This window comes from Eschscholzia californica, unplaced genomic scaffold (genome assembly GCF_041429995.1).
Source record: "Eschscholzia californica isolate CP2 unplaced genomic scaffold, dmEscCali1.0.p SCAF_3, whole genome shotgun sequence".
Classification (NCBI taxonomy): Eukaryota; Viridiplantae; Streptophyta; class Magnoliopsida; order Ranunculales; family Papaveraceae; genus Eschscholzia; species Eschscholzia californica.
The window spans coordinates 60,315,377-60,369,438 of NW_028238420.1; the positions used below are offsets into that span (position 1 = coordinate 60,315,377).

The window sequence follows — 54,062 nt, forward strand, 5'->3', positions numbered from 1 at the left end:
TAGAGGAGGTACTCTGCGAAGGCCGACCCACCTTCCTCGAACAAGGGCGCAACGAGTGTCTTAATCTGGATAGGCGATTACTCAAGATTACTTTTGGGGACTTTTACGCTAGTCTGGCGTTTGTTATAGTGAACTATTTAGCCTAACTAACATCCTCGACATAAAGCGTAAATAAGTAAGTAAATGCGCGCGAGAAAGTAAATCAAGCAGACATGGATCCTAGTATGGCCCCTAACCTAGAAGATCTAATCACCCTTGGTTTTCTTCTTGTTTCGCCTTTTGGTTCGTCTTAGATCGCCATCTTTGAACCTCCATTGATTTCTCCCACTCGCCTTTGGATTTCATCCTCGAGTTTCTTCAATGGACTCATAGACCCTAAACTCTAATTACAAGACTCTAACGATTCGCAGATCGTATAAACTTGAAATTAAAATTAATTACAAAGCATGCACCCATCCGTGCTTAAAACAAGAATAAAGAAATAAATCTATGGCCATACTAGTTTCCCGCATTCACATCACATGCAATCATATAATATATCAAGGTGGCTAAGAATTATATATGCATGATTATCTTGGGAGATACTTTCGTTGACATCACATGTCACATTACGGACCTTAAGTCTAAATTCGAAGAATTCTACTAATGGTGCTTTCCGGTTTTATCTTTTATGATTTCTAAACTCATCTTTAAGAAAAACTCCGTTTTGGGCTCGAGAAAGCCCGGGTCAATTTCGGAAAAAATATTGGTTCGATTCTTAATGATTTCATAAATCAATTTAAAGAGGAATCCGTTTTGGGCTATTGGATGGCCCGGTTTGATTTTGGAATTATTTGGTTGGAATCGGAAAAAATTTTGGCAAAAACTCCCACTCGAATGATGGTCCCTTTTCGTGGTCCGAAAAGCCTCGAAAAAGCCCGGGACAAGTCCTAGACAAGTCCCGGCCCAAGCCCAAAAAGGGCTCGGACAAGGTCCGGACATAGCACGGCCCATAGGGCCGGCATGTCCTGGCCGAGGCCTATCAAGGCCTGGTCTCGTCCTGGCCGGAGCCAGGACGCTAGTCCATGTACCAGACGCGTCCTAGACGTGTCTGGTACTGGACCGGACCAGCACTAGGTGTCTTGGACTAATCCGAGACACCCAGAACCTCCCAGACGCGTATCCAAGACGCGTCTGGTCGAGTGCTCTGGACGCGTCCTAGACGCGTCCAGGAAGCTCCTTCGCAGCTGCTGGTCGCGTCTTAGACGCGTCCTTAGTAGCTGCTCTGGACGCGTCTCAAAGACGCGTCCAGAAGCTTCTGTCGCAGCTGCTGGTCGCGTCTTCAAGACGCGTCTCAGCAGCTGCTCTGGACGCGTCCAGAGGACGCATCCAGGAGCTTCTGGTCCGGCCAGGAAGCTTCCTGGCCGGACACTAGGGTTTTTCAAAACCCTAGTTTCCAAAAAGAAATTTTTTTTTTTTTTTTCTTATGCAACTCTAAGTTGCTATTTTCCAATTTTTAAAACTTTTCTTAAATTTTTGAAATTCCTTTTAGAACACTTCTAAAAAAATTTTAAAACTTTTAGAAACTTTTAAATTTTTCCAAATTTGTTTTGAGAGCTTCCTAAAGTCAAAACTACTCTTTTTAGAACACTTCTAAAATTCTAAAATTCCAAAATTTTGTTTTTCAAAAGTTTCCAAAACTTAAAAACAACTCTTAATCAAACCAATTTTGGATCAAAATCTAGGTTTTTGAAATTTTTCAAAGAACAATTTTGAAATCAATTTTGAAATCAATTTTGAAAAATCTTTGAATCCAATTCAAAATTAATCAAATTTTATGTTTTAAAATCTTTTAAACATAACTATCAATTTAATCAAGCATGGATTAGTTTGAAATTCAATCAAATTGAGACTTTTAAAACACTTTTAATCATCAATGTGATTCTCAATTTGAAAATTTATTGAATCCCATCAAATTATGAGTTAAAAATACCCTTTTTAAAAACACCTTTTAAAATACTTTTATAAACTCAATTTTCAAACTATCAAGCATATAAATTAGTTCGATTCTTAGCAAAAACTAGTTAATAGCAAGAGGCTCTGACGCCACTGTAGGGATTTACACCCTTCTACTAGTGTTTATAACGGAAATATGACATCTAATGTCTACACTAGTATTCCCAGGATCACATGCAAAACTAGTAATTAATCTAATGGAAATAGTAGATTACCTTAATCGCTTTTCCCTCGAACTAGTTGAATTGATTGAAGAAGACCAAGAGCTTCAAGTGTAACTCCTCTACTTGGGACACGAGCAATCAATTTGATCTCCCACCTTGTTGTATAGCTAGCACACCAATGGTGGTTGGAAAAGAAGAACACCTTCTTCTTTGACTAGATTGATAGTAATGGGAATTAGCTCACTTTCTCTTCTCTACTTGATGTGGTAGAGTAAGAAAGCTTAGAGAGAAATTCCACACCTTATTCTCTGCCCTAAGAGTGTTTATGTAGAACCTTAATAGGAATCCACCTCCTTTTAGGTTTCCTAAAACACCCTTTAGAATAAGATTTAGGGAAATAGTCGAAAATAACAACTATTGGTATTTTCTCAATTCCCTAAGGAGATGACGTCCAAACCCAGCCAAAATTGGCAGATTTAATGTTCATAACATAAGGAAACGTCCCTCCAAAAATCAGCCCAATCCGAGTCCTAGAAGTACCCGAACCGGTCTAGGCCCAAAAACCCTGTTTTTGGCCTTTTTGTACTATCTTTGCCTAATTCCTTTTTAGGCCTATGAGATATGTTTATGGGACACTCCCATGATTATATCTCACTCCCACTAGTCATATCCTAGATCAATTTGTCACTCTTATGTGTAACCCGTTGTAGGATCCGATCGAAGTTAGCCGCGAATTACTTCGTAATTCGACGATCGTAGTTGGTCTCTAGCTACAACTCTACGATCCCTAAATCAATCGGACTTGATGATCTTCCACATCAATTGTCCTATCCGACAAATTGTTCGCATTGTCACCTTGGTCGAAGGACATCTCCTTCAACTCCTTCAGCCACCTCATCACCTTCTCCGGCAGAGGGCCGCCGGCCGGCGACCATCAAACTAAAAAAAAAAAAAAAATCCCTCTCTCTCTAAAAAAAAAAAATTCTTTTTCCCCTTTCTCTCTCTAGATCTGGTTCATGGTGAACCAGATCTAGGTCTGATTCGAACAGACCTTTGAAGGTCTGTTCGAATCAGACCTAGATCTGGTTCACCATGAACCAGATCTAGAGAGAGAAAGGGGAAATTTTTTTTTTTTTTTTAGAGAGAGAGAGAGGGAAAAAATTCTTTTACTTTTTTTTTATTTTATGTTTGAAGGTTGCTGGCCGGAAATTTGGCCGGGCGGCGACCCCTGTCGGAGAAGACGATGACGTGGCATTTTAAGTGACTTGGCAGAGAGAGGAAATGAGGTGGAGGAGTGAGAGTAATGGACAGTTAAAGATAACGGAAAAATGGAGCCATACAGGAATATTTACTAAAGTAGGGGGCTAGGCAGGAAGCTGGTCACAAAGTTGGGGGCCATTTGGGAAATAACCCTTTAATTAAACTAACAAAGGTAGTTCCTTATGTGAAGAAATATACTGTAGGTATGCTTTAAAGAAATTCATTTCTTGTTGATGCTTGGTTAAAAAAGTTTTAATATTTCGAGAATTAATTTTTAAATTTGCCGTTTAATGATTTTTTTAAGAGAGTAAATTCTTGAAAAATATTTATCATCAACTTCCGGTTGATTTCGAGTAGTATTTGAGTATTTTGGAAGATAAAATGGACTTGAATGAATTCAATCAGTTCTCACAACAACTTTGTAATTAATCCACTACGAGAAAAAATAAAATATACCATGACGTTTACAGTTTATAGAAGCATGGGGTCAATGTCTTTTAGTCGATTCAAACACTCAAATTTGGGCACTTATATGATATATCACTTTGGCAGATGGTTGCCCCTTTTCTAAAAAAAAACAAAAGGAATGAAAACATGATGTTGACTTCCACTGACTGGTCAAGTTATCTAGAAGCAGTTGTATAATAAGCCGCCGTCCAAGTTGGGGTTAAAATGGCGGCTACAAGTAGTAATTGGAAGGGTACCCAATAGTAGTATAGGTTGTCAAAGTCTGACGAAACCAAATCATTCTAGGTCCGAACGTCAGGGGCAGAGACAAGAGACTAGAGAGAGAAAACTTAGGAGAGAGAGAGAGAAGATGCCTCGGGGAAAGCTGGAAGTTCTTCTTGTCAGTGCAAAAGGCCTCGATGACTCCGACTTTCTCAGTAAATCTCTCCCTCTCTCTCTCTCTCTGTATCCTGTCAAAAAGTTTCATAATTTATTTGTATGACTTCCCTTATTGGTTTCTTATTTCAATTCTTATTATTATTAGATCATCGATTTCCTGATTGAATTGATAAATCTGTTTCTGGTTTTGATCTCCTTTTGATTCATTTAGATCTGGGTAATCACTAAATTGCAATTACAATTTTGATCTTATAGTTTTTTTTTTTTATTATTGTATTTCGATTTTTAAGAGATCACTTTTTCAGATGATGAGAATTTAGTACTCTCTTTTTGGTCTCTCTAGAGGGTTTTCAGATCTTCACATTTCTTACTGGTCTAAAAGACTGAATACTTAAAAGAAGGGGATCAATCAATTGTACTTAGATTTTTAAACAAGAAGTCCAATACAATCTTTAAAAAAAATGGTTAAAAGACTCAATACTGTTGAAGAATGGAGAAGACTAAAGGGTCTCGTTTTGCTTACCAAAAAGTTGTTTCGCAAACCCAACGTCCAAATCCGTTTCTAAATTTAGATTAATTACCCTATTTTAGTGAAAATCGTATTGTTGCAAGAATTCTACTCCATGGGAACCGTACACCACTTTTTACTGACATTGATCACTTATCGATTCAAATAGTTTTTCCTAGTTGGGTACAATTATTGTCATTGTGTCTATGTTACATAGATTGTTAACATGTTTTTCATTTTTTCAATAGGCGGAATGGACCCTTATGCTATTCTCACTTGCAGATCTCAAGAGCAAAAAAGCGGTGTTGCATCTGGTACACCTTTTATATTCTATCCATTTTTAACTCTTTCGATGTTGTAGATTGACAACTTTTTAGCTGTCAATTAACCAAAAGGAAAAAAAAAACTTTGAGACATTTGATTTAGACGCAAGTAGTGTTTGCTTTTCCTTTAGTTAGATTGTAAATTTGTCTTGATGTCTGAGTTGACTCAAGTCAAATTTCAAAACGTTTCATTTTTTCTGATTATTGATGTCTGATCCGTCTAACTTGCTCTTTTCAACTTAATTTGAATCAGGATTATTCAAATTAAGACAAATCAGACTCGGACAATAAAAAGCTAGGAAACAAACACCTTTACATTTTCTGAAATAAATCAGCTTTCAATATGTTTATTTTGTTAATGTGTTGCAGGAGAAGGAAGCGAACCACAATGGAATGAAAACTTTGTGTTTACAGTTTCTGAGGGTGCAGAAGAACTCATTATCAGACTAATGGACAAAGATACTTTCACTTCAGATGATTTTGTTGGAGAAGCAACGTGAGTTATTTTCATTCGATTTTTTCCCTAATACTTTCAAAAATATAATTCTCATTTTGAATAAATTACGGAACCAATTTTTCATATTGTTCTCAGGCTATTTTCTCAGAAGCACTGGTCCATCTAATTTTATCAAATTGATATTTTATGTGACTGGATACATTAACTAAACCAACCACCGCGTAGCTACCACTCTCTACGTGATAAAGTAACACATACATAATTTTTTTCGTTAAGCATATTAAAGAGAAACGGGGGAGCAAAGGGGAGCGGCCACTCCTCCTCACCCTCCTGAATCCTCCTCTGATTCTTCTCATATCGTTGAAAGTTCCACTCGTAGGGCTCCGACGTTTAGAAATGGTCCATTAATTAATGACTATTGTTCTGTTACATTGTAAGTCTTTCAAATGTTAGATAACAGTATTTTATAAATAAAATAATAGATCATCGAGAAGGCAATGTAGTTGCAATCTTGTGTAACATAGTAAAAATTTGCATCTTTTTTGCGAAGAAAAATATTTTCCATTATAACAGTAATAATCAACTAATGACAAATACTATCTTTTTATAATAACAAAATTACATGAGTAAAATAGGCAATTATACATCATACATCGTTTTTTTTACTTCATACATTATGAGGATGGAATATGTACATAATAGTCGTAAAACTAGCTAGCATACAACTTAAAAGGTCATGCAAACTACCCTACAAGCTAATATTCGTATCTTTCTTGACACAATTTCAACAAATCATGGATTTCTGTTTTGAATGAAAATCAAATATGTCAGCAACGAATTTTCGGAATGAGTGTCTAACCATTGCATGAGTGGACTATAAATACCAAGTTGGAACATTAATTTTGTTTATTTTAATTGAAATTTCATTATGATAAAGTTTGTATATTGACAGGATTCCTCTTGAGCCGGTGTTTATGGAAGGTGATTTGCCTCCAACTCCTTACACTGTGGTGAAGGATCAAGAGTACTGTGGAGAGATTAGAGTTGGATTAACATTCACTCCTGACATGGTAATTTTTTCTTTTATATTATCATTCTCAACTCATTTTACTAGAAAAACGAAAAAACGAAAATCATTATAACAGCTTTTTGTAAAGCATTTTTCAATAACAAACTATAATAAAAGTTTCTCATCTTGGGGACGAGATATGTTGGCCCTCATCTTTTCAAGGTTTGTTTTTTGAAGTGACACCGCAACCTGACTCCAACTAGATTTCTAAATGTTTGTTTTTGGCTGATTTGTGATGTTCGAGTGGTCCGAATGTGTGGTTTGTTTTAGTTACACTATTTACATTTGGAAGAACGAGTACTACAAGAAAAAAGCAACCAACACCTAAACTACTTCTTTTCAGTACACCATTAGTGATCAACCCTATATTGGATTATTATACTTTAAGAGAATATGATATTAATTATCCCATTTTTGGCCATATTACAGGGTGATGATGGAGGATATAATGCAGGAGTAGAAGAGAGCTATGGTGGCTGGAAAGAGTCTTCTTAGAGGTACAATCAAGTGTGTCTGTGTGTGTGTGAGAGAGAGAGACATGAGGGTTTGCAATTTGTTTGGGTTTGTGTATTGTTGTGTTGTGGGGAGCAATTAGATGGTTGAGATATAACCATAAGAAATTTCACAAACATGTTTTCATTTTTACTGGTTATTACTAATAGTTTTTGAGAACCATTGTCTTGCTCATTTAGTCTTCTTTTAAAGAGTCCATTATATTATAATGTCTTATTATATACTAGTAAAATCATATGGCATGGAAAAACGTTAGATCAAAATGATGAAACATGCACACAATTTACCGGCTTACTAACTTAAAAATATTAGAGTACTGCTAAAAGAGACTATAGATCATAGTTTTAAACCTACTTGAAATCAGCGGTCTATATTTTTATTTGATTATTGTAGATGTGTACAGTATACTTGTATAGATGCTATAAAACTAGTTGTTTTAGTCTTGATGGATCTTAAAATCTATAAAACTAGTGTATAGATTTAGATTATCTACTTGTTGAGTTTCCAATAAAGTTATTATTTTTCAAGACAACAAAACGAAGAAGTGCCTAAATGATTTTTAGTTAGTTGTTCAAAACGAATTTTATGGTTCTTTTATTTCAGTAAGTCATTGTTCAGAGTTCATCTCTAGATTCTTAGCCTCGGTGGTTTTATATCTTTTTCTCCAACATGCTTGTAGGCAATTTTGGTGATTCATTTTGAGTTTTGAATTCTTGAATGAACATTTGGAACTTAAATAAAGTTGAAAACTTAGTGAAGTGTTACATAGTGGTATATGAGTCAATAACGAATTGTTCCCATATGTGGGAGATTGTGATAGTCCTACATCACCTGGATAAGCATCCGAAGACTGGATTATACTTATCTTCTCAAACTTAGTGAACCATCATGTTTTTGGGTGATGGCTAATGAGTAGGCTCGTAGAGCCTTTGTCAAAAACAAAATTTCATACATGTTCAAACAATGACAATATCGATAATTTATAAGACTTAAGATTACACTTTCATACCAAACAAAACGATAAAATTGGAAATTCGTTTATCAACACATTATGAAATCGTTATTAATCTGTGAGATCACCTCATCTTCCTCATCTATTATGTTTTTTTGTCTATTGAAATCATCTATTATGCTTTATGCATCAAATTTTATACACCAAAAACAAGTAGCCCCATTTTTTTGTCGTAATAGTGTTTTTCCCAGTCCCACTCAATTCAGATCAACATCTGTGAGACCTCACTCCCCTAATTCGCTACAAATATGTTCCAGAAGCTTCAATTTGTCCCAGTTGCAGTGTACTACGAAATTCTGAGCTTCTAATAGATGGATTTCAAATATTGTTTCTCAGAATTCTAAGAGGATGACGAAAAGGTATTCAATTTTGCTTTAACTTTACACTAAAATCTGAATAGTTCAATATGGGTTTGCTTCTTCTTAGATTTAAAACTTGTTTTTATACTTCAAAAGCCTTATCTAGAAGATTACAATCTAATTCTGAGTAAATTTTTGTGTGAAATGTGTACTTTACAAAGGGAAGCTGAGGGTTCAGTCTATCTGCCCTTCCTTTTTTGCTATTAACTGGGAAAGCTATAGATAACCCTTATTTGCTAATTGGATAACAAGAAGAACAATATGGATTAATCGGAAAACAATATTCGATAGGTTTTTCTTGTCGTCCGAATCAATGAGTTACAAGTTAGAGTTCAATCACATAATGCATTGCAAATCTTAGTTACTTGTAAAGAGTGTTAGATCTAATGATGAAATAAGGGGGATTACCCGATTTCTCGTTTCAGAATTGGGAGATTTGTTTGTTGATATCAAAGGGTTTTCTATAAGAAACAATTAATGGTTGAATGGACATTAACTTCAATGCTAACTCTTTGTTATCGATTGTTATGGTCAAGTATTCTGCATCTATAGTTATCCTCCATGAATATATTTGTGCATTCCTCTCTTATTTCTCCGAACAAGAGAAAGGAAAATTGTTTGAAAAGGAGATCTACGCGTATAATAAAGAACCAAAAGGTGCCACGAAATTATGACGTTGCATATATGGACTCCGTTATACGAGCAGTCCCTATTTAACACATTTAATGTCCAATTCTTTATCTTAGCTCGACTAAAGATTAGCTTAAGAATTGCCATCTTGATGTTGTCAAAGTCCACTTTGTCACCCTTAGAAGTAGCTCTACTTCTAGTATCCCAAATAGCCACAAATCCACATCAATTAATTTCGACTTTAGAACATCAGTAGACCCTCACAAGAATAGAAAATCATTCAACGCAGTAGGAATATTGGCATTTATTTCTCTGTGTTGTTAAGATACCTGTACTGGAGAATGACACGCCGGCTTATAATTTGGTTTGCTGGAAATGGCTGGCATTTCCAATTCTCCCTCATCTTTATGCTGGAAATGGATTGGCTCGAGACGCTCGCCCAAGTCACTAAGTTACTTACCGAATCCTTGTCTCGGGGTTTGACAAGAACCCAAGCCTATCTCTGAGTAACTCGGTCAAGCCCAACTTTTCGGCTAGCCCATGCCTTCGACTACATAGGCCTAAAGTTCATCCGTATGTCTTTCTCTCTATCATGTGAGATTGAGTTACATTTCTTGTTTCCCTCTGTATATTTGTTTATAATTTGTATACATCTAGCTCTTCGAAGCTTTCTTAATGATATATTCATGATCTTATACATATATTTGTGTGCCTCCCTCAGATGCATCATGCATCTAAATTTCCGGATTATTGTTGTGGTATATATATATATAACATCATGATTATCTTAAAAAGATAAACTATAAAAGTCAATTATAGAAGTGTTAGTTTGAACTTCAAAAAGGGAGGAGGGAAGCAGAAAACATTAACAAACACTCACTAACAACTCACTACACCAACTCCTGCAATAAAATAATCAAGGAAACTTAGCAATCTCAAATAGATAAAGAAAATAAGCCAACTATTTCTCTTCTTTTCGTTATAATTATTGTCGATGATTGCTTAGTGGTCAATCCTTGTTTCCATGTCCATTTCTTCTATATTTCTATTCTAACTTGCTGGCCTTTTGCGAGAAACATCTACTCTTCTCCAACTTGTGGCTGTTATTATATTTTCTTTCTCTTTCAATACTTCTGCATATAATTGCTCTTGAATTATAATACTAAAACAAACTCTTATTCATTACAAATAATTTCCTTGATCTATACTAAAGTTGCAGGTAAAAAATTTCTATCGATTTCATATATCGGTATACCCAAATTTTCTTATAACTAAAACTGTATGTATTGAATTACTGCTTCATATACAAAAAACTAAGATACAAATATAATTTCTACCAAAGAACAACTAATTCTGAAACTCATTTATACTAGACAACTATGATGGAATCCATTGGATTATGAGCAGGTTGGACTCCAGAGAAGAAAACCCATTTCAGTTATGAAGCGGGTTTGGTCCACCGGGTATAATTCGCTTGGAAACACCGTATATTGGGTCGATATCGTTCTTGCTCGAATCACCAGAAGGAGATACTGCAGATAATATACGTGCTGAAAATCGCGGCAGGTACTCCATTTCTTCTCTTGGTTGTTTTTCTTCCGGAGTCCTATAGCTATAACTGCATGACGGAAGCTCGCTCACGGCTAATACTACGATTAAGAGTGTAAGTAGAATCCAAGAATTTTGAATTCTCATGATTTATACCATGAAAGAGGGGAGAAGAGGAAAGAAGGGATTGATAGAATAATGAATTTGATTATGAATGAAAAAAGCAGGTAGGGAGTCCATTAAATATGGGACCAAAAGAAACTGTTTCAAGTAACATATAGCCAAACACACTATATTGTTAATTTTAAAATGTCTTAATTGCCCATTTATTATTTAATAATTTTGTGTATATCCTTCATTTCTTTCCTTGTTTGCCCAAAACACCCTCAACCCTAGATTCAGGATTAACACTAGCAAGGTCAAAATTCCTCATGCTCAAACTCAACCACTAATTCTGACCTATAGATCAACTCTAACGGAGGGTAATTTGGGAATTTTGAATTTTCCATTAAGGGCAATGTACCAAAATATAGAGTTGACTTTACATCAATTGGATGATTTCTTGTACATTTGGTTTATGTCATAATTATTGTTGTTACAATTAAATTACTTTGTTTGACACGTGGCGGATAATCAATTATACAGGTGGAAATTACGTATGAAAAAGTCAGATGAAAGAGATGGTCAAAGATTGGATTTATATTATGAACCGACGAAATTAGGAGGTAAGTAAGAAATTTAATGAAGAGGTTGTGTAGTGTATGCAGTTCCACGCTGCCGGCTTAACACTGTTCATCCATACACCTTCTAGGGTTTGTGATTGGGTTTTGACATCCTAAAACAACTTTAACTTCTCCCTTAATTCTCCTTCCCACATCCTAATTTTCCACCGGAATCATGACTAAAAGGAACATTTTTTTCGACATATGTGCCGTTAGACTTCGAGATAGGATAGTTAGGTATCTTTCCCACTAATCTTCGTTTTAGCCTTTCCGATCGGTCAACAAAGAAGTCAATGTGCTTTCCACTGTTCTCATCTTTGTCTCACGTCAGACTGCATTCTACATATAAACCTTGATAGTGTTGTCAAGGATTATTTCCTTCGGCTTCTAAAATAGTGATCTTCCTGAGCTAACTAGTAACTTAGTAACCTGTATACTCAATCCTAGTGAGGTATCAATGTCAAATGATATAACAAGTCGCAATAAAACAACTTGACTTTGAAGTCGATATGGATCAAAAATCAATTTGATCATAAATTGGAGTACTAGTGGAGTAATTCTATTCTGCATGTACATGTTACCATCTCTCCAATAAGGTAAGGTTTTAAATCAGACCTTCTCTTGCATAAAAGGTTGTCAGCCAAAATAAATAAATTTCAACTATCTAATTTAGTATAGTTATACTTGTAATCAAAGACGAAGACAGAACAAACAATTAATTAAATGAATTGATTACAAACAAATCCAGATAACCAAATCGTTTTATTTTTATTGATAAATACAACTTCTCTGATGACTTTTATGCGTCTAATCAATTATTTTGAAGAGTACAGTCAATAATATATTTGTAACTCAAGGTAGGCTGATATGGACGTACAATGAGTATGGGTAGTGGACCCAAATAACATATCGACGTATGGGCGTGGACCCAAACATCATATCGACGTGTGGGAGGTAGGTCCATCATCTACACCTAGTCCACAGTTTGACTCACGAGTTTTTAGAGATATTTTTACAAAGATGAAGTCTTGTTTTCTATTAATCGGGGTTTGTATCTTTTGAGGGAGAAAGTGTAATCGGGGTTTGTATCTTTTGAGGGAGAAAGTGGCACTCTTCTTGAATAATGAAAATCCAAGACCTAACTACCCACTACCCGATGAACCCAAAAGACTTGGCTGGTTTAGACGAATTCTGAAACTAGAATTCTGAAAGTAATCCACCCGAATATTCCCAGTGCCAGTGGACATAGAATTCCAGAATCCAACCAACCCAATCTGAAGAGGGAGTAAGCCCAAAGCCATCGGACCCAATTTCCTCCTGTACCACTAAGCTCAACTTTAATTGAAGAAGGACTACCTCCCCAACCCGAAGATGGAGGGAGATCTCAAAACACTGACCATGTTAAGGTACATAGTCAAATAAGGTAGTCCAACTACAATATAATGCAATAGCATTCATTTTCGACAGTTCAGCTGTAATCACACAAATTGCTGATTGTAGTCCAATCAATATTCAATATCCTACCAAAAGCTTAAAGAGTGTCCCCATAATGAGAGAAAATTTCATGATTTTTTCTCTTCATTTGACTGATTTTGATTGTGGTATAAAAAAATATACGTATCATATTAGCAAAATTGATATTTGGCCCTAGAAGCTGGTCGACCCTAGGATCAGCCAGGATGATTAGCACCTCAAAGAGAAAAAAGAAACACTTGGCCTATCTTGACCAATTACCTGACCACATCAATAGTCGATGTGGGTTCGGCCAGCTTCATAATTTAGTTCAGCTTTTCATGGGCCTGGCCTGCCCGCGCCTAGTATCGGGTGCGCACACACCCATCTTTTGGGGGCTGGCACGGCCAGATTGCGGGCTCATGGGCCTTTTTCCCAACCCTACTTAATAGTTCATCCGATAATGACAGTATACTGTTACTGCTACAATAAAATATCATTGTTACAGAAATGAAGGCCTTCTCATTCAGCAACTAGCACAAACCTTAGACTAATATGTTATTTCTATCTGTTTTTGTATGTTTAAATAAGTTTATACGTTTCCAATAAGTAAAATGGCTTGTGGTTCGGGCAAAACAGCAGAACAATAACAACAGTAACGGGACGTTAAAAACGTTTTTTCCCTTATATAAACATCGTCGTAGACGTGGAGTAACAAAACCAGAACACATTTCTAAAAATATTATCTGAGACAACAAATTGAAGCTTATCAATATCCAAGATCAACATAATATTATGTGTACCTTATTATAACAAACAGATTATTTTAAGTCGAACGACAACAACAAAAACTATGAATTTAAACAGAACTACTAACAGCAAGATAACAGTAATAAGCAGTCAATTAGAAAGAAAACCCAATAACGGAAAAGCTTCTTACCTTTTACTATAGTGCAAGAGACAAACTAATCTTCTTTCTCAACAGTGTTTTCGGTTTTAACTTCGTTAGTGTGATGGTGCTCCTCGACATTTTCGACTGGCGCTGGTGCATTCTCTGAAGGTGAAGCTTCAGAGGATTCAGCTGTTAATGGGGCTTCGTTTACAGGGAGAGTTTGCTTGACAGTTCCAACCTTGACGTACTTGCTCATAAACTTGTACTCCCAATCTTGTAAAGCATCAAGTTCGAATGGGCCAAGACCAGATATATCTCCTGTTAAATCCTTGTCTTCGAAAGACATCTTTGCAAGAGCTCTACTTGCATCTTTACCCGTGAACAAAGCGTATGGGCCTCCAGGTCCATAAAACATTCTGCAGAAAATGCAAAAATATTTTGTAATGGAAGTCAGATTGTAATATTGTATGCAATGAAATGATAAGCAAGCCCTAAACATGCCCCTCTTTACTTCGGCGACGTGGAACACTTGTGGCAACCTCACATGCGGGCCATGATATAATACCATAGCAAACATCTGCTTTTCTCTAAAAGCCTGAATTTAGAGGGTTGTACTTATCTTATTTTTATGCATATATTGGGGCAGGGTTTCAATCTCAAGTCCTAGTTAGGAGAACAAGGTTCATAACTAAAAAAACACTACGATAGTACAAAGAACAACAACTGCGATGGTATGCCCAGCTGAATCCCAACCGGGGTATGTGGCTGGCCATGATTTAGAGAGAGAGAGAAGATATTTCACTTTCTCTCTCTAAATCATGTCCGGCCACACAACCCGGCCGAAATTCAGCTGGGATACCATCATTTCGTGCACACAATACCGACGTCAAACATTAAAATAAAGTTTGCATACATACTACATTGTGAGAACAAATAAAAACATTATGGTTGACTGCCCGAAAACACCGTGGTGATGGGAAATAAGAAACTACATAGAAGATTCGGTGTTTAAATTTTCAAACTCCACCTTTCCGATACCCCAAACCGACAAGATTATAAGAATTAGAGTTGAGAAGCAAATACAAGAATTGTATCACTACACAAATTTACGACACAATAATTTTTGTTAAGACATTAGAACCAAAAAGGCAAGACTTGAAGACACTGATACTGGAATCATATCAAACACAACCATGGGAATTCAAAACCCAATAACCTAAACCATGATACCATATCAAGGAATTCATAAATGTGAAGCCCTAAGAAACTACAAACAAGAATCATATAAACCTAATTAAAAATCTAATAAACATAGTCATACTCAATTGAAACCCTAAGCAACCATATGAATATGTCAACCATAAACAGAGAAGATAATCACAACCCAAGAACTGAAACTAGCTAAAATCATTTACCCAATTATCAAACGAGCAAAAACGGACCAAAATTTAAGGCGGTTTAGTTATGGTGTACCTGCTCTGAGAGACATCATAGATCTGTCCTTTAATGGCCATGAGCAAGGGTTTCTTGGGATCTGATCCATCATAGACTTTCAATTCATCTTCAGTGATCTCTCCTAGCTGAACTGGAGGAGGTAAGGGTTCAGACTCTTCTTCCAAAACCCTAGGTCTTGGAGGTGGAGGAGATGACCCAAATAAACCAGAGAGTACATAGAGAAAAGCTAAAGTTAAAGCTACTACAGTGAAAAAAGTTGTCGGAGATAATCCAGTATATGCTGTGATCGATTCTTTGAAGGTCTCCCAAAGTTCTAGATTCGCCATCACTTTTTCAGTCGAATTAGAAGAAGAAAATCTGAAGAAAATACAAATCCCCTTTCTCTCTCTATTTTCTCTCTCTTAAAGTTTGATACAGTATGGGAATTTTGACTCTTGTTATACCCTACCCTAAAAATATCTCCATCCGTGCATTTTGTTTGATTAATAATATGATATCATACCTTCATACTCAACAATCTATTCAATAACAAAAACTTTAAGTCACATTTTTCCCATATATATTATAGTTACTACTTGGAGCGGTTCAGATGTTATAATGTACGCTTATAAAGTACGTTTTTTTTTTGTTTTACACAACTTCAATTGATTTGATTTTCGTTCTATTTGGCAAGAGAGGTTGTTGTCTTATTGGTAACACGTAATTAGGATAATACTAAGACTTTTTAGGGTAGTGAATAACTACATTGCACAAAGGTAAGTGTTGAGTAATTCTCACAAAACTTTTTACCTTTTTCCATGGCATTGGGGCTTTGCCTCCTAGAACATGGGAAGTTGGGAAAATGTCAATAATTGTCCCTATCAATGAAAAGGAAATCAGGAAGTTTTATGATGTTTACTTTGAATGTCCTCTTCCTATGTTTATCAACTGATCTCATATCAACAACTAGATGGTACCTACAAATAACTTCAACAATGGTGATTGAATAAAAACTCTTGACAAATATATCTTTACATCATACAATATTTTGTTAAATTTTGTTTGTAGATTCAACACGTATTTAACTAAGGTTTTGTAATAATCAAAACGTAATATATAGTAGTAGTCCACTACTATTGAATGAAATAGTTGAACGCTCTGTAATGTGGAAGTGTCAAGTTTGATTCTGACTCTTTCAATAGAGATGGTCTAGGGGCAAGAATGGTGTAGTTAAATGGGTTGGACTTGTGAAGAAAAAGCCCAACCCACACACACACACATAAAGTCCATGTTAATGGGCCTCTCAACAATTTATTGGCAGGCTCGGTAGTTCAAGCCCGCGCCAAAACGTTTGGTGCCCGCCAACATAATTCTCCCCGGACTCCTATCTTGATTAGAAAGAGACGTATAAAGCTCTCGCCGGAAAACAATCGAAATTTGTGATTTCATCGTTTACTCTGTTAAATCTCTTTGAGGTGAACTTCTCTAACTTTCTCTCTCTACAAATCATCTTCTCATTCTCTCATCGTATTTTCTCTCTCTAGAATTTCATTTTTTGATAGGATTCCTCTTTACCTCATCTTAATTAGGGTTTCATTCTGACTAATTTTGATTTTCTGGATCTAAATTTCGCAGGTGAAGAAGAAGACGACGACGCAGTAATGGGTGGAGGAGATCATGGACACGCAGCTGAAGGAGCTCATGTAGCTGATTTCAGAACTAAAGTATGGAGTATGCCTGGAGGTCCTTATTGTAGACCTAAACACTGGAAACGTAATACTGCTTTTGCCATGTTTGGTGTCTTCCTTATCTGTATCCCAATCGCCATGAAATCTGCTGAACTTGAGGTTTTTCTCTTACCTTCTATCTCTCTTTATGTTGAAAGATCTGGATTAATAGTTTGATATTTATCTGATTAGTAGTGGATTTTGATTGTGTTAGATGTGAATTTAGTTAGGTTAAGTATTCATATCTGAAATACATTTTGATGATTTAGTGTTCAGAAGTTGAATTTTGTTCTTATATTAGGTTATTGAGTTAGCTAAAATAACAAAATTTCTCATGTGATCTCCTCCTACTTGATGGAAGTTTATATTAGTAGTAATAGTATTTTGTTGGTAATAAGTAGAGGTGCCTAATTGTGTTGCAAAGTGATTCCAAGATATGATTAGTGACGAAAGGAATGCTTTTGGTTGAAAAAGAGTTAAGGTTGGTCATGTATTTAACTCTCAAATTATTAAGATACAATTATTGCGAGCTTGTAGTGAAACCTAGAAGATGGGCAATGCTGAAAAATGATGAACGTAGAGACGAATAATCATACCGGACCTTACCTCTGAAACAATACGAGATTGTCATGTTGGATTATCCATGTCCACTTCTTAGCATTTAGGTCATTTATTTAAATCTTTTAGACTTAGAGGTTTAAAACTGAAGATCACGTAGAACAGAAGCACGTAAGTACTTATGTTAGCTGAAAGTAGGATCATAGAAACAAAGATGGTAAATTTCCTTTTTGTAGATCATACAAAAAAGGAAATTTACCATATGCAAATATCACGTGCTGTTGAAAATTTTGTAGCATATCAGTGAACATCTCTATATAGAACAACCATGAATTATAAGAGTAGTGATGGGTTAGGTGAAGATGGGAATAGGTAGAATTTTTAGGCACCACACCTTGAGTCATTATCTATTTGTCTTTCCAACGAGTCTTTACAATGCGAAACTTTTAACCTTTTAAAGGCCTTAATTATTTCGTAAGGGACATGGTGCAGAAACCTGCCTAAGCTACCCCCTATTTCACCTGTTTATTCATTTACTGACATTCATTAATAATGACTAATCACTAATAGAAAACCACAGCCATGTCATGAGTAACCTTTATGGTTACCATATTTTCAAAAAATGCAAGTTGCAACTGTTTACGTTCATGGTAGTTCAGATTTTTGGTACCTCATTATTAGTGCTCATTTTCCATATGGTGTAGTCGTTTTTATAGCTTGTTTGGAGAACCATTTTTTGGATTGCTTAAGGGGTAAATGAAAGCATGTGAATCCAATTTGTGGTATTTGTTCAGAGCTGAATTTGATTCTTACACCAATAAGAAATATGTAAAGATTCAGGATATGTTTGTTATTCTACGTGTTTGCATTTTCACTTTTTGTTACGATTCTCTATTTAAAATATTCATAATTCATCTCAGACTTGATCTTCTAAGTAAAGTACTAAAATAGACGTTCTATCATGTTTTTTTCTTTTAACAAGGGAAAATATATATGTTGAAGAATTTAGAATATAGTAATCAAGATAGTTGCAGAATTAGAACAGAAAGAAAGTAATAGAATCGAAGATGATATATGTATGACATAGGTTGTTTAGTCGTTGAAGAACCTAATGTAGTAATGGATGAAGTCAGGTTGGAAGGCACATGTTTTCAGCGATTCAGGTACCTACCATCAGGTTAGGTTAATAACAAAACCTTGAGTAGATATCTTTCTACATTAACATATTTTTAGAACGATCTATCCTGTGAAGACGAATCAGTCTAGAAAAGAGACATGAACTATGAACTAGAACCCTATCATTTACCACTAGGTCATGAGAACCCCTTCTGCCACTATCTGATAGACGGTAGGGTAAGGACTAAGGAGATATGAACTTTGATCTTTATCCCTTCTTTTACCAACTGCAACCCTGAAGTGTTACGCCTCTTATTTAGAGAAGGAAACCCGAAGCCTTACATGTATATTAATCTTCCTGCTCCATTATGTGTATTTATATACTTTCAAACAATCTTCATATTTTGATATTATTGAAGCTAACCAGATGCACGTTTTTTTTTCCATAGCAACGGCCTCATATGCCTGTTCGACCAATTCCATCGCAGTTATGGTGCAAAAACTTTGGGAAGAAAGACTATTGATATGTAATGTTGTGTTAATAAGTCTGAATTGGTTGAGAATCCTTGTTCTTTTTGTTGGGGCAAAAACCGTATTTTTTCTGTATCTATTTCTAGAAAGGGATCTAGTTAAATAATCTCTTCGCAGAAGTGAACTGATTTCTTTCAGATTTCTGGATTTGGAAGGATATGAATTCTAATTGAACTAGTTTTTGATGATATAAGTTCTTCAAGGCTCAGTTTCTCCATAGTTCTCTGTCTTTCATGAATGTCCAGGGAATCATGTTTTACCCTTCAAATTCCTCTATGTATTTTACTAGTAGTTCTTTGCTCAGAAGGAGATTAGCTTAAACTATTTTTCCTTGCATGATTTTCATAACCTCCGATATGGGTTTTTTATTCTAAAAATCAGATCAGATGTGAAATATTGACTAGAGATCTGACTTGATGGGGTCAGATTTAGACTGTTGGGCTCTGTTTCAGCATATGATATGAACATAAATGTTTCATTTTGTTTCACTTGGCTCCACATTGCTTAAAACTGTCCGAAAATTTGGCTCATAATATGACACATTGTCTTACATTTTGGGCAAGTCTGGCACGTAGATTAGCCAAGCGGAGAAGCCTAGGTTGGCCCATGACAGACATACGCCGAAGTAAATACTTGTGCCATATGGAGCAGTAAATACTTGTTGCATATGGAGCTTCCTAGTGGACCTAAATCGTGCATACGAATGATTTTATGAGATTTATGACATCTAGAGTTGGGCCCATAGAAAACGTTTAAGTTGGGCCCATAGAAAACGTTTAAGTGGGAGTTTTTTTTATGAGATTTATGACATCTAGAGTTGGGCCCATAGAAAACGTTTAAGTGGGAGCTACTTGTGGTTAGGGGTGGGAATCGGTCCGGACCTGTCGGTATCGGACTCTAACTTCATCGAACCGGTCGACTCGGACATAAACTGTTGGTGACCACCTATTTACTCGGGCGGATTCGGACGGTCGCTCTCAAGAATTCTTTGTCCATTGACCGTCCAAGACTGTTTATTTTACCGGGCTAGTCGGACACCGGACGGTCTCGGTCCGGACTTTCTAATAAAATTTACTTAAATTCAGAACTTATTTTTATTAATACAAACAAAATTACTTACAAATAAAGATGTTTAACCAAGAAATCAAAAGCAAATATAAAAAAAAAAACACAGTTGATCATCATTTGACAAGATATAATTAAGCCATGCACTAATGTTTGGTCTTCTAGAGGACTATATGACTATAGCCAACAACCATCATATATTCATATGTCTATAAAATTCAACGGTCAACTTCTAAAAATGAGGACAATTTAGTCGGTCAACCTATTAGGTCACTCGTACCTGTCGGTTATTTGGACGGTCTATATTGGTCGGTCGGTTAGCGGTCGGTCCTTCGACATAGAATTTTGACCGTGACCGTCCGCCAATTCTTTCGGATCGGTCGGACACTGACCGTTATGACCATCGTGTGTCCATGGTCACTTTTTATTTCGGTCGAACGGGTCGGTTAGCGGTCTTCCGGATCTTTTTCCCACCCCTACTTGTGGTTTTTAGAGTTTAAATTAAGAATAAAAAACAAATACATGACTGAATTGAAATCGTCTAATCGCTCATATTTGGACGGTATTGAAGAAGAGGAAATTGTCAAAAATTATGGATAGCTTATACTAAACAAAAATGTCAGCTGTAAACATAAACCGATTACTTAGATAAGTAGATTCTAAAATTTCATTATCTTTGTCTGTGTAAAAAATATCAAAACTAATCTTTTAAGCAACAATATTGTTCCAGTACCAAAACGGACAAGATGTGTCTCTTTTTTAGGTCACAAAATTAGTGATCCTTAGATGAAGTCAGTAGAATAAAGTCATACAAGAAAAAGTAGAGATGTTTCTTCATCCCATTGGCCACATTCTAAACCATCAAATCACAAACACTAACTGCAATTTTGATCAATTCTGGTCATTTTTGACATCTTCTGCAATTTTAGCAAAAAGGGGAGTAAATCAGCATCTTTTTGTCTAGACCACAAACTTCATCTAGGACAAATATATATTGATTGCATATTTGCCTATCCTTTTCATGAAAGAACAACTCTCTACCCCATCTTCATATTGCAATAAAAGACAGTATTGAAGATCTTTTTTCATGTGAAATTGCCGCGTGTTCGCACAATTTTCACATTGCTTTACATCTTTAAAGACATTGGATTACGACAATTATTAAATAAACAATCAAATAAAAAAGTATGGTAGATAAATTTTTTAAATATTAACTATTAACAACGACTTTTAGTATTTAGCAAAAAAAAACCATATCTTCTAGTTCTACAAGAAAATTCTTTATTCTGCGTATTGCAAAAAATGTCTGTTTTGGTATGTTATAATGTTGATTAAGTCCAATTTTTTTGTAGAAGTTTTCTTACAGGTAAAATAATTTTTATAACTCATAAATACCAAAGTGAAAAACAGCCAGTATCAGACTATCGTTTGACGAGTTGATTGTGCACCTATTCAAAAGATCCAGAGGTTATAAGTTTGATAGTCGATAGAGATGAAAATATATCATTTATTGATTTGTTTTAAGTTTATGGGACCATTATATTTGTTGGTTGCTAGATCATCATTATCTTATGTGAGACTATTCTCACACGTCCCCTCATGTATCACGTGTGGGTCCAGTTCTGATACCATGTTAAGTTTGTGGTCATCTAACTCAAAATGATTGCCAATGAGTAAGGAGGACCTAGTCATTATATTCTTAGTTGCTAAATTAGAGTTAGTGAGTACAACTATCCTGACACCGAGTTGCCCAAGTTGTGGGTCTTCGTGTTGAATTGTCGCAGACAATGTTACAACCCCCTTAAACAAGAAGACGTTAGCTCAAACCTAGCATCCAGAATGAACGGTTTGATACGCCTTGGGAGTTCATCATGACCGTTGGTGATCGCACACAAGGGGAGAAAACCCTAGCTCCTTCCCCATTTTCTTCGCCACAAGACAAGCTCTTACCTCACTTTTCAGACTCGTTTGTGCTTGGATTTTCTGGGCAATCTGATTCAACACTTTTGGTCTACTATTTGTGACAATCCGCTCCTCTTGGGGTGAAAGTCCTCTTGGGGTGAAAGCCCTATCAAAGTTGAAAAGACAAGACAATGAGAAAATAGAGGGTATTTTTTTTTTTTTTTTGTTGAAACAAATAGAGGGTATTTGTTTAATCTTTTGACTCCAAACTCCTAAAAATCATTATACCCAATAATATATACGGAGTACTAAACATTTGCGTATAGAATAAGACATACTAAAACAAGATAACATTATTAAGTAATAGTATGACATTAATACATCCTAAAAATAAAATAATACCATAAGCCGGCATAAACTACCTTAATTGGAATTCTGACGACTTGACCAGGCTGGGCTGAGTTTGGGCTCTCGGCCCGTTAAATGGACTATTTCTTTTCTTAACTTATAAACCTGAAAATTATTACTATGTATCAGTAAAAGAGAAGGCAAACAAATAGGAGTTTTAAAAAGTCCTATATAATTGATTACTACAAATCTTTTTTTTCCTTCCTTTGTGATTTCAAAGTGTCCTCTAATTTCGATTTCTAGGGCATACAATGTGGAGGATTACCAGACCTTTAACGTTTCATCTACGTCAGATTCGTCGATTCTCTGCTGCCATTCCCGGTCCTTGTATTGTTCATAAACGTGGTGCTGATATTCTTCATGATCCTTGGTTCAATAAGGTTTCAATTTTTTTTTTTGTTTTATTAGAATTCTTAATAGTTCTATAGTTCAGATTAATGTTATTTTTAGGTGATTTTTTTGTATTTGATTTGTTTAACCAAAATGCTTATCTCTGTAATTAGAAATTAGCTTCTAAGTGTTTGTATAATTGTATTTAGTCTATTTGATGATTTGGGGACTTTGAACAATTTATGTTTTAAAAAGATTAGTGTTGAAAATTGATTATAATCTTAATGTACTTCTTGTTATTACAAATTATGTGACTTTCTTACTTTGATGTTGTTGAGAGTAGGATACTGGGTTCCCTTTGACAGAAAGAGATCGACTTGGGCTTCGAGGTCTCCTTCCACCTCGGATTATATCGTTCGAACAGCAATATGATCGTTTTAGTAAGTACAAATTATATAAATTTGAGTTATCGAATTTTTTCTTAATAATTATATGCTAATTTTTCAGGACATAGTAATCTAGTCTTTAGATTGATTTTGAAGACTTTTATGTTTAAGAATCATAGTTTTGATTCCAGTTTTTTGTTTTTCTAATGTCAGTGGAGTCGTATCGGTCACTGGAGAAAAATACGAAGAATCAACCAGCTAATGTAGTATCTTTAGCGAAGTGGAGGATCTTGAATAGACTACATGACAGGAACGAAACCTTATACTACCGGGTAAGGTTTGCAGCCAATATTGACATGTTATTTACGTATTTAGGTTTAGGAGTTTCAATATCCAAAGTTTTTTTTTATTTTCTAGGTCCTTATAAACAACATCAAAGATCTTGCTCCAATAATATACACTCCGACAGTGGGTTTGGTATGTCAGAACTATGGAGGTTTGTTCAGACGTCCACGTGGGATGTATTTCAGTTCAAAGGATAAGGGAGAGATGATGTCCATGATCTACAACTGGCCGTCTTCAAAGGTATTAGGTGTATCTGTAAGCTTGTTCCATGGCAAACATTATATGCTTTTCTCGTTTTATTTTGGATTGTTCAACTATGTATTATGCAGACTAGACATCCTTTTGCACATGGTGTATAAAGATTTCAGAACCTTTTGATTTCGTGAGCAATATTACGTCTGTTTTCATGTTCTTTGATTGCCTTATCCATTTGTCTGTTCTGTGTTTGAACTCATTTACTGGTTTAAAGATTTCTATATTTTTTTTCGGACTAAAGATTTTGATTGGCAAATGAAGGGCTTTAAAGTTCTAAACATCTATTTGAGGAAGTTTGTTTGTTAACATAAGAAGATGACTATGTGCTGTGGTTCTAATATCAGAGACATTTGTAGCTCCAGGACATATAATTTAATAGTTACCCTTAGACATCATAGTTTCTTCTTTATTGCAGGTAGACATGATAGTGTTGACAGATGGAAGCCGCATACTTGGCCTTGGTGACCTTGGAGTTCAGGGAATAGGAATACCCATTGGGAAACTCGATATGTATGTTGCAGCTGCTGGAATCAACCCACAGAGAGTATGTATTCATCCCATCACTCTTTCTCATAGACTCATTCTAACACACACAAACATGTGAATGAACACACTCAAACATGTTTCTCTGTACCCTCTGCAACATTTTCTAATGTGAACCATCACTCTTGATTTTGCATTAAGGTATTGTATTAATGTTTTACATGAGCATTTTATTATATTAAGATTCTTAGTCTATATAATCTGCAAGATATGGAAGTTAGATTATATTTTTGGTAAAGTTCTTGGTGTTGGTATCTCGGAGACTCAGACCTATATGGTACCCACAAAAGTGGTCACTTCTTAACAAAAAACTTACACTTCATGATCACTTAATTTCCACTTCACTGCTTCTTTTTACAGTACTGACATGCATAGACCCACCTGATCTTGAGATACAGAACGATTAAGATTTTCAGGAGCTGATTTCTTTTTAGAATAATAATAACACGCATAGTTGCATATTCATATGCATGATTCTGTTTTTCAGCTAGTGTGATTACAACCTTCTGTTTCGAAATAGCTTCGGTCTGATGCTTTTCTCATGTCTAACAGATACTCCCTGTTATGCTCGATGTTGGAACCAGCAATCAGAAGCTCATTGAAGATCCTTTATGTAAGTTGAAATATAATTTCCTTTCAATGTCAAAGCAGCCATACTTCCCGTTCTTCACCTTTACTTTCTTTGTTACTATTGTTGCACATCTTGCTGTAATGGTATACTTGATTTAGTAGTCATTGAGGCAAATGTACATTTGATTTTAGGGCATGTTTCACTTAGGAAACAAATATCCCTTTTAGTGCATTGATGACAATTTGCTTTAATTTTGCTTGTTATAAATATCATTAGGCTCTCTTTTCAATTGATATTAGCTTTGCAGATTTAGGATCACGACAACCAAGGTTAGAAGGAGAAGAGTATCTAACCATTGTTGACGAATTCATGGAAGCTGTTTTCGCACGTTGGCCGAAGGCTATTGTACAAGTATATCTTTGAAAAAATTTCCGTCATAAAACACTTTGCATGACTATTACCTACTAATTTGAGTTATTTGATGCCTTTGCTAGTTTGAGGATTTTCAAATGAAATGGGCTTTTGAAACTCTACAAAGATATCGTAAAAGGTTTTGCATGTTCAATGATGACATACAGGTTAGTGTATCTTTTACACTGTCTCCGGTTTTTAACATAGAGTCTTAGATGATTGGATGTTGCATGGTTTCCTTAAAATTACATAGTTCCTGATTTCATTTCTTATATTATAGGGAACTGCAGGTGTTGCACTTGCTGGCTTACTAGGGGCAGTAAGGGCACAAAATCGACCATTGAGTGATTTCGTGAAACAAAAGATAGTTGTTGTTGGAGCTGGAAGGTACTAGAAAAAGTTAACCCAAAATGAGTTCTTTCTCTCTATTCTCTATGTTATGGATGTTTTGCATATCAATTGCTTGTATCTTTGTAGCAGAGGCATATTTTTCGTGCAGCTTTGTTCTGCATCTTCTAATGCTTTATCTGACATTCAGTGCAGGGATAGGTGTCCTTAACATGGCCAAGCAAGCAGTCTCAAGGATGATGGGAACCAGCGAAGTGTCAACGCACAATCCATTCTGGCTACTCGATAAAGATGTATGGTTTCATTCTTAGTAGTCCTACTCCAGCATAGCCTGGTTTAGCATTCCATTATATTTTTTTGATATCGCATGCCACATTGTTTTTATCTTGATTTTTTTCTAACATGATTCTGCACGAAATTTTCATTTGTCGACTTTATACATTATATTATTATTTTATGAACTTGTCCACAAACCAGATTAAAAATCAAAAGCCACATAATTTCAGTTCAAATCGAATTTAGTAAAATATGCATTTCATCTTTGTCTCCTGACTGACGAAGATCGGGTTTCACAGGGTCTTGTCACTAAAGAAAGAAAGGATCTTAGTCCATCAGCTGCACCTTTTGCCAGAGGCTTTGGTGCAGGGGAGGTCGAGGGTCTCAGGGAGGGGGCTAGTCTTTTAGAAGTGGTAAGCTTGCAAGAATCCTCGTAAGAGCATTTACCCAGTATTTTCATAGCATAATATTGATATTGAACATTGAACTTATTTAGCTATTCTAGTAATTATATCTTGTAGGAATGCTAAAAATAATATTATTAACCAGGTTAAAAAGGTAAAGCCCCACGTGCTTTTAGGTCTATCTGGAGTTGGTGGTATATTTAGTGAGGAGGTAAGTAACTTTCTTGCTATATTGGTTTCATTGAGAAAGAAAGTGCTACATTTTATGATTATTCATATTACTATATACACTAATACATATATTTAAGGCCTAATTTATGATTCCGTATTCTAACATTTTGGTGTCCGTGATGGAACCTGACCAATCCCTGTGGCCTCGCTAAATTCATCTGTGTTCACAAATGACTAATCCTTGGGGGAGCTACCTCATGTTGAATTTGGAACCAGTTAAGCCAAGGCCCCATGGTTAAGACACATTTATTGTCTAGAATCTAATCTAGTTTGAGACAGACTTGAAATCGTCTCTATGCCATAAACCAGGTGCTTAAGGCTATGCGAGAGTCAGATTCTACTCGTCCTGCGATATTTGCAATGTCAAATCCTACAATGAACGGTTTGTCCTTATTTTAACCTAAAGTTAAGTTCAAATTCCCCGATAAGAATCACCTTTCTCTTGTCTCCTTTACACTAATATATTTTTTGTCATGAAACAGCTGAATGCACAGCTGCTGATGCATTCAAATATGCAGGAGAAAACATAGTTTTTGCCAGTGGGAGCCCCTTTGAGAATATCGACCTTGGTTAGCATTTATCAACCCGTTTGATTTTTTTACCCGTAGAAGTAGGGACTCATTAAAGTGCATAAAAAACCCTAACGCCTTTTTTCTTTAATACCTAATGTGCTTCGATATCTATCGAGTATTGTTTGCTTGCAGGTAATGGAAAAGTAGGTCATGTTAATCAAGCAAATAACATGTATTTGTTTCCTGGGTATGTATTGATTACTTATGATTTAGCTTTTCTATATTCAAGAAAGCTTTCTATATATTGAGATGATGTTACTTTTGCTTCAGGATTGGTTTGGGAGCTCTTCTCTCAGGGGCTCGTTTTATTTCAGATGGGATGTTCCAAGCTGCCACTGAATGGTAAAAGCAAAATTTATTGAATTAGTCTGTAGTTCAAGCGTACATTAGCATTCAGGAACTAGAAATAAGCCAAGCTTAATGTTCTCTTGCGGACTTCACTTCTATATTGTCGAAGTTAAACTTTTGGCTCCATCACGTCTCTACAGGCTTGATCTATCAATTTGATTGACTATTTTATTAGGCGTAATGTCCAAATAGGCAAATAGGCTTAGCTATTGTGTACACACCATGACACCACCCATCCCCGTCTTAACCCTTCCCCACCGGGCTTGCCTTTTGCCCTGACAAGTGATAACCTTGCTTTTGACATAATTGTCTTCGAAGTAATGGTAGATTCTAATGAGATAGTATTTCTACAGCCTTGCGTCGTACATATCCGATGAAGAAATCAAGAATGGCATCTTATATCCTTCTATTTCGAGGTAACATTATAACCATCTAATAATCATTTTCTTTTCTTTTCTTTTTTATTTTCTTTCTTTCAATCTTTTCTTCATTGCACATCATTTTCTTTCGGTTATTTCGAGTATGTGATGATGATCATTACCATCTTTGAAGTATGTATGTATATGTTATGATGTAGTATTCGACAAATTACAACTGAAGTAGGAGCAGCTGTTGTCCGAGAGGCTGTTGCTGAAGAACTCGCTGAAGGACATTGCGAGGTTGGAGCCAAAGAGCTCACCCACATGTCAAAGGTACAAATATTAGCTTTCACCTTCCTATTAACTTCCTTCAGACCGAACAAATTAAAAAAATGCAGTCTAAGAGGCTTAGACCAAAATGTAGGTATTTTCTGTTATGAACTAATCAAGATTTCTGAAAACGAACTGCAGGGATCGAAATATGGCTAGTTTTACTTGATAATTTCTTTGTGGTATTGTTTCCATGTTATATTGATTTGATTGTATTTACTATGTTACAGGATGAAACTCTGGAATATGTAGCACGGAATATGTGGTATCCTGTGTACAGCCCCCTTGTTCATGAGAAATAGAGCTCCTCCTATACCCTATTTAGCCACGATTACCTATTTTATATCTTCTGGTCGCAAAAATTGGAACGTCCTTAATTTTTGGTTTTGGCAATTTTGATGATGTCGATTACAATAATAATGAGTAGCTATTTATACTAACGGCAAATAAATTATTTTTTTGCTTCTGTTTTTTTTTCCTTTTCTTTTGTAAGGAAGAATCTACAGACTACAATCATCGGTTGAGCCAATCTGTTTTGGTGAGGCAAAGACCTAACAAAGTGGAATTGGGCTGGTTGGGTAGTTTTTCATGTGCCTGCCTAGTCCATACCCAATCTGTTTGATTTCTCGGGCCACCCTGGTTTGATTTGGTTGGTTGGTTGGTTAGGAACAAAATAAAATAGGGTTTTATGGAAAGAAACGGCAGAAGAAATGGGTGCAGTGTTAAGTTAAGCATATATATTAGCGGAGAGTGAAACTTTATGCAAATTGTGTATTTTGTAGAGAAGAGAGTACCAAGTTTAAGGAATATATCCAATGTACACATCGTTTGGGCATTAGAAATTCTGAAAAAGACCAATCCTGGGGGAAATTCTTCTTTCTTTGCAATTTCGAGTTGATTAGGTTCAATAGATTCTAACATAGTGTTAGAGCTAATGTTTTTTAGGTCAGAGATTTCATAACGTTAACGTTACGTGTGTGGTGGGTGTATGGTGGGGGGAGTTTTACTCCGACTCCGGTGTTGAGAGGTAATATTAGCCCAATTTCAAATCGTGAATTTAGGTCCGATCACCTCTAACACAACCTTCTTGGTGATATTGTGGGATGCTTTTTTTTTTTTTTTGGTCATTTGACTTTTGCTAGACTTTTCTTGTACAAAAACTTATCAAATTAAATAAAATTAAAAACTACATTTGCACCTAGGAGGCTAGGACTCATCAATTTTAAGTGAAAAAAAATAATCAAACACAATAAACCTAATCTCATGACCCACTAACACTAAGCAAGTGGAAACTTGCATGTGTGAATAAGATGATCACAAGAAACAGCACATGTAACCACACATTTTTTTTAACAACTTTAAGCATAATTGGATCATTCAATAATCTGGTTAACCATCCATAGCAAGATTGAGACCTAAAAATCACAAACAAAACCCTTATAAAAAAAAAAAGCTCCCATTTGGTCATACCAAAGTTTAAAAACTACCCAAACCATCAACCCTTTTTTGTTAGAATATCTCAGTATCTTATTAGTAACTTCACTGAAACATGGCAATGGAAACTGCTGAAACAAAGAAAAGGTACTCCATAAATTTCAAATCTTTATAAGTTCATGTTTAGTTTAAATGTAAATAAGTGAAATGATCTAAACAACCCATTCTTGTTTTTACAGATTTGCAGTTGTTACAGGTGCTAATAAAGGAATTGGATTTGAAATTTGTAGACAATTAGCTTCTAATGGAGTATTTGTAGTATTAACATCTAGAGATAGAAACAGAGGAATGGAAGCTGTTGAAAAACTCAAAAACTCTGGACTCTCTGATGTTGTTTTTCATCAACTTGATGTGATGAATCCAACTACTATATCTTCTTTGGCTGATTTCATTACTACCCAATTTGGGAAGCTTGATATTTTGGTAAGATATTGAAAACCCTAATTTTTTCTTCCACAATTTTGTCAAGATAAGATCATTTCCTGAACTCACTTTTTAAGTTTGTAGTATCTCCATGTTTTACTCATCAAATGAATTTAGCAAAACTAGAGAAACCCTAAAACCACTTTGACTTCTTTTTTAAGTATTTATTTTTAGGAATTGTTACAAGGTATTGATGACATAATCTATTATGTTGATTTTAACTTCGTAATGCTTTGGAAACGTAGTTGATTTAGTGGCCACATCAGTGCGAGTGAGACTTCGAGTACAACTATGGAGGATAGAAGCATGTCCTCTCAGTGTGAACTCAGTAGATAAGATCCTAGTCCACTTTGGTTATAACCAAGGGAAGTGATAATTGTACATCGAAAAAGCATACGTGTTCGATTTAGTGTCACGACACTCTTTCTGCAATCGATTCAATGTTTCCTTTTTAGGTACAAGTATCATCACTGCATAGACGTTTGGTTATGATTTATGAATCATATATCCATAAACATAATACTCATCATTTACCAGAACCACCTTGAAGAGGTATCTATTGTCATCTCTAGATATTGCGCTGAAACTATTTTTCTTTTCGGCGAGTGGGTACCTCCAGTGGAGAAGAAATTGAATTAAGTCAACAAGTCCTAGGGCTGGACAAATAACCTAGAGTGACTATATACAAACTGAGGCTAAAGGCCCAACCTTCCCCAAAAACGGGGTCAAGGGTCTGTTATGATTAACACAGACATGCTTAATATGGCTTTGCTCAACGCCTGTAGCACAAAACTCATCCGCTCCTGAGACATGTATTTATAAAACTTGCCTATCGAAATGTAATGAAATGTTATTCTTCTTTATGTCGAAACTGTGTAGGTGAACAATGCGGGTGTTGGTGGAATTATAGTAGACGTTGAGGCATTTAAAGGGATGAGAGAAGGGCACGATGAGGTAACATATATACGATCTAGAATTTGGAACTTATGCTTGAGTTACGAGAGTGTAATTGTACTTCTTACTAGATTAATTTTGGAACTTAGAAATGTTGTTTATGTTTATTAGAATCATAAGTAGTTGAGTATATATATAAGCACTCTTAACTCTATAAATCCGAAGTTTCTTTCCTAAGCAGTGTTGTAATATCACCGCAGCACAAAGATAAGAGTCTCAAAGATGTAATGACCGAGACGTATGAGGTAGTAGAAGAGTGTCTAAAAACAAATTACTATGGTGCTAAAGCAGTGACAGAAGCTCTTATTCCTTTGCTTGAACTCTCCAATTCAGCAAGAATTGTTAATGTTTCATCCAGTATGGGACAACTTAAGGTACATATAACTCATTTTTGATAGGTTGTAATGTAATCATATATATATAGGGAAGTTTTATAAGGCCTCCCCAATTTTGTTAAAAGGCCTCCCCATGAACCATTTTACTTGCTAAATTATCACTGAGGGGAGGCCTTTTAACAAAAATGAGGGGGCCCTATAGGTAATGTTGAACCCACCCAACCTCTTTCCGCCTTGCCCCGCCTCACTAATTTTATACTCCTCCACCTGGCCCGTGGTTTTCGCTCCTGACAACCAGACTCAAAATCTTGATATGCTATAGCTTTTGACAAAACTTGATGCCCCTTTCCTTTAGCTCAAGGCCCTCCATATATTGTCATTATCTTTTATAAAAACCTGGCGCATCTAAAATACTCACAAAACGAGCCATGATTCATTCAATGAGCTCAAGTTCAGACATCTCATTTTAAGCTTGAGCATGCTGTAGATTTTCATATAATACAGTAAAATGCTCTCATTTCTGATTGCATCAAACAAATATCTACTGCCACTAGCAGTCAGCTCAAGCTCATTAAGTTCCTTCTCTATAAAACTGTCAGAAATAAACTTTATAGCCCCATTCAGGTATTTTCCCATCACATCGGAAACCATACAAACTTTCATTCTAAATCATTTGATTCTTCAATGGTTTAAGGTCTGCTGACATAGGTTTTTTTTTCAGAATATCCACAACAAAGAGGCTAAGGAGATACTTGGTGATGCCGAAGGGTTAACAGAAGAGAAAATCGATGAAGTTCTGAATACGTTTTTGAAGGATTTTAAAAAAGATTCGTTAGAAAGCAAAGAATGGCCTGTATTTTCAGGATATGCATTCTCTAAAGCAGCTCTGAATGGATATACAAGGATCCTAGCCAAGAAATTTCCAACTTTTCTGGTGAATTCGGTTTGTCCTGGTTATGTTAGTACAGATATTAACTTCAATACTGGAATCTTGACTGTTGAAGAAGGTGCAAAAAGTCCAGTAAGGTTGGCTCTTTTACCAGATGATGGACCTTCTGGCTTCTTCTTTATCAGAGCTGAAGTTTCTGAAGTTTGAATCATCATCATATAAATTAGAAGATTTCATGTGTTTATCTTGTAGCTCTATCCAAATAAAAGTGTTCATAGCTATGTTTTGCTGTTGATATACCCAAGTTGAATAACTCCATTTCGGATGGTAATATATGTGTCTCTCTTTCTCCGTTGGGGCAACGGATAGGGGTGGGAAAAAGATCCGGAAGACCGCTATCCGACCCGTTCGACCGAGAAAAAAAGTGTCCATGGACACCAGATGGTCATAACGGTCAGTGTCCGACCGGCCCGAAAGAATTGGCGGACGGTCACGGTCAAAATTCTATGTCGAAGGACCGACCGCTAAACCGACCGGTACGAGTGACCGAATAGTTTGACCGACTAAACTGTCCTCTTTTTTAGAAGTTGACCGTTGAATTTTATAGACATATGAATATATGATGATCGTTGGCTATAGTCATATAGTCCTCTGGAAGACCAAACATTAGTGCATGACTTAATTATATCTTGTCAAATGATGATCAACTGTGTTTTTTCTTTTTTATATTTACTTTTGATTTCTTGGCTAAACATCTTCATTTGTAAGGAATTTTGTTTGTGGTAATAAAAATAAAGTTCTGAATTAAGTAAATTTATTGGAAAGTCCGGACCGAGACCGTCCGGTGTCCGACTGGACCGGTAAAATAAACGGTCTTGGACGGTCAATGGACAAAGAATTCTTGAGAGTGACCGTCCGAGTCCGCCCGAATAAATAGGTGGTCACCAACAGTTTATGTCCGAGTCGACCGGTTCGATGAAGTTAGAGTCCGATACCGACCGGTCCGGACCGATTCCCACCCCTAGCAACGGACAATTAAAGTTCGAATCTTACTTTTCCGAATAATAATACAATGCACAATTTTTGCCTTTAAATTGCGGCATGAATAATATGACTTGTGTTATATTCCTTTCTTAGTCCTTATTAAGATTAAAAATAGTAATCACATGGGGTAGGGTGGAATCTACTTAACATCTTTTCCTTCAACAAGAAGAATATCCAAGGGATCTTTTGCATATAGAGTTCTCATTAAAAATTATTCTTAGAATTTTATAACAAATAATTAAATATCAATAATAGAATCAAAAAGTTTTATTGATTGAATATTATGGTTGTTTAGTTTAAGGACAACAATTAGTGACTAAATATAACAAAAATCTCTTACGTGTATGGATGCATCCACCTCATTGTACAACTATGAGTATAATTTAGGTTCTCTTTTATCGACCTAATGAATTGATTATTTTTTTTCTCTGATCGAGCTCATCTGCTATAAATTTTCACGAAATAGAATAGCATCGGCTTAAACTTTAAAGTACGTCGTGTTAATGTATAAATGATAGCCAGATCAAAATGGGAAGGAGTGGGACTTGGTTGAAACAGTTCTTGAAATCGACCACAACATACGTGGACTACAAAAAAGCCCTAACTTTGGAATTGAAGATACACGGAATGGGAAGGCATGGGTCTTGGCACAGTTGACATGCAAAAAGGCCAAGGGGAAGAACAATCCAAAGAAATGCATCACGAGTTGTGTTGTACAACAAGCACGCGTATAGAATCAAAGCGTGGGGTTAATACCTCAGTCCTCAAAACAATTGTAGAATCGTATCTAATATTTGTGGATCAAATCTTATTAGGGTTAAAATCAAAGTACTTAGAGCATCTCCAATGCAACACTCAATCTTAGAAACTCTGAGTGCCACCTAGGATTTTTAGAGGTTTTTCTTAAAACTCATCTCCAATGCAACACTCTATTTAGATCTCTACTATGACGTGTCGAGGGTGGAATAGAGATATCTCAAGAGGACACTCTATTTCTAGAGTGTCCTCTTGAGATATCTCTAATTGTCCAACTCATCAATATTTGATTTTCAACCAATAGAAATCGAGTCTTCTATATTTTCTAAAGTAACTAATTATTTATTGACAAAAATAACTATGCCACATAAGTAAATAAGATAAGTTTAGAGTTTTGCATTGGAGACAAAAAAAAATTGAGGATCTCTATCAAGGCCACCTAGGAGTGAGAATCTCAATTGGAACTTGACACATAGGATGAATAGAGATTTTTATGAGTTTTGCATTGGAGATGCTCTTAGAGCATCTCCAATGCAAAACTCAATCTTAGAAATTCGGAGTGCCACATAGGATTTTCTGAATTTTTCTTAAAAAATCATCTCCAATGCAAAACTCAACTAAGATCTCAAAGATGATGTGTCGAGAGTGGAATAGAGATATCTCAAGAGGACACTCTATTTTCAGAGTGTCCTCTTGAGATATCTCTGATTGTCCAACTCATCAATATTTAAATTTCAACCAATAAAAATCAAGTCTTCGTATATTTCCAAAATAACTAATTATTTTTTTTACAAAAATAACCATGACACGTAAGTAAAATAAAAGAGTTTAGAGTGTTGCATTGGAGACATACAAGAAATGAGGATCTCTATTTTCGACATCTAGGAGTGAGAATCTCAATTGGAACTTGACAAATAGGACGAATAGAGATTTTTTTGAGTTTTGCATTGGAGATGCTCTTAATAAACTTGTCTATATGAAATATAGGAGATAATTCTAAAGAGAAATCCTAATATCTTACGACTACAAAATACTAATAGTTTTAATAGCCTAACAAGTGGGCTTAAGAAGACTTGGGGTAGTAGTAGATTAGCCCAGAAATAATGAGCAGTACATGATCAAATATATAGAATTAGCGCCCCCTTTAGTGCCTTCACTCACACACTGACGAAGATACCTTTTATTTCTCTCTCTAGATCTGAACTTTTCTCTCTTTCAATCAGTGGTTCAAAAACTTTATTTAATCCTCCAACATCTCCCACCAATTTTTCCCAACTTTAAGATCTGAAAAATCCCCCACCACCCCACCCCATCTCTCTTCTACTTTCAATTTCACAGGTAAAAGAAGAAAAAAACTGTTCCTTCTTTTCATTTCTTCTCTGATTGTCATTTTTACTATAACTACCATTTGTTACTAATATTCTTTGATAATTGAGTTAGTAGCTACTGAATGAATTCGTAATTTTCCTGATTAGTGTGATTATTTTGATGTATTGAGTTCAAATCAGTTTCTTTTATGATGGCTTGAATTTGTTACAAATTTCAAATTTGATTGAATCACTATCTAATTGGTTACTATATATATATATAATCTAGTTTTAAATTGAATAATAATGGAGTTTGATTTAATAGAGTTTAGGCAAAAAAAATTGTAGTTTTAGACTGATGGTGGTTTTTATATTTGTGGGTTGCAGATTTTTTTTTTAGTAATGGCAGCAAGAAAGCCTGGTTTGATTGCTTTGTTTGATGTTGATGGAACTCTTACAGCTCCAAGAAAGGTATATTTTGGTTTCTTTGTCTAAATGTTAATTTCTATTTGTTTCTTGGTTTATGTTTCAATGATTGGTCTTCTTTTTTTTGTTTTGATTATTGAATTGACAATGAACTATACTAGAAGCTTAGAAGTAATCATTTAGTTGAACATAGCCTTCAATCCCTTTTTCTTGTATGTGTGTGTGTGGCTGGGGTGGGGATGGTTGCTTTGAATGATCTTGATTCCGTTTCGGGTAACATGCTAAAGAAGACGAGGAGGGAATGGAGGAAGAATGCACTAGGACAGGACTAGTATACCTATAGTAAATTTAATCAGAAGAATCAACTTCAAATTTCTGGGCAGTCGATTATTTAACACGTAGTTTGTTTTCTTCTTGTTTCGCTTGTGAGTTGGGACTTTATTCTGGATTCTAATCTGCGGTCTAAGTTAATACGATTAAGTAGTAGAAATTTGTACTTGCTTAATTACACAATTGAACTAATTTTGATTGATAAATTGAAGCATTAATTTGTTTAGGGGAGAAAACATCGCCAACATTTTAAAAATGGTGGACATGTACGAAATTATACTAGAGGGACAATTTGATACTCTCGGTTCTAATCATCTTTTGTTTGAATAATTTTCCTACTGCAGGTAGTTACTCCAAAGATGTTAGAGTTCATGAAGAACCTCCGAAAGGTATTTGATAACTTCACCATAATTTGTCACATTAAAAAATTATATTTGTGATTTTCGATTCCATAAACCCTACCATTTTGTCTAAAATCAGGAAATGACCATCGGTGTTGTTGGAGGATCTGATCTTGTTAAGATAACCGAGCAACTTGGTAACTCAGGTATTATATCTTTGCTTGCCAAAACCTTCTCCTTACGGAGATAAACCATGTGATTTGCTTCGTTGCTCTGTCCTGCGGTAATGAAATTTGTTAATGAAATTTGATAATTTTTAAACTTCTATCACATCCCTTCCCCATTAAGATATTTCATGATTAAAGATTGTATTTCTATTTGACATTCACAGATTTGACCCGTTTCTTTTGCAGTTCTTGAAGATTACGATTATGTATTTTCTGAAAATGGTCTTGTTGCACACAAAGCTGGCAAGCTTATTGGCACTGAGGTACTCCTACTTTTAACGTTTATAAGATTACTCGATTTAAAAGCTATCAACTATTTATCATATAATGTTACATGTTCTTGTTTTCCTATTTTTGACTGCTCATCTAAAGAATCAAAATCTTAATGGCTCCATTCTTCTGTTTGTACTTACAGAGCTTGAAAACATTCCTTGGAGAAGAAAAACTCAAGGTATATTTCCCTTGCCTATATGCCTGATAGACCTACCTATTCGTGTTTACAGATTCCTGCCCTTTGTGGGGTTTTTACAGTTTAGATTACTTGTGCAGGAACTTATTAAGTTTATCCTTCATTACATTGCTGATTTGGATATCCCAATAAAGAGGTGAGTGAATACTAATATATATATATATATATCAAAAGCGAGTTGAATGCCAAATAACTTATATTGAAACGCATGCTTCCACAGGGGTACATTTATAGAATTCCGAAGTGGGATGCTTAATGTATCACCAATTGGGCGAAATTGCAGTCAAGAAGAACGTGATGAGTTTGAAAAGTATGATAAGGTATGAAATTACTTGTTTCCTTGTTGATGAATAAATACAAAATCAAGCTTCAAATATCAGTTCTTGTAATCAGACATTCACGTATCTTCCGATGAAAAATCGTACTCAGGTTCACAATATCCGACCTAAATTGGTCTCTTTACTCAGAGAGAAGTTTGCCGACTTCAACCTGACATACTCCATTGGAGGACAGATAAGTTTTGATGTGGGTTTCAGCCTCAATCAGTTTCTTCTGGATCTTGAACCTTTAATATGAGAAAAATAAACAGACCAAAATAATTTACATTCGACTTACTGCTTTACACAGGTTTTCCCTCAAGGTTGGGACAAGACATATTGCTTAAGATACCTTGATGAATTCCAGGAAATCCACTTCTTTGGGGACAAAACTTACAAGGTACCCTAATTTGTTTAATCTGTATTACCCTTACCTCAACTGTAGTTTCTTGCGCAATTTTCTCATAAAACTCTCCCCATTAAACAGAAATTTTTATAACCAAACATATATACTTATCTACAAGCCAATAATGTAATTATTCAGTAAGTAGCGTTCTCTAACCAGTAAGATAGTTGCAGAATTTTTTCAATTCGTATTGGAAGGAATTAAATTATTTCGTCTGAAAACAGGGAGGAAATGATCATGAGATTTATGAATCGGAGCGGACAGTGGGTCACACAGGTAATAGAATACGCTCTAGTTTGCATCTTCTCGTGAAAATGTGATGTTTGATCTGGTTGGATGAGGACACTAAATAGTAAATGATTTCTATGGATATACCTAGAGTATCTATAGAATGTGGATGTCTAATAGATTATAACATTATTCAAAAGAAAGTTTGATTTTGGTGATCAAAAAATAGTATATAAACATGAATATGAACCAACTTTTCACTCACTGTTGCCTAGAATTGGTATCGATAGTATGATGCCTGAAACTTCTCATGAATTAGCTCAAATGAGACAGACTTTTCATTCACATTGGAAATTAAAAAAACAAAAAACAGCCGGAAATCTTACTCGGATTAAGTCGATACACTATTTATTGTAAATTGAGTTATCCATGTAACTGTGTCGGTGACTCAAGAAATCTGGTCCAGATCAAGCACCAAAGTATCAGCCGAAAACCATTAGAAAATGTTGAAACCAGAATTTAGGAAGTAGATCTGTTATAATATTTAATAATCTACCATGTGATTGTCGTATCATTTTGATTTGTTCTTAATCGTAGCTACTTGCCTACTTCATAGTCCATATCGTTCTTATTTTTTGTTTGTTTACAGTTACCAGCCCGGACGATACAGCAGAGCAGTGCACACTTCTCTTTCTCGCCAATAAAGCTTGAGATCTTTAAGAACTTACCACAGTACCAATATCATATTTGCCAAATTATTCTACTGTATTCAATGTTTTGCTAAAATAAATGTTTGGGCAGCCATTTTTCGAACTTGAGCATTTCTTTTATGTTATTTGGAAAAGAAAAACGGTCTCTTTATCTTAGTTCATTTGTATGTGATTTGCTTACACTACTTGGCTGGATATTTTGTCCAATTTCTTTGTTAATGGAGACGCTTGCATTACCATCCTTATCAGAGAGAGAGAGAGAGAGAGAAATTAACATTATATATGAGATATTGTTTAAACTTATACAAGATTGGCGAAAAAGATAAAATACACTCAAAGTTTATTCTTCTTCTTTATATTAGCAAATACTCGGAGCCGAAAATGAGCAAAAACAGTTGTGGTAAAATTTTACGAACGATTTAAGATTGATCTTGTGTTGATTCTGGTTCCCCATCGTTTGTCGGTTCTGAGTCTGATGCTGATTCTGCAACCATAGCAGCATTACGCTTAATGGAAGCTGATTTAATTAGATGATTGTAGTTTCCCTTTTCCTTGAACAATTGAGCAAAATGGTGCTTGCAGTAAAGAATTCCATCCAAGGCAGCATAAGATGAAGGAGTAAGTGCACATCCTCCATGAGAACATTTGAAACATGACTTATGGTAAGATTCTCCCTCCACAGTAACCTGTCAAGATGCTTTGCTAATCATCATGTAAAATTGGACAGTTATCTCATTTGGTCAACCTATAACTATTCTTTCTATATTGTTAAGATGGAGGTTGAGAATAGTCCCACATCCACTAATTTTATCTCAGTTTTCTAAATGATACAACTTGAGCACAACCTTTCACATAAGTTGATGTTAGCATAGTAACTAAGTACAAAAGCTCTTAATCAAGTGTTTTGAAGCTGAAAGTACACAAGTATAACAATGTTTTAATGCTAGACATGGTTAAAACTAGTTTTTTTTTTTTGTTGAAGGGTTAAAACTAGTTTTACATGCAGAAATATTCACATCAGAACTAACAATCGAAATTTTTTAGGTGTCATTCCGCTCGTAGCAAATTGTTGTTATCCTTTTAACAGGAAATTTTGTACTCTCATAAAAAAAAAAAACAGGAAATTTTGTACTCTAGGGTTTAGAAAATATACTGAGAAAGTGTTTCATCCGACAATGTATGTTATGCTTAATACAGAAATGTAGTTTGCAAGACTTGTCTTAAAATCTTTGGAAAGTTGGGATTTTATAAACATATCATACAAATCCAATTTCTATACAAGTATTTCTTTAAAAAATCTTTTAGAAACATGTAGTTTTCTCAATGTTATAATAAGGAAAAGTGAAAAGAATGCATTATACCTTCTCCAATGGGTAAGCTGTTTTGTTGCAAGTGGCACATTTGTCTTGGGTCCCAGAGAACAGGTAGGAAAGTTTGCTAGGAGTCCTAGACTGAAAAAAAAACCCCAAAACAATATTTCTTATTAGATATAAGAAAGAAAAAAATATAATTAGAATCAATGAGGAAAAAAAAAGAGAAAATTAATTGAAGTTAGGGTGAGTTTGTAAGAATACCAGTTCATTTTGCTTGTCAGGCTTTGGAACTGCAATATCAACCAAAAACAAAAATAAAATATTGATTTATTCAAGTTATAAGATTAATATTGGATTGGGAAACATCAGTATGAGAGATTGTGGATGATTGCAGTTTAGGGCTAAGAGTTGTGAATTTGGGAGATTTTGTCTAGCATTGCCCATTAAAGGGGAATTTCAAAATTAAGCTTCTTACCTGCTTGAAAATTCTTGCTATAGTTGCCACTTTCTTTGAATAGCTGCTCAAAATGAGTCTTGCAGTAGAGAACTCCATCCATGGAGGAATAGTTGCTCATCTGTCACGAAAAAAGAACTTTTAAGAAATAAAAAAGTAATCGACGAAAACCACAACCCTTTTAATATGTCACTGTCTATTTATTGGTGTTGTTATAATAATCATTTCTATAATATTGTTGTCTTGAAACATGAATAGTCGAAAACAAATAATAAATCATAGAGATTGATTTGTACATACCACTAGAGTTCCTTTGCAATGGCTACATTTGAAGCATGATTTATGATAAGAAATTCCATCAGCCGATAGTAAATCGACGACGTAAACAGTCTTATCACATGCATTACATTTATCAAGAGTTCCAGTGAACGACATTTTCTCTTTTCTTTCTTTTTGTTCTCCGCAAGATTTAAAATTAAAAAGAAAGAGAAAGAAAAATTTTAGCAAGAACCTTTCTTTTACTAACTTCAAATAAAAACCATGAAGTTTTATTCTTCCTTTTTTTTTCTTTTTTGGAATTTAGATCAAAAGAAATTAAATCAAATGAAGAGGGACCATGAGCTTTTCATGGAAATTATTGGGTAAAATTAATGAAGGAAAAGAAATGAGTGAATTGATTGAATTTGTGGACAAATAAAACTGTACCATTAACTAATTGACACTTGATTGAATTCCCAAATAATTAGGAAAAACATGACACACTAATTATAGATTAACCACAATAAAAAATGGAAATATACTGTAATAGAAATTTTGACCTATGTCCAGAGGGAATTTGGGAAACACCAAGTCAAATCATTTTCGATTTTCTCCTTAATTATTTGCATAGTACTCACCGAAACTGTGGGACTAATGTATATCATAATGCTTTTTTTTTTTTCGACATTCTTTAAAACCTCTCTGCCTTTACAACTATCATTTGTTTCAACTACTTGCATTGTTGGCCCAAATTTGTGAAATCTTTTGTTGCAGGTGTCATAGAGCTAATAGGCTACTCTTTGTGAATATTGACTCTCCCTATTGATGGGACCAAAAACTTCCTATTGATTTTCCTTAATCAAGACAAATTCTATTAGACATCCCAAGGCTTAAATGCTAAGTCCATAGTCCATACCATGTCAAAGAAGATTGGGAGTGGCCAAATTTTTTTTTGATGAAATGGGAGTGGCCAAATTGGCATTTTAAGAAGAAAAATGTGGTGCCCATATCATTTCTCTTAGGTAGATAAATACTAGTATGTATTAGGGTTAAATGCTACGATCATACCAATTGTCTTTAAAATATAGTGATTTTGAGCTGATTTCCGTATACAAAACACAATTAAATCTTATTGCCACTACTAAAGGGGCTTGAAATCTGTCTGCCTCGTTAATTTCAACTCTACAATCTTCTCCCAATTATTGAAGTTGAAATTGGTAAACAAAATCAGTTCAACCGGTCGATTTCAGAAGTGTGATGAAAATTGGACAAGTGGACTCCAATAAAACTTCACAGTAGACCTATGTAGCTGGAATTGGCGGGAAAAAGAATATTGAAATTGTTTTAAGTAATAGACCGCTTTCAAGTACAACGTAAAGGTGGCTTTGCTTAGGGGTTGTTCCGAACAATCTTCTCGTCCACTCAGGGAGGTGTGGACACACCTGTGCGGATTACAAGAAAGGAAGGAAGTATCTGATGACATTCGACGATGGATCTAGACGATCAGGCAGGATCATTCCCATCGAGAGGTGGCGACATTGGTCGGAGCTGACGGAAGCCCTGCAAGTCACCCGAACGACAACAGGAGGGCCCCTCCGTCTATCAATTCACTTCCTAGTCCCCTTGTCTGAGGGTATAGTAAGACATCCCAGTGTAACGAAGGATATCAAGTGTATACTCCCTTTGGAGGAGATGTAAATCCCTTGTCTGGCGTGTGGAATGGCCGAGAGCGGACCTTTTTGGATATATAATCCAAGTCGACAGTGTAGAGGGAGCAAAAACGGTCTTTGTTCCCTTCACAATACGAAAAAACGAAGTCTCAGGAGTCAGGATCGAACTCCCCACTCTTCAACAGAAAAAAAAACTCCCCTTAGACCGGTCACCCAAAGTCTCACACAACAAATACCCCTTGGCCTTGAGAATCAAGAGAGAGAGAGAGAGTCTTGTAGCGAATAGTTAGAAAGAGTAAATCCTAGAGAGAGAGAGAGAGAAAAAGTTGGAAGAGAATAATGGTGACACCGCCGGCAGTGAATGTATACCCTCTCTCCAGCTACACCTTCGGAACTAAAGAACCGAAGATGGAGAAAGATACTTCTGTTGCTGATCGTCTCGCTCGTATGAAACTCAAGTACGTCCTTTTTTCCTTTCTACTAAACCATCTCAAAAACCCTAGATTATATTTGACGTTTAATCTTTATTCTTTTTTGTTTAAGAGGTTCTTTATTCACTCTTCATAACCAGTTCTCCCGTTCTAGGGTTTTTTTTTTCCTTCTTCATAGCGATAGAAATTGAGGTTTAATCAGATTAAATGTTATTTATGTTTTCTTTTCTCAGTTATATGAAAGAAGGAATGAGAACCAGCGTTGAAGCGATTTTACTGGTTAGTATTCTTTTACTTCTTCTTCTTCTTCTTCATATAATTTAACTTTGTAGTTCTTATGGAGTTTGAGGCTTCTACTTGATGACCCACTTACAAGCTTACAAATAAGAGTACTTCAACTTTAGGAAATGTGATTAGTACATACCTGATTCACAAAATGCTCGATCAAATGTGATTAGTACATACCCGATTCCACATTGTCGATGTGGTCATGTCCTTTGTTCACGTCACACCCATTTGAAGTGATTATTATAATGTAGTTTGGATGGGAAGAATCCAAAATTTAGATGAAAATCTAACAAAATTTTTCCGCAATTCCGTCTACTTTAGTCCCCCTTGATGTAAATCGTAAATTCTCCAGTGGGTATGTGAACAAATGTCATCATCTTTTATGAGGTTATGACCAGGCTTTCTCTTTCCAGGTGCAAGAGCATAATCATCCTCATATACTGCTTCTCCAAATTGGAAACACTTTCTGCAAGCTTCCCGGTGGGCGTTTAAAGCCAGGAGAAAATGGTATCAATAGCTATTGAGTATTGTTTATACTATTTCTTATTACGAGTAACGCCAGTTCTCTTTTGGTTTCTTATCTTTGTATTGATTCATTCTCAAAAACTGCAGAAATCGATGGCTTGAAAAGAAAGTTGTCAAGCAAACTTGCTGCTAACTCGCCCGGTATGCAGCCAGATTGGCAGGTATACTTCTTGGCTGTTGTTTTTCTGTTTGTAAACAATTTACCTGGTTGAATATGGGTCAGCTGATAGAAGCTAGCTCTTGACGTAAAAAAGTGGATAATGCTCCCCAGCCTACCCTTATTCGAAGATTTTGGTTCTCAATTTTTTTTTTTTATATTTTTTGCAGATTGGTGAGTGTGTAGCCATGTGGTGGAGACCAAACTTCGAAACGATCTTATACCCATACTGTCCTCCTCACATTGCTAAACCGAAGGTAAGGAAGGGTATTACAGTTGGTAAGCGCAGAGAATATTGATTTCATCTTCATTTTGAAACTTTCTCTCACTTTGTGGCAAAATATATTTGTTCCAGGAGTGTAAGAAGCTTTTCCTTGTTCATCTGTCGGAAAGGGAGTACTTTGCTGTCCCCAAGAACTTAAAACTACTTGCTGTGCCTCTCTTTGAACTATATGACAATGTTCAGGTACGACAATCATGTTATTTTTCCTTTCTATTCTTGTAGTTTTTAACATGGACATATCTGCTAGCTGGATGATATAATAGCTTTAACTGTAAGAACAATGTACATGCACTGATGTACATGCTAGTGGCAGAGAGCAAAGACATTTTGAACAACAGAAAAAGGAAAATTTGAAATATAATATGAGAGAGAGGGGTATACTTATGTAACACTCACCCCTTCCAGCCATATTGTCCTTGATTTAGGCACAACCCATGCCCGGTAGCGTAGGTTTACACGATACACTTTGCATGGGCCTGCCTAGTTGACCCCAGGCTTCTACACCTTTAGGCGCCAAACCCACCGTAAATAGCCGATATGCAAGACAAACTGTTACATTATAAAACCCAGGTTTGGGAGGTCTTCCTAAGCAATGTGGGACTAAGTACCTTGATCATGAAAATTCCGTTTCACATCATATACTCGGTTTTCTTAGGCAAATAAATTCTATGGCATTCGAGGTACTAACGACTGAAGAAAATGCAACCAATGTCTAACCTAGTGTTCGATATATCTTATTAGCTAAAACTTGACTAACATAGTTCCTGCAAATTTCAGTTTTTATCTTGTTTAAATGCCTTGCAAAAGAGAAATTATGAACATTTTGCCTTTTCAGAGATATGGGCCAGTTATCTCCACAATTCCGCAGCAACTTTCCAGATGCCAGTTCAACTTGATCAGTTCATGAAAAGGCTCAGGGATTTGTAGATCTAGTTGCAGTTGGACATGGTATTAAATAGAAAAGTGATTGGTTTGAATGGAGATTATCAAGTTTTGCAGGTAGTCGTTCGACAAGAACTTAACCAATAATTTGTTAAAGCAGTCTGCGCACTTAGTCCTAATACAATTTATGTTCTTGTGCTTTTTATATATCGGTTTGCTTGTTGACATATATTACATAGGTACTGTTACTTTTGCTCTTTGCGTTTTCTTGAAGATATAATGTTTTTAGGATGGTAAATCTTCTGATATGAACTATCTTAGCTCAGTGTTGTAAACTTTATCTGGTTATGTAATGTGGTGCTGTATTGAGGGCTTTTGTGGAAATCTTTAATTCAGAAGAACTTCTTGTGCCACCAATGTTAAGCTAGAAAAAGAGGACATGGTTCTGAAATTAGTACTTTTGGTTTTCTTTTGTTTCCTTTACTTTACCAAGTAAGTCTTTCACAAGAGAAGGTTGTAGCCACAGGTTGTGTGCTTGTGGCCAACTCACTTATGGGTCGTGGCTATTACGGATCAGAGTTCCCTGCGTTAGATGTCAAGTTTGCAAGTCGCCACTCCTGTCAGAAATTCTATATTAATTTGATGTGGTGGAAAACTTTGGAGCATTAAAGAAAATGTTACCTGCATTAATACTTTCGCAGAATTTTACAAATTTTAGAAGGTTGGAGGGGGCAACCAAACTCACTCCACGAGGAGATATGAATTGAATAAAAAAGAAACCCTAGGCCCCAAAGCAGGGAAATTGGTTTTCAAGGAAGTTTAAGCAAACTTCTTACCTCATCTTTGAAGCTCCTGCAATTTTATGAAGATATGAATGGTCTCATGTCAATCAATGAAGAATGGAATTAAGAGGTTTTACACATTTAGATCGAATAGTTCACCCTACCTTGTTTGGGTTGTAAAATGTGTGGTTCTCCAACTGCGGAGAGCAAAGTTCAAATCTGCTGCTTCAGAAGAAAATTACTAATATGTAAATCAACTGAATTGATTATGCCGCTCCCCTTTAATTTACAAAATATAAGCAAGATCAATGATGGAAGCATCCCTTCCTTAGGTCTTGAGTCATTTGTCGCCTCCTACAAATTACGGGGATTTTTTGTTCGGTCCTGGACAGTTTGATGTTAGATCAAACATATCGTTCCAATTTGTCTCGAGGAGTGGAGCAATTTTTGGCACCTTCATCATTGGCAATCCACACTACTGCACCCAGCTTTCTTCCAAATGCTCTTACTTTCCATTCTTTCTCTTACACTTGCAGCTTCTGGCCACTGACCCAACGAAGCATAAATATTCGAAACCAATATATAAACACCCGAATCATCAGTTTTTATTTCCTCAATTCTCTCCAGTACCTCCTCTGCTAACTTAATATCATTCTTCAACCTGCAACCTCCTAGCAGAGCTCCCCAAACAGCAATGTCAGGCTCAAATGGCATCTTTTCTGCAAGCAAATAAGCTTCTCTTAATTGCCCATTTCTGCTTAGTAAGTCAATTAAGCAGCCATAATGTTTCAGTTTCGGGTCAACTCCAAATTCCGTCTTCATATTATAGAAAATTTTCCTGCCTTCTTCTACCAAACCTCCATGATTACAAGCAAACAATATGTTCGTAAGTGTGAAGTCGTTCGGCTTCAATCCTTGTTGTTTCATTACATAGAATATTTTGACAGCATCTTCTGTTCTTCCATGGATTGCTAATGATCTGATCATCACATTCCAACAGAAAACATCTTTGTTTCCCATCTTGATGAAGATATTGAAAGCTCTGTCAACATCTCCACATGTAGCATACATTTCTATAAGTGCAGTTCCTACTATTACACCTAATTTAAACCAATCTTTCATCAAAGAGAAGTGAACCCATTTTCCAAAATCTAGAGCACCTAAATGGGTACAAGCCGAAAGGACGGAAGCAAAAGTAAACCCATCTAAGTTCATATCTTGTACGTGCATACGAACAAAGAGATTGAGTGCTTCTTCAAATTTTCCATTTCGTGTACAATTCGAAATCATTGAAGTCCAAGTAACAACATTTCTCTCGGGCATTATTTCGAAAAATCTCATTGCGGATTCAAAATCTCCTGAATTAGCATACGCACCTATTAATGAAGTCCAAGTTACCACATTCTTCTCTGGCATTTGATCAAACAAGTTTCTAGCATTTTTAACATCCCCAACTCTAGTATAACTCGAAAGCATCGCATTCCATGAAACTGTATCTCTTTGGGGCATTTCTTCAAACAATTTCCTTCCAAGTTCAACTGCACCAATATTAACATAAGCCGAGATCATTCGATTCCACATTTCTATCGGTTTAACAGCCATACCATCAAAAAGTTTCCCTGCATCACTTAAATTTCCATTTTTCATAATACCCATCTCATGAAAATCAACAGAATCTTGAACTACTAGATAGAAATTCAATAGCGAATTCGACACATTAAGAATACTTTCAAATCCCTCTTTTAATATTCGACAGTGAACTTTTCTCCCATCTCTAAAATTACCCATTTTACCATAAGAATTTAAAACATATGGATATGTATAATTATTGGGTTTGATTCCTCTATGCGACATTTTATCGAACAAGTTGATGCATTTCCGATCTGGGCCATTGTAAGAGTACCCTCTTATCATGGCATTCCAGAGAAGGATATTGTGAGGATAAATTTGATCAAATTGAGAGAATATGACCTCTGGGTAATCCATACCATTGAATTCTGTACTTCGCCGAAGAAATTTTGATGAGATTTCGATATTTAGGTAGGAAGAGTTTGTGATTATGAAGCCATGGATTTGTTTCAGCTGTTTGAATGTGCATTTTTGGAGGAAATTTGAAATTTGGAACTCAATCTGAGAAGGCATATAAGTTTGACGGTTAAGTTAGTTATAGTTGTGATCCAATCCAATCCAATCCAAGAAGTTTAGAAGTCTTCCACTTATTGAGTAGTGTTGCTTATTAGTGTGGGATGGCCCGGAACCGGCCCGTTTAGGGTGGCCTGGCCCGTACAGATGACGGGTCAGCTTGGGTTTTATCTAGGGCCCTGCTTCGGCTTTGATCTGAATCTGACAGACCAGTCTGACTATTTGTCGACAACCATTATCAAAAAACAATGTCGTCGACGATAACATTTTGTCGGCCACCATTATGAAGGTGGAGAAGAAATAACAGGAAATTCGACTGAAAACTCAATTTTAAATTTTTCTAAGCTAAAAAAACAAGCTATATTTTTTTTGGTTAAAATTTCAAAATTTATATTTTTTTTTTGTAAAAAACGCAAATATATATATATATATATATATATATATATTTTTTGGTTAACAATTCAATATTGTTTGTAAAGTTGTTGCATGGTGTTGTAAAGCGTTGCAAGATGTTGCAAAGTGTCGCAAAGTTGTTGCAAAATGTAGCAAAGCTGTCGCAAAGTGTTGCCAAGCGGATTGTTCTAAATTACAAAAGCACCTAGGGAGGACTGAGGAGAAGACTAAACAAAATTGCTCGATCTTCATTTACCAAAATAAAAAATTTACAGGAAATTTTGACCAAATTTATGAAGAAATAAAGTAGAGATGAGAAAGAAACAAAATGGTTAAAAAAGAAAAATTTATGACATTTTGTACTTTAAATTTTATTTCCAAAAAGGGTGGCAAAATAATTTAAGCCTTTCCCAACTTTATTTTCTTGTGGGAATCTTATTAGGGAGGCAAAATAATTTACTCATCTTTTTCCCATCCCTATCATGTGAAAGTCTTTTGAAGTCTTAATCTCTCTAACTCGCATTAATTTGTTTGTTTAAAATACTGTAAAGTTTAATTAGCTACTGACAAAAGATAATAAGATAAAAAGGGCCTTGTAACAAAATAGAATAATATGAAAAGTTATTTAAGCTATAATCTTGTTTAATTTCCCATCTTGTCTTTATTTTTTAGGATTTTTGAGTTTAAGGTCCAAAAATAGGGGGGTAATTAGTCATATATCCACTCCTAAATCAATAAATAAAATAAAACCAAAATAAATCGAAAATGTAAAATAAGTCCAAAAATTCACTATTTGGTGGACCCCATGCATCAATCCTTTAATTTTCTCTCAATTTTCCCTTTCATAAATATTTTTTAACCATTGGTAAACCAAAGGTTTATAATGGTTGAGTTAATACAATTATTCTTTCCATAAATTTTATGAAAGAATATTTATGGTGGATATTTAATGTTAATCTTTATTTCCAAAACTTATATTTTTCTAAAGTAACCTACCAAATCAATGTATATTTACCTAAAACTAGTTTCTCTCCCCCAAACACGAGTTTTTCTTTCTGTAACTATATGTTCTTTGAATTCAAGAAAATATATTATTTCCAAAACTGATATTTGTCTAAATTAACCTACCAATTCAATGAATATTTACCTAAAACGAGATGCTCTCTCCCAAAAACGATTTTCTCTCTCCGTAACTCTATGTTCTTTGAACTTCAAGAAAGTATGAATTTGTGATTTGTTTTTTATCTCTATCTCGATCCAATTAAACATCTACAAATTCTTTTGTGAGGTTAAAAAGCAAACTATTTTGCTAGCATCTTACTGATTCTACTAGCATATTTTACATTCTACTAGCATCTGATGAATGCATCGGACAAAGTAGTTTAAAAAGCAAATACTATTTAACTAGCATCTTATTGATTCTAATAGTAATTTTTACATTCTATTAGCATCGGTTGAATAAATTTGAATACAGTAGTTTAAAAAGCAAGAATATTTTGCTAGCATCTTATAAATTTGTTACAATAGGTAAATAAATACTTTTTAGTAATTTTATGAAAGAATATTTATGGTGTATATTTAATGTTAATCTTTATTTCCAAAACTTATATTTTTCTAAAGTAACCTACCAAATCAATGGATATTTACCTAAATCTAGTTCTCTCTCTCCCAAACACGAGTTTCTCTTTCTGTAACTATATGTTCTTTGAATTCAAGAAAATATATTATTTCTAAAACTGATATTTGTCTAAATTAACCTACCAATTGAATCAATATTTACCTAAAACGAGATGCTCTCTCCCAAAAACGATTTTCTCTCTTTGTAACTCTATGTTCTTTGAACTTCAAGAAAGTATGAATTTGTGATTTGCTTTTTATCTCTACCTCGATCCAATAAAACATCTACAAATTCTTTTGTGAGGTTAAAAAGCAAACTATTTTGCTAGCATCTTACTGATTCTACTAGCATATTTTACATTCTACTAACATTTGATGAATGAATTTGATAAAGTAGTTTAAAAAGCAAATACTATTTAGCTAGCATCTTATTGATTCTAATAGCAACTTTTACATTATATTAGCATCGGTTGAATAAATTTGAATGCAGTAGTTTAAAAAGCAAGAATATTTTGCTAGCATCTTATGAATTTGTTACAATAGGTTAACAAATACTTTTTAGTAATTAAAATATATTATGTGAAATTGTTTTTGTTACATTTTCAGTATTTTACTAGCATTTTCTTGATTCTGTTACCATCTGATATGAATTTGTTACAATAGGTTGATTCTGATAAAATTTTATGCTGGTAGAATCTTATCGAGTCTAGCAGCATTTTTAACATTTTATTGTAACGTTTGTTTTTTCTTATTCTTCACTACTGTAGATGATGAATGAAACCATCAATCGATTCTCTCTCTCTCTCCCACTCGATGCTTTCACCTTTTTCACTCGGTTTAATTTGGGCGTCGATGATGAATGAAATCAAAACCTAGTACATATATTAGAAAGTGGCGATGCTCTCTCTCTCTTCGGTTTGCTTTTGCCCAATTCTAATAGAAATATAAAAGAAAGTATTCTGCTAAACGGTAAAGGCAACTATTTTTCCGGAAGGAAAATTTATTTTTGAGGAAATCATTTAATGAATCTCTAAATATTATGGTATATATTATTTTAGGTTATTTTTTTTAACTTAGGATAGGTTAGGCAGTAAAAGAGAATGAGAGGATAGACATGTAATTTACTTTGAGTGGATTTATTTTCTATTTCAGATTATCTTTGGTCTCTAGACTCATTGATCATGCGATTTTGGACTTAAAACACATCCCCGTATTTTTTATCGATTAGATTCCCTAGCTATATTTCCTTAGCCATACTTGAACAACCACGTTTATTTGCATACGTATGTGAATTGAAAAAATTATAATGTTTTCCGTTTTTAAATACTTAAATATGGGCCTTCCTGAGAAAATAATTTGTTGACATTAATGTTAGAGATGATTAATTCAAGTGGTTATTAATTTATGCAAATATTAATTTATTTAATGATTTTATTCAATTTTACATCACTTGTCTCCTTCATTATTTCTTTTATTCAACTACTCCAGAATTTAAACATTTAGAACCAATGGCGAAGTGGGGATATTAAATCAAAAATAGATTGATAAGATTGTTTGGTTAATAGATAGTTTAATTAAACTCTCTATTATTGGGAGTAAATCAATGTTCTCTCGAAGTTTTCTTAGACGCGGTCTACACCAAGTCACCGACAATGATCAACCTTTCAATATAGAAATACCAACCTAGCTTGCACAACTAAATGTTGTAACGTTCGAAGAAGAAGAAGGAGAAAATAAATAAATCAATAATACTAAATGAAATATTATAGCTATTTGTAACAAGTTTAATTTAAAGAATTAGTCAAGTTAAGATTTGAGATCTTGAAATATTTGGTAGGTTCATTTCCTATGCATCTTTTGATTTTTTGTTGGTAATTATCTTCAATTAATTCTTCATAATGCATGCTTAGCATGCTATTAAAAAACTAATTTTGCCCAATGCTTAAAATAAAAAAGAGGATTAATCTATTGTGTGTGGGTCATGGTCGGAGAAACACATTTATTTCAACACTAGTGGTGATGTAAGTTTGCAAAAGCTACATGAAAATGATCTGAAAGCATTCTGCCAAAAATGATTAATTGAAATGTAATAACAGTAACTTCATTATAACAAAATAATAAAGAATTAAAACATCAAAAAATAATTACTAGGTTTGGTTCTTGTTCCGTAGTGAGGAAGGCTGAGCAAATATTAATTATGGTTTCTTATGTCACCAATCATCTTCCAATACTTAATCAATTTTTTTTTTTTTTAGTAAGCACAAAAATTATATTTAGACAATTATATGGAACCTCATGAATTTAAGAATGATTAAGTGACGTGTTGGAGTTTGTTAAATTAGTTGGTGAAAGGCCCAATGAATATGTTGCTTATATGGATGTCATGGAAGTTTGATATATAAATACATAAACAATAATAAAACAAAAGTAAAACCATTTCAATTATAAAAGAGAAAAACAATTGAGTATAATTTTAAGAAAATCAAAATAAAAATAACGATAAAAATAAAATGGGAGTAAAATAAGAATAGGATTAAACATAAATAAAAGAAGTAATTCAATAAAATAAATTGGATTATTTCCTTTTTTTAACCTATTTTATGTCCAGTTTTCTTTTTGATCTCATATTTTTCATAATTTCAAATACGATCCCTTTTGGGTTTTTTTTACGAAGATATCCCTTTTGGTTAAGAGTCCATCCTTGAGAGTTATCTTTTCTGTTATTTTCCAAATTTGCCCTTAACTATTTCGTCCCAGGAAAGAAGAGAGGAAAGAGAAAAAACTTTGTTCCTTCTCTAAATTTTTGTAAAACTTTTAACAAATTCGATTTGAGAAGGTTATTATCTTCCACTCTCTCTTCTTCTCTATGAAATTGTTGTGAAATTTCTTGTCTGTTTGATTAACATTAAGATACCAACTATGTATAAAATCATGACTCTTAATATAACAAGTACAGGATTCATATCTTCTTCTCCATGTGACCACTCAAACCATTATGACAAAATAAGAACGATAGAGTGATTTCAATGCAAATTTAGAGAAGGTGAACTGATTTCGATCTCCCACCAAATCAAGTTCCGAAGTTTATTAATATTAAATTCCAAATTTTGAGCAAATTATGATGAATGGGTAAGTATGAAGATAAAATATTAGGGCTAAATTCAAGGGTTACTTACCAAATGAAGAAGTTTAAAAGCTTCCTTTTTTTTCTTTCTTTGAAAAGTACTACATCCGAGACCTAGTTTGTGGAGACTAATTTGATCCAGTCAAGATATATATTTAGTGTTTATAAGTAAGCGAGAAAGAAAATCAATGGCCTCCAAGTAGTACTCTCTTCATTTTTAATTTATCCTTCTTAAGTTTAATCCAATCCGTTTGAATTGCAGCAAGGAACCTTAAATAATACGAAGTTGCTCCTCTTTTTTACAATTAAGATTTAATAACACATGATCGGTTTAGTGAAATCAAAAGTAACCATTAGGTTTGGAAGTAAACTTATTTCTATTGTGCTATCTCATCACACAATTTTTTCTATCAATACTTGATATACGTGTTTTGATGAAATTTTGAGTTTAATAACTATATGAAGAACTGACTACAAAATTAACCTGGAGCCCTTCGCCAAATCGACAAGAAATCTTGAAGAAACCCTCGCCATCTAACGATGGATTCTCTTGAACTCTTGCCAGATCTAGTAAACGGTCAAAGGTTTATTAAATCAGAAAGAAGCTTGGTGCGAGATTCTCGGACAAACCTCGCTAGGTCTAGTGGAAAAGGTAAGGCAAGAGAAGAAGAAATGGATTTGTCTTCCCCCATCCCTTGGTGAAATCTAAAAACGATATTGAACACTCTTTTCTTCGAACAGAAAAAGTAATAGTCGACAGATAGGCTCTCAATAGAAGGGGTTCATTTTTAAATTTATAAGGGGATTAAAAAGAAAACTACTCATAAATTAGGAGCCCAAAAAAATAACCAAAATAAGTTTGCACCTTTTATTCAATATTAGTAAAT

The 54,062-nt window shown here is 34.9% G+C and overlaps 9 protein-coding genes and 1 long non-coding RNA gene across 11 annotated transcripts; 7 read left to right on the forward strand and 3 right to left on the reverse strand.

Annotated features, from left to right (window-relative positions):
- The first annotated feature begins 4,099 nt into the window (after positions 1 to 4,099).
- LOC147552684 (Calcium-dependent lipid-binding (CaLB domain) family protein) lies at positions 4,100 to 7,297 on the forward strand. Its single transcript, XM_086668757.1, has 5 exons — positions 4,100 to 4,303; positions 5,022 to 5,087; positions 5,466 to 5,592; positions 6,506 to 6,623; positions 7,052 to 7,297. The coding sequence occupies exons 1-5, from the start codon at positions 4,237 to 4,239 to the stop codon at positions 7,115 to 7,117; spliced, it is 444 nt and encodes a 147-aa protein (XP_086524883.1). The 5' UTR covers positions 4,100 to 4,236; the 3' UTR covers positions 7,118 to 7,297.
- A 1,024-nt stretch (positions 7,298 to 8,321) lies between these two features.
- LOC147552685 (uncharacterized) lies at positions 8,322 to 11,033 on the forward strand. Its single transcript, XR_015237177.1, has 2 exons — positions 8,322 to 8,506; positions 10,544 to 11,033. It is a non-coding gene; the product is annotated as an uncharacterized LOC147552685 (long non-coding RNA).
- A 2,555-nt stretch (positions 11,034 to 13,588) lies between these two features.
- On the reverse strand, positions 13,589 to 15,787 carry LOC147552686 (membrane steroid-binding protein 1-like). The gene is made up of 2 exons (XM_086667064.1): positions 15,224 to 15,787; positions 13,589 to 14,166 (listed from the first exon to the last, which is right to left on the reverse strand). The coding sequence occupies exons 1-2, from the start codon at positions 15,529 to 15,531 to the stop codon at positions 13,824 to 13,826; spliced, it is 651 nt and encodes a 216-aa protein (XP_086523190.1). The 5' UTR covers positions 15,532 to 15,787; the 3' UTR covers positions 13,589 to 13,823.
- A 711-nt stretch (positions 15,788 to 16,498) lies between these two features.
- LOC147552687 (uncharacterized) lies at positions 16,499 to 19,304 on the forward strand. Of its 2 annotated transcripts, none has more exons than XM_086667065.1 (3): positions 16,499 to 16,659; positions 16,820 to 17,031; positions 19,035 to 19,304. In XM_086667065.1, exons 2-3 carry the CDS (start codon positions 16,846 to 16,848, stop codon positions 19,107 to 19,109), a joined length of 261 nt encoding a protein of 86 aa, XP_086523191.1. In that variant the 5' UTR covers positions 16,499 to 16,659; positions 16,820 to 16,845; the 3' UTR covers positions 19,110 to 19,304. The 2 variants fall into 2 exon arrangements, with proteins under 2 accessions (XP_086523191.1, XP_086523192.1); XM_086667066.1 differs by having other exon boundaries at positions 16,615 to 16,711.
- A 3,224-nt stretch (positions 19,305 to 22,528) lies between these two features.
- LOC147552688 (NAD-dependent malic enzyme 59 kDa isoform, mitochondrial-like) lies at positions 22,529 to 28,666 on the forward strand. Its single transcript, XM_086667182.1, has 19 exons — positions 22,529 to 22,871; positions 23,165 to 23,261; positions 23,421 to 23,539; positions 23,625 to 23,792; positions 24,223 to 24,351; positions 24,903 to 24,963; positions 25,229 to 25,332; positions 25,416 to 25,499; positions 25,613 to 25,719; positions 25,871 to 25,973; positions 26,256 to 26,369; positions 26,506 to 26,571; positions 26,901 to 26,973; positions 27,074 to 27,160; positions 27,296 to 27,350; positions 27,434 to 27,505; positions 27,865 to 27,927; positions 28,089 to 28,203; positions 28,431 to 28,666. The coding sequence occupies exons 1-19, from the start codon at positions 22,743 to 22,745 to the stop codon at positions 28,500 to 28,502; spliced, it is 1,818 nt and encodes a 605-aa protein (XP_086523308.1). The 5' UTR covers positions 22,529 to 22,742; the 3' UTR covers positions 28,503 to 28,666.
- Positions 28,667 to 29,483: 817 nt separating this feature from the next.
- Positions 29,484 to 33,389, forward strand: LOC147552689 ((+)-neomenthol dehydrogenase-like). Its single transcript, XM_086667183.1, has 6 exons — positions 29,484 to 29,781; positions 29,874 to 30,117; positions 30,997 to 31,071; positions 31,272 to 31,445; positions 32,128 to 32,653; positions 33,321 to 33,389. The coding sequence occupies exons 1-5, from the start codon at positions 29,750 to 29,752 to the stop codon at positions 32,500 to 32,502; spliced, it is 900 nt and encodes a 299-aa protein (XP_086523309.1). The 5' UTR covers positions 29,484 to 29,749; the 3' UTR covers positions 32,503 to 32,653; positions 33,321 to 33,389.
- Positions 33,390 to 35,071: 1,682 nt separating this feature from the next.
- Positions 35,072 to 39,095, forward strand: LOC147552690 (phosphomannomutase). The gene is made up of 12 exons (XM_086666284.1): positions 35,072 to 35,433; positions 35,790 to 35,873; positions 36,503 to 36,547; positions 36,639 to 36,705; positions 36,913 to 36,989; positions 37,142 to 37,177; positions 37,276 to 37,331; positions 37,416 to 37,515; positions 37,625 to 37,720; positions 37,823 to 37,912; positions 38,143 to 38,194; positions 38,796 to 39,095. Exons 2-12 carry the CDS (start codon positions 35,805 to 35,807, stop codon positions 38,855 to 38,857), a joined length of 750 nt encoding a protein of 249 aa, XP_086522410.1. The 5' UTR covers positions 35,072 to 35,433; positions 35,790 to 35,804; the 3' UTR covers positions 38,858 to 39,095.
- A 23-nt stretch (positions 39,096 to 39,118) lies between these two features.
- Positions 39,119 to 41,336, reverse strand: LOC147552691 (LIM domain-containing protein WLIM2a-like). The gene is made up of 5 exons (XM_086666285.1): positions 40,924 to 41,336; positions 40,645 to 40,744; positions 40,431 to 40,459; positions 40,218 to 40,307; positions 39,119 to 39,542 (listed from the first exon to the last, which is right to left on the reverse strand). Exons 1-5 carry the CDS (start codon positions 41,056 to 41,058, stop codon positions 39,276 to 39,278), a joined length of 621 nt encoding a protein of 206 aa, XP_086522411.1. The 5' UTR covers positions 41,059 to 41,336; the 3' UTR covers positions 39,119 to 39,275.
- Positions 41,337 to 42,657: 1,321 nt separating this feature from the next.
- Positions 42,658 to 45,501, forward strand: LOC147552692 (pre-mRNA cleavage factor Im 25 kDa subunit 2-like). The gene is made up of 7 exons (XM_086666286.1): positions 42,658 to 43,009; positions 43,216 to 43,261; positions 43,684 to 43,777; positions 43,883 to 43,956; positions 44,123 to 44,209; positions 44,308 to 44,418; positions 45,071 to 45,501. Exons 1-7 carry the CDS (start codon positions 42,891 to 42,893, stop codon positions 45,140 to 45,142), a joined length of 603 nt encoding a protein of 200 aa, XP_086522412.1. The 5' UTR covers positions 42,658 to 42,890; the 3' UTR covers positions 45,143 to 45,501.
- Positions 45,502 to 45,762: 261 nt separating this feature from the next.
- On the reverse strand, positions 45,763 to 48,082 carry LOC147552693 (pentatricopeptide repeat-containing protein At3g29230-like). Its single transcript, XM_086666283.1, has one exon. It carries the CDS (start codon positions 48,039 to 48,041, stop codon positions 46,359 to 46,361), a length of 1,683 nt encoding a protein of 560 aa, XP_086522409.1. The 5' UTR covers positions 48,042 to 48,082; the 3' UTR covers positions 45,763 to 46,358.
- Between the last annotated feature and the right edge of the window lie 5,980 nt (positions 48,083 to 54,062).

Excerpts from the sequence above, each read along its gene's own strand:
- LOC147552684 (XM_086668757.1), top strand. The coding sequence starts at position 4,237 with ATGCCTCGGGGAAAGCTGGAAGTTCTTCTTGTCAGTGCAAAAGGCCTC. Across the intron at positions 5,088-5,465 it reads AAAAAGCGGTGTTGCATCTG|GAGAAGGAAGCGAACCACAA; the intron begins GTACACCTTTTA and ends AATGTGTTGCAG. Across the intron at positions 5,593-6,505 it reads GATTTTGTTGGAGAAGCAAC|GATTCCTCTTGAGCCGGTGT; the intron begins GTGAGTTATTTT and ends GTATATTGACAG.
- LOC147552686 (XM_086667064.1), bottom strand. The coding sequence starts at position 15,531 with ATGGCGAATCTAGAACTTTGGGAGACCTTCAAAGAATCGATCACAGCA. Across the intron at positions 14,167-15,223 it reads TATGATGTCTCTCAGAGCAG|AATGTTTTATGGACCTGGAG; the intron begins GTACACCATAAC and ends CATTTTCTGCAG.
- LOC147552687 (XM_086667065.1), top strand. The coding sequence starts at position 16,846 with ATGGGTGGAGGAGATCATGGACACGCAGCTGAAGGAGCTCATGTAGCT. Across the intron at positions 17,032-19,034 it reads TGAAATCTGCTGAACTTGAG|CAACGGCCTCATATGCCTGT; the intron begins GTTTTTCTCTTA and ends TTTTTTCCATAG.
- LOC147552688 (XM_086667182.1), top strand. The coding sequence starts at position 22,743 with ATGTGGAGGATTACCAGACCTTTAACGTTTCATCTACGTCAGATTCGT. Across the intron at positions 23,262-23,420 it reads ACAGCAATATGATCGTTTTA|TGGAGTCGTATCGGTCACTG; the intron begins GTAAGTACAAAT and ends TTCTAATGTCAG. Across the intron at positions 26,974-27,073 it reads GTCAAATCCTACAATGAACG|CTGAATGCACAGCTGCTGAT; the intron begins GTTTGTCCTTAT and ends GTCATGAAACAG.
- LOC147552689 (XM_086667183.1), top strand. The coding sequence starts at position 29,750 with ATGGCAATGGAAACTGCTGAAACAAAGAAAAG. Across the intron at positions 29,782-29,873 it reads ACTGCTGAAACAAAGAAAAG|ATTTGCAGTTGTTACAGGTG; the intron begins GTACTCCATAAA and ends TTGTTTTTACAG. Across the intron at positions 30,118-30,996 it reads TTGGGAAGCTTGATATTTTG|GTGAACAATGCGGGTGTTGG; the intron begins GTAAGATATTGA and ends GAAACTGTGTAG.
- LOC147552690 (XM_086666284.1), top strand. The coding sequence starts at position 35,805 with ATGGCAGCAAGAAAGCCTGGTTTGATTGCTTTGTTTGATGTTGATGGA. Across the intron at positions 36,548-36,638 it reads TCATGAAGAACCTCCGAAAG|GAAATGACCATCGGTGTTGT; the intron begins GTATTTGATAAC and ends GTCTAAAATCAG. Across the intron at positions 37,178-37,275 it reads TTGGAGAAGAAAAACTCAAG|GAACTTATTAAGTTTATCCT; the intron begins GTATATTTCCCT and ends TTACTTGTGCAG.
- LOC147552691 (XM_086666285.1), bottom strand. The coding sequence starts at position 41,058 with ATGTCGTTCACTGGAACTCTTGATAAATGTAATGCATGTGATAAGACT. Across the intron at positions 40,308-40,430 it reads CTGACAAGCAAAATGAACTG|TCTAGGACTCCTAGCAAACT; the intron begins GTATTCTTACAA and ends TTTTTTTTTCAG. Across the intron at positions 39,543-40,217 it reads CAGCTTACCCATTGGAGAAG|GTTACTGTGGAGGGAGAATC; the intron begins GTATAATGCATT and ends GCATCTTGACAG.
- LOC147552692 (XM_086666286.1), top strand. The coding sequence starts at position 42,891 with ATGGTGACACCGCCGGCAGTGAATGTATACCCTCTCTCCAGCTACACC. Across the intron at positions 43,957-44,122 it reads GTATGCAGCCAGATTGGCAG|ATTGGTGAGTGTGTAGCCAT; the intron begins GTATACTTCTTG and ends TATTTTTTGCAG. Across the intron at positions 44,210-44,307 it reads CTCACATTGCTAAACCGAAG|GAGTGTAAGAAGCTTTTCCT; the intron begins GTAAGGAAGGGT and ends TATTTGTTCCAG.
- LOC147552693 (XM_086666283.1), bottom strand. The coding sequence starts at position 48,041 with ATGCCTTCTCAGATTGAGTTCCAAATTTCAAATTTCCTCCAAAAATGC.